Genomic DNA, 72,089 nt, shown 5'->3' on the forward strand with positions numbered 1-72,089 from the left:
TCGAATGGCGCTAGCTGCGCAGCATTTGTGCACCGCCGCCGTCAGTGTCAGCCACTTTGCCGTGGCATACGGAGCTCCATCGCAGTCTTTAACACTGGTAGCATGCCGCGACAGCGTGGACGTGAATCGTATGTGCAGTTGACGGACTTTGAGCGAGGGCGTATAGTGGGCATGCGGGAGGCCGGGTGGACGTACCGCCGAATTGCTCAACACGTGGGGCGTGAGGTCTCCACAGTACATCGATGTTGTCGCCAGTGGTCGGCGGAAGGTGCACGTGCCCGTCGACCTGGGACCGGACCGCAGCGACGCACGGATGCACGCCAAGACCGTAGGATCCTACGCAGTGCCGTAGGGGACCGCACCGCCACTTCCCAGCAAATTAGGGACACTGTTGCTCCTGGGGTATCGGCGAGGACCATTCGCAACCGTCTCCATGAAGCTGGGCTACGGTCCCGCACACCGTTAGGCCGTCTTCCGCTCACGCCCCAACATCGTGCAGCCCGCCTCCAGTGGTGTCGCGACAGGCGTGAATGGAGGGACGAATGGAGACGTGTCGTCTTCAGCGATGAGAGTCGCTTCTGCCTTGGTGCCAATGATGGTCGTATGCGTGTTTGGCGCCGTGCAGGTGAGCGCCACAATCAGGACTGCATACGACCGAGGCACACACGGCCAACACCCGGCATCATGGTGTGGGGAGCGATCTCCTACACTGGCCGTACACCACTGGTGATCGTCGAGGGGACACTGAATAGTGCACGGTACATCCAAACCGTCATCGAACCCATCGTTCTACCATTCCTAGACCGGCAAGGGAACTTGCTGTTCCAACAGGACAATGCACGTCCGCATGTATCCCGTGCCACCCAACGTGCTCTAGAAGGTGTAAGTCAACTACCCTGGCCAGCAAGATCTCCGGATCTGTCCCCCATTGAGCATGTTTGGGACTGGATGAAGCGTCGTCTCACGCGGTCTGCACGTCCAGCACGAACGCTGGTCCAACTGAGGCGCCAGGTGGAAATGGCATGGCAAGCCGTTCCACAGGACTACATCCAGCATCTCTACGATCGTCTCCATGGGAGAATAGCAGCCTGCATTGCTGCGAAAGGTGGATATACACTGTACTAGTGCCGACATTGTGCATGCTCTGTTGCCTGTGTCTATGTGCCTGTGGTTCTGTCAGTGTGATCATGTGATGTATCTGACCCCAGGAATGTGTCAATAAAGTTTCCCCTTCCTGGGACAATGAATTCACGGTGTTCTTATTTCAATTTCCAGGAGTGTATTTGTCATAGAAAGCGTATTTATATACACGAAAACAAGGGTGATACATAACTCTTAGGTTACCAGAGGTAGTTTTACGAGCAGATGATGTCACTGCCTCTCAGCTGGAAGCAGGTGTCTGTAGTCGGTGGTCAGCAGAGAGTAGCGCAGCTGGCAAACATGATGGACAGATAGGAACGCCATCCATCCCGATATATTGGGACCGTCATCGTAATGGACCTTCTTGTCCAGCCATCCCGACAAGACCCAATTTTGTAAAATACTGTTACGAGCTTGGGTCAAGTACTAAAGTAACGTCATCTGTTAGCGCAGCATTTAAATGCAGCCTCACTTAGTTTTCGTTATGCCTCACAGATGGCGTTGCTTGTTGCGTATCCTGTATCGACGACACAAGCAAGTTCGTGATCTAGCGCCATCATTTGAGAAAATATTAAGTCTTCTCCAACAATACAGCGGTGGAACTATTTAAGTACCGCCAAGCGGTAGAGTCGGGCAGTTTCCATTCGAATAGCGACCTGATAAAACGATCCTTTCTAAACGTAATGTGAACAACGATATATACGACGTGAAGTGTGTAGTGACGTGTACTTCCATAACTAAAGCTTTATTTTCGACATTTTATCGTCTAATATGCTAATCTTAGCTTACAAAAATGCCTATGGATGCAAAGAGAAAATGTCACTTTTCGGATGATAACACAAGAGAAAGATCTTTTTTCACGAAAGGACATACGGATCAGGAAGCATTGTGTGAGATTTGTATGTTTTTCATCTCAATAACTCACGGAGGTAAGGGAGATGCGAGGCATCACATTTCTACGAAGAATCACTTAAACAGATTCGCAGTAGCATCGACATCAGAGCCTATTTCTTCATTCCAGGGAATTCCTGCAGAACTAACAACGCCTTGTAAAGCTGTCAAGCTTAATCAGTCATTCAGTTCTCTTGACTGTACCGTAAAACTGAATGCCTCAATGTATCCCGATTCCAAAGTCGCCGCACAGCAGACTACATCCAGGATCAAAGAGCTACAGCAACTGTTAAAAATATTCTCACACCACACTCCGTGTCACAGTGCATAAAACAAACGCAAGAAATTTCGTTTTACGACACAGGTGCCGACGCACAGAACCACAAGGCTGAAAAATGTTTTGTTTGGTTGTTCAATACTTTACTGAAAATGACGAAATCCAGTAGAAGATGTTGAAGTTTGATTCGCTAAGTAACGGAAATTTACTTCATGTTTTCGCAGTCAAACTTGGCTCTGTTTGAAAAAATATATAGAAAGCTTGGAGAAGAACAAAGTCTGGATAACTGAAATAATAAATATATTAATCGACACTAAAATATGGCTGTATGAAAAGAAGACTGCCAGTTTTATTGGCATTCAAACCAAGATGAATTTGAACAAATTAAAGAATGAGAACACTAACCAAGAAAAAAATTAATTTGATTTCGAAATCGGGGGAAGTGACAATAGAGTTCTGTACCATAACATTTGATTACTTAGTGAAATTGGCTATTTCTTTTAATAAATAGCAAGTATTTTATTGGATGACGATATATGAAACCCAGATTCGGTGATGATTGAAGACACTGTTACATACCTCACTAAAAATGGTGTGAAGATTACAGGTGGCAATTGTTTTCAGTAATATATGCATGCATACCTGAACAGTATTTTAGAAACCAAGCGTGACTGGGAAGAATGGAAGTCTAAAAACTCGTGGAAGAAAGGTGGATTTACTTTCTTATGGAAATCGAAAATACTGAACGCAAATGCCAACTGCTAAAATGAAACGAGTATTTGTTTTCTATTCCTGCACACAATTCCACTGTGTAAAGAATATTTTCGCTGATGTCGGCCCACTGGACTGATGAAAAAAAAAGACTGCTGCCAAGGGCTGTAGAATCAATCTTACAGTGCCAGTTTAACTACAACCTGAGTTGCATGGAGTTTTATAAATACGTAGAAGGGAAAAAAAGACTAGCTGAAAAAGGTTAAATCTTCCGAAATACGTGGTGAACCAACTACTTCTGCCGCAACAAGTTCCATGTAACTGTGATCTAAATAAAAAGTAATTATGTTTAATAATTTGTTTACTTCATTTCTACACCCCCATTTCATAGTTTCCCGAAGAGTTTCCAGCTACATCTGGCAACCGTATGGATAGAGGATGATTGTTTTGAGATGATTTCTGGTGTGACTTTTCTTTTGGAATGAGATAATATGCTCAAAGGTATTTTTTTTCTTTTTTTTTTTTTTTTTTACTTCAAGCGCTAAGCGCAACACCAGCACCACCTGAGTATCAGTATTCATTCTGCAAATTATTAGAGGAGAATGTGAAAACGAAATTTGTATCTACAGTATCTGTCTGGGTATCCATTTCAAAATTATTAATGATATGTTCCGAGCTCTGATAATTATTCTTCGCTCTTCCCTTTCGGTTAAACGTATTTCAAAAGAGAAATAAAAAAAGGCGTTGTGCTCATCCACACTAAAGTTATTCTTACCGTCAAGGTGCAAATGTATATGTTACCGGCCAAACTCGATTTTAGGATAAACTTGTTTCGCCTAGGTCAAACTCGTTCATCCTGACCTAGGAAAAACTAGTTCATCCTAAAATCGAGTTTGTCCGGTAACATATACATAAGCGCCTTGACGGTAATGTTTTGTGGCTGCAGTCCTTAAAGATATTACAATATCCTGGTTAATATCTCCCACATCTAACAACTTCTGAATGCAGACGTAGAGATCAGTTCTAAAAAAAAAATGAGAAAGAAGTTAAAACAAATATTTTTTAATATTTTATTACAAAAAATTATGGAAAATTTTAATTAAATTATACCTGCAATAATGTTTTTGAAGTACGCCATGTCTGGTGCCAACTTTGTACAGGCCATCATCAGTCTTTTGAAGTATTACTCCAATTATGTTTCGAAGGTGACCTCTACTTTTCTCTACATCTGGAATAGGTGTGGTTACGTTGTCTCCAATGTCAGCTGGTGGACGGGATTTGTCTGAGGAAGCTTTCACTCTTTTGGCTTGTTTTTTTTTTATTTTATTTTAATTCTCTGTCGCAATTCCTCTAGCATTTTGAATGTCGTTTGGTCAATTTTCACGGTGTTATCATCATCACTGTCTTCGTACTGTTCAGTATTGCTGTCATCTTCGATTGTCTTCTTTAGGTCATCTTCACCCTGAATATCATTCATGATTTTCTATGTTCGATTCCGAATAATGCTTTTTAAGGTGATTGTTTTATGCCAGAGTGGTAAACTCGATTTTTCATGAATCCTTCCGACCACTTCGTCGAATTGTTGTCCTTTAACCGACAACTTATCATATTTTCAATGTCTTGGTTGGCATGTTCAACAGTACCCTGGCTTTGGCTGTGCCTTAGTTTTCCATGCACAATTTTCAGTTCTGAGTAAAGCTTTGCGAGTTCACTTATAACATTATTGACCATTATCAGATTGAAGAATGCACGGCGCCCCTACAGTTAGGAATATGTCATTCAAATGATAATCCACTACTTGAGCCCTCTTTGATGTTAACGCACGAAGGAGGACAAATTTTGTGAGATGGTCTTGGTAAACTAGAATTAATTTTAAATTTCCGAATGGAGAATTGGCTTTGAAACTAGCCCTCTTTTCTTTTTTTGTCTCCTTTTGTTACTAAACATCACACATTGATAAATAGAGACATATCATTTCCTTTGTGATATTGGTATATTTTTTTGATGTCTCAGCTAACATCCTATCGCGATCACCATGATCCACGGCTACATGAGCTGCGTCAGTCACATCATAAAGTTCATCAGATGGAACAGATTATTTTATATTCCCTACACACCGTGCAACGAGTTTTTTTACATCACCAATTTTCAAAACAGCAAATCTTTTCAGTTTTCTTTTTTGTAATGATGTTCTTTTTCCAACTTTTCCGGATCTTCTACTTGTTTAACAAAATCAGCATATTTGTCTACTGATAACACATTGTAATGAGAATTTCCTCCAGAAACTTTTCTCTCCACAGCGTTGTATTGGCTTGTCTACTACAGGAAGGCTCATACACGATGAAACGCCTCACAGTAATTATACTAGGATTGTAATAAAATCTTTTACACGCAACCAGCAACTTAACAGGAGCACTCGTCGATGCAAAGTTCCGTCCAAAACTAAAACCAGTGCGAGCGAAGAGCGGTTGAGAGGCGCGAGGGACGAGCCGGAGATGATTCGGTGATTCCCCATTCGTCCAGGCAGTGACATGCGTTCCGACTATGCCAAATTGGTTCAGACTAGGACGTACCAGTTTATCCTAAAGCATGTAAATTCTAACTGGGATAAACCGGTTCGACCTAGGCTAAACTGTTTTATCCTATCGGTAACAGGATGAACGAGTTTGACTTAGGGGAAAACTAGTTCATCCTAAAATCGGATTTGGCTGGTAACATATATATTATTTTACAGTGAACACATAGTGCGTAGTGGGGCGATCACTCTGTTGTAGAAGTAAATCCAAAGCCAAGATCGCTTAAATACTGCTTACTGGGTAAACAGTTTCAACACACTAAAGGTGCCACCATCGGATCTGAATGTAGAAATGGTTTATAAATGTTAATCTACAGTCAAATCCCATGATGACACCTTTAGTGTATTGAAACCGATTATCCAGGAAACACTATTTAAGCGATCTTGGCTTTGGAATTATTTCTGTATATATTATTGTAATATCTGTCTGTCAGATACATCCAACAGAACATTTAATATTAATTTAACTCTTTCGTAGTTGATGGTATACGTATGTCCCATTAAAATAATATGCAGTTATCAGCCTTGGGACGTCTCTATCTCATATCTGTCCTAATGCTAGCATGTAGCGAGGTGCTTTCGAAACTTGGATAAAAATACTACGGACCGCAGAATGGATATATAAAAGGCTATGAGCCATCAAGTGGGGCGGCGTGTGTGTATATGTGGCTGTGTCTGTTTCAAGAAAATCACATCAAATCATCTTCTCCGGTCGAAGAATGTCTGAAGTAATTATGATACCTTGTACATCATAAACATTGTTTTGAAACATTACTACACGACACAATAATTCTTTTGGTTGGTATATAATTTGTATGTAGAAGGACATATATGCCCCAGAAAACTTCATACAATGTAGAAAACAGGTGTGTAGTAAGTCAAAGCCATCTTCAAATGTTATGTTCCAAACGTTTGTGCGATATTTCAGGTTTTTCATTATCAGGAGAATAAATGTGTTTTGGTACAGATTTGTTTACTTTTTTCCATAGTTACCAACCTGATAAAATCACTTTAAAATTAAAAATTTAGCTCTGAAAATCCTAGGTTCTCTTGAAAACATGGATCTAGTTAAGTTCTTGTGACCCATGTGTCCCACTTAACCGATTTTCAAAATCGGTCAACTTAAATTTTTTGTAGTTAAAGTGTGTTATTTATCACAAAGGAAGACAGTTTTCGCCCTTTTGTTTTTCAAATATATGCAAAATAAATTTTCATCCTGAAAGGGTTATTTTAAATTAATTGATTAAATATTTATTTTCAGAAGTAAAACTGTGATGGTAATTCTAGGTCATGAATGTAGAACACTTCCTTTTGTATTCCAGCTACTACATAAAATTACGCCACGTAGACAGTCACACACAGTAAAGCCAACATACTAGAATACTTCCCGCAGTTTTCCGTAAACAGTGACTGCTGAGTCGGAAGGTAGTCTGTCTTCAGAGAACTGTACTCAGCCAACTGCAGGCACTGAAGTGAACTGCGTGCTGGTTCGTAACTGTCTAACGGCTGAATTGTAACTGCTTGAGTGTCCGCTGTGGGGCGCCCTTTGGTGCCTGTCAGGGAAAGAATTTGCATGTCTGCCAGTACAGGGTGGCAGCATTCCCTATTCGCTGTTGTCCACTCCATCAACCGAAATCTGTAACTCGCTGGAGGAAGGGGCATGGTGCACAACGGAACAGAAAATATCCAGAGAAAATGGATAATTGGTCTGATTGTCACAGTAACGGATACCAGCTGCAACTAAGAACTGCACAAAGCACATAGCAGTTACTCCAGCTGCATTCTGTATACAGGCGGATATTATGTATTTTGTTTCTCATACCGAAGTCGCATATCAATGTTATTTGTTTGTGAGAAAATCTCATTATTCCCCATGTTATAAGGATACGTATACCAACACGTGTCGGAATTCGACAGCAATAGTTTCGTTACCTATGAAGATAGCAATTTATCGTTCGACAGTATTGCTGCTCTTGTTTTTCAGGATCCAATGACTGTAGTTGTTGTTGTGGTCTTCAGTCCTGAAACTGGTTTGTTGCAGCTCTCCATGCTACCCTATCCTGTGCAAGCTTCTTCATCTCCCAGTACTTACTGCAACCCACATCCTTCTGAATCTGCTTAGTGTATTCATCTCTTGGTCTCCCTCTGCGATTTTTACCCTCCACGCTGCCCTCTAATGCTAAATTTGTGATCCCTTGATGCCTCAGAACATGTCCTACTAGCCGGTCCCTTCTTTTTGTCAAGTTGTGCCACATACTCCTCCCCAATTCTATTCAATACCTCCTCATTAGTTATGTGATCTACCCATCTAACCTTCAGCATTCTTCTGTAGCACCACATTTCTAAAGCTTCTATTCTCTTATTGTCCAAACTATTTACGTCCATATTTCACTTCCATACATGGCTACACTCCATACAAATACTTTCAGAAACGACTTCCTGACACTTAAATCTATATTCGATGTTAACAAATTTCTCTTCTTCAGAAACACTTTACTTGCCATTGCCAGTCTACATTTTATATCTTCTCTACTTCGACCATCATCAGTTATTTTGCTCCCCAAATAGCAAAACTTCTTTACTACTTTAAGTGTCTCATTTCCTAATCTAATTCCCTCAGCATCACCCGACTTAATTCGACTACATTCCATTATCCTCGTTTTGCTTTTGTTGATGTTCATCTTATATCCTCCTTTCAATACACTGTCCATTCCGTCCAAGTGCTCTTCCAAGTCCTTTGCTGTCTCTGACAGAATTACAATGTCATCCGCGAACCTCAAAGATTTTATTTCTTCTCCAAGGATTTTAATACCTACTCCGAATTTTTCTTTTGTTTCCTTTACTGCTTGCTCAATATACACGTTGAATAACATCGGGGAAAGGCTACAACCCTGTCTCACTCCCTTCCCAACCACTGCTTCCCTTTCATGCCCCTCGACTCTTGTAACTGCCATCTGGTTTCTGTACAAATTGTAAATAGCCTTTCGCTCCCTGTATTTTACCCCTGCCACCTTTAGAATTTGAAAGAGAGTATTCCAGTCAACTTTGTCAAAAGCTTTCTCTAAGTCTACAAATGCTAGAAACGTAGGTTCGTCTTTCCTTAACCTTTCTTCTAAGATAAGTCGTAAGGTCAGTATTGCCTCACATGATTATCATACTAATAAGCATGTTCATACTCACGGCCGCAGAGGCCCCACGCAACTAGCGCTCGATAGTTGTTTGCTCTCCCATACAGATTATAAAAGCATGTCAAGTACCTTGCTTGCATGAAGACAAGTATCCACACTCGCCGGCCGGAGTGACCATGCGGTTCTAGGCGCTACAGTCTGGAGCCGAGCGACCGCTACGGTCGCAGGTTCGAATCCTGCCTCGGGCATGGCTGTGTGTGATGTCCTTAGGTTAGTTAGGTTCAATTAGTTCTAAGTTCTAGGCGACTGATGAGCACAGAAGTTAAGTCGCATAGTGCTCAGAGCCATTTGAGCCATCCACACGGACAGTGTGACGATTCCTGAATTACCACGAGCGGCCACTACGTATACCATTGTTTCCCTTGAGACGCCAGCAGAGAGAGGAACATAGACTGTGGTGCGCCCAACAATGTGAGACAAATAATGACACCACTTCCTCTTCTCAGAAAAGTCCTTGTTCTGCATACAGCGTCACTTTGTGGATAGCCACGTGAAGAGGTGAAACTTCCCCTTTCAACAATTATTCAAGACTGTGCTTAAACTGACACACAATATTTTTTTAGCGCAACGCAATCTGACTTTCAGAAATCCCTACAAAGGAATGGCCCTAACTAACATTAACCTGTACCCCTGTACCTTTCACAAATCACTTACCTCACCAAAATCTTCATTACTCGAACTACTGCAATACAGCGAGCGCCACTACTGCCAGCTAAATAAAAGATTCAAACTACGGAAGTCACTAACTACTGATAGGGATAGTTAGCAAATGAAAGATTTTAATAGAGAACAAACACTGTATTTACCTCAATAGTCATAATATATATAGTAGTTCGTAATATCCACCATCTCTCTCCTCACATCCACCACTGCTGGCGGCTCACCTCCAACTGTACAACGCTACGGGCTGTTCACATCCAGCTGCCGTTGCCCAACACTACAATGGCAGACAACAATGCAAACTAGCTACAGACTGCACACAGCACAGCCAGTGATTTTCATACCGAGCGCTACGTAACGTTGCCGATAAGAAAACATAAACAGCCTACTTACATAGCCCCCATGCTCCCCACAAAAAATTTTACAAATTGTTTTGGGCAGTGGCCAATACAAATTTGAAAAAAAAATTTCATAATTACAATATCAAAGAAATCAAATGCACACTCTTATTTATACAATGTTGGTCAAAAGCTAAAATTTTCTCACAGTCCATAAACACAGTCCAGATTGTTCATCACAGTAAAATTTCAGTGGTTTTTTTTTCAAAGTCTGAGCAGTAAAAGACAATGCACACGGAAGTAGTGGATTACCATGCAGTCTTGAAGAAGTAGTGTTGTTCTTCCAACTGAAAGACAGTGCTGACTCTTGACATGCTGACAGGTAATGGGCCACAACAGAGCAAACCCACAGCAGAGTGATTCGACGTTTTGAAGAATATTGGTAGGTAGGTCATCACAGAGCAGACCCACTGTAGTCCTGGAAGAGAGTATGGTATTGGTGGGCCATCAAAGATGCAGACCCACTGTAGTCCATGTAGAAATAATGGTATTGGTGAGCCAGCAAAGGTGTAGACCCACTGTAGTCCTTGTAGAGATGTCCAGCAGCCATCTGTTGTGACTGTGCGGGTGCACAATCACCATTGAAGAGTCTTGCGGATAATATAGCAAGTCCATAAACCACCACTTGTACACTCACGAAGTTTTTGGAATTGTCCTTAGAACCAGCAATGCTGTTATCCAGTCCCTTGCTGAATTATTAACACACGTGCAAACACTAACAGTCCCTACTTCTCACATATTGTCCATATACTACGACCAACAGAAACGTGTGCAGTGAAATGTAACTTACAAGTTAATAATATGATGAACTGGTGTCAATTACAATTTTATAACATAAGAATACGATTACAAAGGTACAAAATACATCATTAAAGAACATAATAATACAGATAACATTTGTAGTACAGAATATAAATAGACATATACATCAGTGTTACAGGAATTATGACATAAGTAAATACATAAAAGATCAGAATAACTTTTGAAACATCAACTTTACACATGAGCATTAAAACAAAACAGAATAAATAATGTCTAAACATCTTTACAAGGTAAATAACATATTATTAATGCCAATTATATTTGAGGATAACAGTATTCCTCATCATAGTGAATATAGCTTAGTATTAGAAGAAGAAAAAATTATATGAAACTACACAGAGACAGGAAGAAAACAAATACACAAGGGTACACAAACACATAGTGGGATAACACAAAAGGAAAGGACAGGGTTCGTTTTCAGTGTAACATTTGGTATTGCAGTCCAACCCAAAACTTCATTCCATAAATCTTTTTTTTCTTATTTCAACATTGGTTTCCACCAAAAAAATCCTATCCAAGCATGCTTTCTGTGTTTTTCTCGTATAACCTCTCAGTGCATTTCTTCAAATTCATCGCAACTCATTCTCTTATATGCTACCCCCTCTTAAGCTAACTTAAATCTACTGAGCTCAGATGCTAAACTAAGGGATGAGGCAATGCAGCAGCATAAAACAATTAACACAAACATCAATGACAAAAAATTTAAATAGGCAAAGCAATTGCAGGACTACAACTAATATAAGGCACTGTGCAGCAAACAAGAAAAATAAATCAGTAGTAAAACTAGCTTAACAGAGTAATACAAAGTGAAATTTAGTAGCACTATTCCTGGCAAACAGCAGTAACTTATACCTAAACATGACATAGCTCAAGCAGAAAAAATATTACAGTAAAAACAACAATGCAGATAAGGGAAATGTATATTCACATCTTAATGTCTATGTAATTAAAGTGGTGCACCACAACTTATTCTACAAAAGAAATTACCAAGTACTTGAAAAGAAAATTCTGTATGCAATTCCTGTGATATGTTTTTGTGCTCCTTCGGTTTTTTTTTTAAGTACATGAAAGTTATTCTTTACTGGGTCTGTAGGCATAAAATATCTATATTAGTACATTCATAAAATTTTATTTTAAACAATGCTGCAGTGCAGCTAGAAACTAGATATTAAAGAAAATGAGCAAATAAATACATAAAGCAAGCCATATGGCATTTTTCTCAACTAGCAAGACAATAGCTGTGAAATGTTTCTCGTCGTTTCATTAGGCATTTTAGTAAATATCATAAATTACGAGCTCCACAGTATGCTTTCAACAAGGAAATATCAGTAGGGAGGATAATGGCCTCCCCTTTCTCTTTTTCTGCCTGTGCCTCTGAGAAGGCCCTCACTAATGGTTTTTTTTTTTCAGGCGTCTGACACAGCTGGGCGCCCACGATGCATTACGTGCAGGTGGTCACTTAACTTTCTTACGGAAATATTTACGACAGCAGTTTCCGCTACAGTGACAGTCTCATATACAAATATTTCACAGGTCAAGAATTTGCGTTAAAAATCTGTAGAAACAAAATCCTATTGATATAACAGTGTCCAAAAATTTTCGTCAGCATTGTAATACATTCACGCATTTACACACATTTCATAACTCTTAAAGTACGATTCTTGGTTTCCAACATCCTTTATCACAAGTCAGAGTCCCCAACCACTACTCATTATTCCTTACCTTATTATACATATACATATTCATCGACACTTCTTCAATATTTCATCATAAGAGATACGTAGCATAATCAAATAACTCATATAGCATCAGCCTATTAATCATAAACATACCTCAGCAGCATAATACACATCGTCGTTGTAATAATAACATCATAAGACCTCAGTCAAATCTCAAAAACGTCGTAGGTTTCTGTAATAATTTCAAAACCTAAAGAAAATTCTCTGCTCATTACAGTAGTGTCATCTACCTCGAACGTACTTTAAAAATCATGATCTCATACCAAATACATCATTCAAAGCTCTTATAGTATCACAATGGTTCTGAAAAAATATGAACAGTTCACAAAGTACAGACAAAATACCATTTCGTAAGTGTGAAGTTACCCAACTGTGTAATTGCGTAAACATGTGTCACTGATGTAGTAAAAAAAATGTTTATCTCTCAGTTAAATGATCAGATAGCTGTGTAATTTATGTGTTAGAGAAATATGGTACCGATGTGTAAAGCTGTATAAGCAAATACCATATTAGCTAGGGCTCCTTGTGCTTGCCAAACACATGGTACACAAAGTAAGCGTGTACCCCCCTGAGGATTAATGTAATTATACCCTCAGGTGTTACAGATTACAGCAATGGAATGAAATGTATGACGGAAAACTTTCTTTGTAATTCAAAAATCTTTTAAAATAAATGTTTTAAGTACAAAATTAATCACTGAAATGCGTGTCCTGTAGCGCTAAATGTGCATCTTGTTTTAAGATAATCTCTGTGGAAGTGTCGTAGTTATTTTCCTCCGAAAGCTAAGTTCTGCAGAAGCCAATGTACTTACCTCATGATAAACAAAAGTGAAATGCTGTGCGTAGAGATATCTTAGTTATTACGCTTATTGTTGTGATGAAGAAATTACTGTGCTACAACGTATTGTTGTGCTACGGAAAAGGCTGTCTCATTATAGCTATACCACAAAAGTTACTACTAAAACATGTTTTACTTTCCAGAATAATTCAGAAAAACTGTGCAGATATGAAACAGAAACACAGCAAACAGATTCTAAGTCTGACAAAGCATACTAGCAATGTAAAGTGAAAAGTTATATGGCAAAGACAAAGTTAAAAGGCAGATTATCTTTCAATAAATCGTTTAACATGTGAAATGTGGTGTAAACCTTTACTCTTCCTAGTACGCAGAGTTTCAACTTCAACGCAATTATCATGTGGTATACGTCGGATTCTGTAAGGTCTATTGTAAACTAGAAAGAATTTGTGACTCAGGGTCGCCATATGAAACTTCCCCTTTCAACAATTATTCAAGACTGTGCTTAAACTGACACACAATATTTTTTTAGCGCAACGCAATCTGACTTTCAGAAATCCCTACAAAGGAATGGCCCTAACTAACATTAACCTGCACCCATGTACCTTTCACAAATCACTTACCTCACCAAAATCTTCATTACTCGAACTACTGCAATACAGCGAGCGCCACTACTGCCAGGTAAATAAAAGATTCAAACTACGGAAGTCACTAACTACTGATAGGAATAGTTAGCAAATGAAAGATTTTAATAGAGAACAAACACTGTATTTACCTTAATAGTCATAATATATATAGTAGTTCATAATATCCACCATCTCTCTCCCCACATCCACCACTGCTGGAGGCTCACCTCCAACTGTACAACGCTACGCGCTGTTCACATCCAGCTGCCGCTGCCCAACACTACAATGGCAGACAACAATGCAAACTAGCTACAGACTGCACACAGCACAGCTAGTGATTTTCATACCGACCGCTACGTAACGTTGCCGATAAGAAAACATAAACAGCCTACTTACAGAGGCTCTAAGGAAGACGAACATTGAAGATGACATTCATTATCGTCGTACGTGCCCAGCACCAGACGTGATGATATAGAATGCCATTGGCTTCATGACACGATCACCTCAGACTCATATAGGCGGTAAGTTGGACAGGAGGTGCTACATTTGTGAAGTGTTATGGCCGATGGCTGTGCCCTCTTTCTAGCGGTCTCCATGGCTTTAGTCATTCAATGACTTTTCCCCTTGGTCAGAAAGTTCCCTTCATGTCTCACACTTTGGCCATAGGCTGCCAAGATGTATCCACTCACTAGCCACTACGACTGATGATCACTTCTATAGAATCGTAACAACATGGAATGAAGTACCTCTATCTGTCATCGAAGCTCATTTTCACTCTATGCCAAGTCAAGTTAAAGTCATTATTTCTGGCAGAGGTTGAAGCTCTGTGTACTAAATTTCCTGTATACCCTCAAACTACCTCTAAACTGAGTCGTATATTCTTCCTGCTGCGCTGCAAAAGGACACTAGGTAAAATTACGTTATTTGTTATCATTCCTGGTATTACATTTTTAATGGCTAGAATTATAGGAAACCTGTTGTACTATTGCACTTTAGATATCTCATGAGCCCTAAATTCCTCAGCATGGATTGATTTACACTCTGTTATTTATTTATTTATTTATTTATTTTTGACAGTAAATAATTACCAATCGTTATTATGTGCTCTTTATTCACATAAACTGTTGAGTGCTATTGACAAGGAATTTCAGATCGATTCCGTGTTTCTGGATTTCCAGAAGGCTTTTGACACTGTACCACACAAGTGGCTTGTAGTGAAATTGCGTGCTCAGTTATGTGACTGGATTTGTGATTTCCTGTCAGAGAGATCACAGTTCACAGCAATTGACGGAAAGTCATCGAGTAAAACAGAAGTGATTTCAGGCGTTCCCTAACGTAGTGTTATAGGCCCTTTGCTGTTCCTTATCTATATAAACGATTTAGGAGCCAATCTAAGCAGCCGTCGTCGGTTGTTTGCAGATGATGCTGTCGTTTATCGACTAATAAAGTCATCAGAAGATCGAAACAAACTGCAAAAGAGTTAGAAAAAATATCTCTATGGTGGGAAAAGTGGCAGTTGACCCTAAATAACGAAAGGTGTGAGGTCATCCACATGAGTTCGAAAAGGAATTCGTTAAACTTCGGTTACACGGAAATCAGTCTAATCTAAAAGCCGTAAATTCAGTTAAATACCTAGGTATTATAATTGCGAACCACTTAATTTGGATGGAACACATAGAAAATGTTGGGCGGAAGGCTAACCAAAGACTGCTTTTTATTGGCAGGACAATTAGAAAATGTAACAGATCTACTAAGGAGACTACCTGCACTACGCTTGTCCGTCCTCTTTTAGAATACGGCTTTTCGGTGTGGGATCCTTACTAGATAGGACTGACGGAGTACATCGAAAAAGTTCAAAGAAGGGCAGCACGTTTCGTATTATCGCGAAATATGGGATACAGTGTCACAGAAATGATACAGGATTTGGGCTGGACATCATTAAAAGAAAGGCGGTTTTCGTTGCGACGGAATCTCCTCGCGAAATTCCAATCACCAACTTTTCCGAATGCAAAAATATTTTGTTGACACCGACCTACATAGGGAGAAACGATCACCACGATAAAATAAGGGAAATCAGAGCTCGTACGGAAAGATATAGGTGGTCATTCTTTCCGCTCGCTATACGAGATTTGAATAATAGAGAGTTGTGAAGGTGGTTCGATGAACCCTCTGCCAGGCACTTAAATGTGATTGGCAGAGTATCCATGTAGATGTAGATGTAGATGATGTGATTGTCTCTAACAATTTGATGATAACAGGAAACGGAACTGTTCTCGCGGAGGAGATAGAGAAGATTCAAAGAAGAGCGGCGCGTTTCGTCACAGGGTTATTTGGTAACCGTGATAGCGTTACGGAGATGTTTAACAAACTCAAGTGGCAGACTCTGCAAGAGAGGCGCTCTGCATCGCGGAGTAGCTTGCTCGCCAGGTTTCGAGAGGGTGCGTTTCTGGATGAGGTATCGAATATATTGCTTCCCCCTACTTATACCTCCCGAGGAGATCACGAATGTAAAATTAGAGAGATTAGAGCGCGCACGGAGGCTTTCAGACAGTCGTTTTTCCCGCGAACCATACGCGACTGGAACAGGAAAGGGAAGTAATGACAGTGGCACGTAAAGTGCCCTCCGCGACACACCGTTGGGTGGCTTGCGGAGTATAAATGTAGATGTAGATGTAGGTATGGCATAGCAGTAGCAATACAGTATATGTTCCTGCCCAAAGAACTCTGATATCAGCACATTGCAATGCAAAGATAAGATAAGGACGTCTGTCGTCGGGTTACACACTTGGGCTCGTTAATTCTCCCACTCCCTCTCCTTCGGGGAACTTTCTAGAATTGACGTAGGTCGTTCAGGGGAATCACCCAGGCAATTGTGTCAAGCGAGATAAAAATGGCAGGAACCCCCTACAGACCAATGAGGATCATGCAACCCTTCACGACCTTCATCTTTTATAACTGGAACACTTGTGTCGGAGGAGTTACCCTGCAGCTGAACATCATGGGAAAGGGATGTCTACTTGTTAATAACAAATTACGTCACTCTAGGTCAATTTGTTAATACCGGTATTACGCGACACCGGCAGATACCACGTCCAGGCGTAATATGTAAGTGTGGTATTGATAGCTACGATGCCACAACGTAGGAGCGCTCTACTAGGTTGGCACTACGACACCGACACCGACGACAGCGCCCTCTAGCCGGCGCTGTGCAGCTCTACGAGCGCCGCTCCGGATTCAGCTCATTTGATGCCGAGCAGACGAACAAGCAGCCGGCCGCGGTGGTCTAGCGGTTCTGGCGCTGCAGTCCGGAACCGCGGGACTGCTACGGTCGCAGGTTCGAATCCTGCCTCGGGCATGGGTGTGTCTGATGTCCTTAGGTTAGTTAGGTTTAAGTAGTTCTAAGTTCTAGGGGACTTATGACCTAAGATGTTGAGTCCCATAGTGCTCAGGGCCACGAACAAGCAACTTGTTTCTATTTCATAATGGGTGAGCCACTACAGATTTTGCCTGTGTAAGTTCTGGGAGCTTGAGACATCCGGCTTCGCACCTACGTGCTCCTCAGTGCAAAGTTATGTATTCATATTCTTCCTATAGTGAAGGTGCTTTAAATTTACACGCACTGTCTGAGTACTTCACCTTCACCTGCTCCTCCTAGCTTCCTACATTCTGCCTACCCTTCAGTTTACAGGAGCAGACCCACACGCCGCCTTCCAGGCGGGATACAAAAGTAAGTACTCTCATTTTTACGTATTCTTTCCACAGTCTCCTCAGTTTTATATTTTTTCCACAATTTTCCTATTTTACAACTAGAGGCACTCTAGAGCATAGGGAGATGTTGTGTCTTTCTTTATAATAAAATACTTCACCTGAGAACTATTTCTTAATAACAATATTACGTGACAGCGGCAGAGACCACACCTAGGCAGATATGTAAACACTCTGAGATTTACTTATTCTCTACAGTTTTGCACATTGTACCCAAATACGCGAGTTATATGTCAACTTCGCGTTGTGTCGTGTCACGACGTCGCGTCACAGTGTCGCGTCGACGTAATGATGTTGACAGCCTTGGTCCCGATTTAAGTATCGTTTGCAGTGTGTGACATCATAGTGTTAGAAACGAACTCGTTGGTAGATATAGTGGTTTCGTAGAGAATACTATAAGCCAAAGACGCTGCATAAGAAATACCACACTACATTACTAGATTATATGATGTCACAGTAAAATTATGGCGCATCCAACCAAGACACTGTATTTGTAGCATACCTCTACAGACAGAAAATCATGTCACCTGCTGGAGGGTAGTTCACTCCCCGCAGACTCCGACGTGTGGGTGTATAGCCCGATGGCCGATGATCGCGAACACAGTGCCAGGCAATTACCGAAAAAGTTGCGGTTGGTGCCTTTCGTTGATTGACGAGAGATCTCCTGCCCATAGTAGTAACGGCAAACAGATCCCAAAACAGTTAGTAAACCTCAGGGAATTACTCTTCAAATTGTATTAAAATTGTTGATTGCACAAAAGAAGAAGCATATATTTCCTCCTAACGATTCGGAAGTATATGCTTTGATGGGAATATTAATTTTAATGGGAGTTTACCAGGACACCAATATATCATTATTTTAGTGGATGCCATAGACCAAATGTCTAGGACATGCTCTACAAAAAGGGAAACGAGAAGATGGCCACTTTTAGTGTTCTATAGCCTATTTGATGTTGTTGCAAAAACTCATACATATTGTTCAAGATGAATGTGCCTAAGTGGAATAAGGGGAAATCTGCATGAATTAGGCCATATGTAGGAGAGCGATCCATCGACTTCAAAGGACTCAGATTGCCTATCATTTACGCTATGGAAGACATCCTTGGAAAGAAATTATAGATATTCAAAATTAATACAAATGACAAACCACTTAGGAAATTAAGATGTTACATACGCTTGAAGAATGCAACTAACCAGAGAGATAACACCTCAAAAAGAAAGTTAACTTGAGGCAGAGGCGATCGCTGTCTGTGTGAGAGACATTTAGAATCAACCATTTTGTGTTCAAAGGGTAAATATCATCCATAAATGACAGTAACTTCTCCGATTGAGGAGTATTTCTTGAAAGTTTTCAGTACATCGTAACCAATATTTGGGCAACTGTTACTATTGCTGTTTTTGAAAATTTTCATAAAGGACAAAAGTGTATTAGTGAGTTATTAGATCGTAGAGTGTATAATAATTCTGGACACATTGTGTATTCAACTAAGGACTTTATGTTTCTATTTTGTACAAACTTTCATTATCCGAGTTTTGACCACTTTTTCCAGTTACATTTCATCAAAGATAAATATAAATAGTATTTGGACACTTTATTTGTTCCAAACATTGCGTTTTTAGTTATAAGGTCATTGAGCACTTTTTTACTGACCCCATATTGGAAATACAATCTCATATAATAAATTCATATTACAAGGCATATAGCCTCTCGTAACACGGGCAAATTTTGTCCTTTGTTGGTGCTCCATGGAATCTAAAATAACTCGGCAGTCCTTGGGTTAAAAGAGCAATCTGCGCATTGACGGCGGATGCTCCATTTGCGGCTTGTTGACTGCTGTCAGGGGGGAAACAGCGCCGGATCTCATTAGGCGGTGCCCACAGCGCGCACACACAGGCTGCTCTCGGAGTCACAGTGAAGGCCGGCACGGCATGTGGGCACCGGTATGTTTACGAGGCTGCCACCACACTTCTCGCCCTCACCTGCAACACAACAACACACGCAGGTTCAGTCCCACCTGCAGCTACGCTCTCGGACAGTGTCATTTTTAAGGACTGAAAAACCTTCTGCATAGGAATGAAGAAACGCTGGATATAAACGTCGTGTTATTCCAATTTGAATTCATTCTATGTTAACAGCACCGAAAAGCTGTAACATGAAGGAAGGAAAGCTTACTGGCTAAAATATTAGTGACATCCTCAAAAGAGCACACAGCTCGCTTTAGAGAATTAACAGATGGTGCATAACATGAACAAGCTGTCACGTGACTCCACCTCCCCGTACAGTACGTCGCAGTGAGACTGTGTGTGTGTGTGTGTGTGTGTGTGTGTGTGTGTGTGTGTGTGTGTTTGTGTCAGTTTGCTGTATGGAATCAGCGTAGTAATATAGGTCGACGTGGAGACATTCCACAATAGCAGAATGGAGCTAGCATGTTTGGACATATTAATGAAAGGGAATTAGTGTCCCATATAAGTCCGCGAGTATTGCAACACTGGGCTACTATAAATGATTCATTCGTTTTCAAAGCTGTGTATTTTCCAAGCGTTATATCTATATTAATAACAAATCTGTAAAACCGTCGAGACTGTTTGTCTTTGAACACGCTTATCAACTACTAGACGAATTTTTATGGTTTTTTTTTTTCAGGTAACTTGAGCATAGTTTGGGACACTGTACAGGCTTTAGTACATCAAAGTCGCAGCACGGGTAAAAAAGATATCGTGATTAAAAATTTTGCTGAAACTTCCTTTTTTTCTTGACTGAGAAAGCTAATATCCGAAACTACTAGACGGATTTTTATGGAGTTTTCACTAGTAATTTCAGCATAGATAGGGCACCGTATAGGCTACATTTCATCAAAATCGGGTCACGGAAAAAAAATATATTTATACATATTAAAAAAACGTAAGTATGTATGTATGTTCCACATCTTCTCCGAAACCACGGGACCGATTTCAACCAAACTCGGTACATATATCAGTTATTGTCTGGAAAGAGTCGCTTTGGGGATAAGGACCACCTACCTATCAGAGGGATGGGGGTAAAAAGTAAGTGTAATCCACGACGCGCAAATATCTAAATTTTATTCATTCAGTATTTGAGAACGAGAGCACTTAAGAGACTTGCAACAAATTTTATGCATAATTCCAAACCTTTACGAAAGTTTCTCGCTGACACCCCCTACGTAATAATGAAAAGAAAAAAAGTTTATCGCTTACTTCATTGTCGCAGTTCATGTAGCAAAACCGCCGTACCAGGCATGACGTCATGACGTTAACATTCATTACTTTTTCGCTACTAACCGTATTCGCGCGTAAGCAGACAGTAGTCACATATTGTGCTGAATATCGTTGTACGACACATAGTTCACGAGATATGAGGGAAGGAAGAGATGGCCAAAGAGAGGAGGAGATGGACACGGAGAGAGAGAGGAAAGAGGGGGAAATGGAAAGAAAGAGGGCCGAGGACAGAGAGGGGGGAAAGGAGGAGAGGGACTAACAGAATTCAGATACACACATACCAGGGCAAAGCCTGGAACTCAGCGGGTCGTCGTGTGATGAGGGCCTCCGTCGGGTAGACCGTTCGCCGAGTGCAAGTCTTTCGATCTGACGCCTCTTCAGCGACTTGCGCGTCGATGGGGATGAAATGATGATGATGATTATGACAACACAACACCCAGTCCCTGAGCGGAGAAAATATCCGACCCAGCCGGGAATCGAACACGGGCCCTTAGGATTGACATTCTGTCGTGCTGGCCATTTTTTTTTATCTCATTTTGTTCGTTATAGTTCGTTACAATTGTTCGTGGCGGACGTCCCATGACGCCCGACGAAGTTCGTTAGTGATTCATTCACTCAGTTTCTTTATTACAGAGGGTTGGTAAACCCTCTGACAGAACACGCTGAGCTGCCGTGCCGGCTACCATTCAGCTACCGGGGGCGAACAGTCAGCAGGGGTACAAATATGACTGATGCGTGAATAGAATCCTAAATTCACCAATATTACTTCTTGCACTCTACAAATGTTCTATGTTTGCTCCTTTGGTCACACACACACACGGCCAAGCGGGACCGAGATCTGGTTGAAACCCGAAGTAGAAAGCTCCGAGATATTGAGCGAGTAATGGAACGTACATCGGCAAGGCAGATTAGAGGCCATAGGAGGAGCAGTGTTCATTGCAGCTGACAAAATTATTGTCTCTGTTGAGGTCGAAGTTGAGTATGACCGTGAAGGCATCTGGTCTCGTATAACAGACGTACGTTGGATGATTTTACCAGCCACCCGATTCTACTGTGTCAGTTCTAGAATCATTCAAAGAATGTGTATGGTCAGTAGCGCGTAAATACTCAGATCATGCATCGCTAGTTGGAGGCGACTTTAACCTACCGATTATAGCCTGGGATGTCTACGGATTCACTGCAGGGAATACAGACAGTCATGCGAAGTACTTTTGAACACGTTTCCTGAAAACTGTTTTTAGCAGCTAGTTCGACAGCCTACACGCAGTGGAAATATCTTAGGCCTTGTAGCGAAAAGAGGTTCAAATGGCTCTGAGCACTATGGGACGTAACATCTGTGGTCATCAGTCCCCTAGAACTTAGAACTACTTAAACCTAAGTAACCTAAGGACATCACACACATCCATGCCCGAGGCAGGATTCGAACCTGCGACCGTAGCAGTCGCGCGGTTCCGGACTGCGCGCCTAGAACCGCTAGACCACCGCGGCCGGCGAAAAGAGGGCTGACCTTATCGACGACGTCAGTATAGAAACGGGGATTAGCGATCATGAAGTCATTATAGCAAGTATGGTTACGAAAGTTAACAAATCAGTGGGGCAGGACCTCACATTGGCGATGAGGATGGGGTCAATGTGGGGTCCTGCCCATTTGTTTCTTACAGACTGCCTAAAGGATGCTGGTTTGTCGGACAGCTGTACAACAATTCAGGCAAATCACATTAATCGTTTTTATTACATTAAAGTAGATTGTCAATACTTAACTTTGGTTTACAAGAACGTGTCGCAAGCGACTGGCGAAATGCAAATAATGTTCTTCGCTATACACAATGTCCATGTAAGCAACTGATACAACGCACAATTCTCACAAGGGAACCTCCCCATCGCAACCCCCTCAGATTTAGTTATAAGTTGGCACAGTGGATAGGCCTTGAAAAACTCAACACAGATCAATCGAGAAAACAGGAAGAAGTTGTGTGGAACTACGAAAAAAATAAGCAAAATATATAAACTGAGTAGTCCATGCGCATGATATGCAACATCAATGATAATCTGAGCTCTGGAGCGCCGTGGTCCCGTGGTCAGCGTGAGCACCTGCGGAAGGAGAGGTCCTTGGTTCAAGTATTCACTTGAGTGAAAATTTCACTTTCTTTATTTTCGCAAAGTTATGATGTGTCCGTTCGTTCATTGACGTCTTTGCTCACTGTAATAAGTTTAGTGTCTGTGTTTTGCGAGCGCACCGCAAAACCGTGCGATTAGTAGACGAAAGGACGTGCCAATGGGAAACGAAAACATTTGATCGCAAGGTCATCGGTCAACCGATTCCTCCAGAGGAAAACACGTCTGATATATTCTATACGACACTGGTGACGCATGTGCGTCACATGACAGATAATAATTGTCTGAAAGTAAAAAATTAATATTTTCGCTCGAGGGAAGACTTGAACCAAGGACCTCTCGTTCCGCAGCTGCTCACGCTAACCACTGAACCACGGCGCTCCTCAACCCACGTTATCCTTGACGTTGCATATCTTGCACATGGACTACTCGAAACACGAACAGCTGCTAGCATGAGTTTCTTAGAAATAGATACCTTAGGGGTTGCGAAGCAACTCAAAACGCTTGATACGGGCAGGTCTTCAGGTCCAGATTGTATACCGATTAGGTTCCTTTCAGATTACGCTGATACAATAGCTCCCTACTTAACAATCATAAACAACCGCTCGCTCACCGATAGATCTGTACCTACAGATTGGAAAATTGCGCAGGTCGCACCAGTGTTTAAGAAGGGTAGTAGGAGTAATACATCGAACTACAGACCTATATCATTGACGTCGGTCTGCAGTAGGGTTTTGGAGCATATACTGTATTCAAACATTATGCATCACCTCGAAGGGAACGATCTATTGATACGTAATCAGCATGGTTTCAGAAAACATCGTTCTTGTGCAACGCAGCTAGCTCTTTATTCGCACGAAGTAATGGCCGCTATCGACAGGGGATCTCAAGTTGATTCCGTATTTCTAGATTTCCGGAAAGCTTTTGACACCGTTCCTCACAAGCGACTTCTAATCAAGCTGCGGGCCTATGGGGTATCGTCTCAGTTGTGCGACTGGATTCGTGATTTCCTGTCAGGTAGGTCGCAGTTCGTAGTAATAGACGGCAAATCATCGAGTAAAACTGAAGTGATATCAGGTGTTCCCCAGGGAAGCGTCCTGGGACCTCTGCTGTTCCTGATCTATATAAATGACCTGGGTGACAATCTGAGCAGTTCTCTTAGGCTGATCGCAGATGATGCTGTAATTTACCGTCTAGTAAGGTCATCCGAAGACCAGTATCAGTTGCAAAGCGATTTAGAAAAGATTGCTGTATGGTGTGGCAGGTGGCAGTTGACGCTAAATAACGAAAAGTGTGAGGTGATCCACATGAGTTCCAAAAGAAATCCGTTGGAATTCGATTACTCGATAAATAGTACAATTCTCAAGGCTGTCAATTCAACTAAGTACCTGGGTGTTAAAATTACGAACAATTCACTTGGAAAGACCACATAGATAATATTGTGGGGAAGGCGAGCCAAAGGTTGCGTTTCATTGGCAGGATACTTAGAAGGTGCAACAAGTCCACTAAAGAGACAGCTTACACTACACTCGTTCGTCCTCTGTTAGAATATTGCTGCGCGGTGTGGGATCCTTACCAGGTGGGATTGACGGAGGACATCGAAAGGGTGCAAAAAAGGGCAGCTCGTTTTGTATTATCACGTAATAGGGGAGAGAGTGTGGCAGATATGATACGCGAGCTGGGATGGAAGTCATTAAAGCAAAGACGTTTTTCGTCGCGGCGAGATCTATTTACGAAGTTTCAGTCACCAACTTTCTCTTCCGAATGCGAAAATATTTTGTTGAGCCCAACCTACATAGGTAGGAATGATCATCAAAATAAAATAAGAGAAATCAGAGCTCGAAGAGAAAGGTTTAGATGTTCGTTTTTCCCGCGCGCTGTTCGGGAGTGGAATGGTAGAGAGATAGTATGGTTGTGGTTCGATGAACCCTCTGCCAAGCACTTAAATTTGAATTGCAGAGTAGACATGTACATGTAGATGTATATTTTGCTAATTTTTTTTTCATAGTTCCACACAACTTCTTCCTGTTTTCTCGATTGATCTTTGTTCAGTTTTTCAAGGCCTATCTACTGTGCCACCTTATAACTAAATCTGAGGGGGGTGCGATGGGGAGGTTCCCTTGTCAGTGTAACAGTTAGGATGACGCTCTTCTATGGCCTCGTCTAATGTCAGGTCTATTAGTGTTCGTTTTCCACTGTCCGGCCGGGGCTAGCAGGAGCGGTGCTTATATTCTCTTCGTATAGAGGCCACTACTGTCGTGGTGCGGCCCTTGTCAGCGGCCTATTGGCTGACATCGTCTCACAGCCTCCTCTGTACTGGCGTTCTTCGTCTTCGTGCCGGCGCTTATCGTTACGCTGGAACAGATACAGCAGCGGTGACGTGTTCTCTCAGCCATTCCAGTATTGTAGGCAGTGGGTCTACGTAACCGTGGTACTTAATGTACCTCTAGTAGGAAAAGTTACAAGGTGTTAGGTGAGACAGCATTGGGGAGGGAGGGGGAGGGGAGTGGGAGAGGAAGAGAAGAGAGGGAGAGCGGGGGGGGGGGGGGGGAGTGCCAGGGAACAGAGCCACATCTTCACCACAACGTCATGCTCCAATGAGGTCGTCTTGTTGGAAGACTGATGCTGGAAAGATAGCGCTCCCAGGGGTTCCAAGACTTTCCAGAACATTTTAATTTCAAGTCTGAAATGGAGCCTGACCTTACCGGATAAATGGAAGGTTGCTTTGTCGGTGAATATCAGCTTGGAGGTGAAATGTTCACTTCAAGTGCATCCTACGTTTGGATGCCAAAGTGAAGGTACCAGCTGATGTGTTGGCAGATGTGCCAACACCTTGTAGTTAGAGGAGGCCGAAATGCACGCTATAATCTAACGCTGACTGGCGTGAGGTCTGGAACAGGATACGTAAAGAATGCTATAAAGAAAAGTACGTAGCTGCTGGAATACTTAACTTTAATCCATCATTTGTATACAGCATTCTTGATGATACAAGTGAGACTCTCTCTAGAAATGGTTAATGGCGCCTTGCTAGGTCGTAGCCATGGACTTAGCTGAAGGCTATTCTAACTATCTCTCGGCTAATGAGAGAAAGGCTTCGTCAGTGTAGTCGCTAGCAAAGTCGTCGTACAACTGGGGCGAGTGCTAGTACGTCTCTCTAGATCTGCCGGGTGGTGGCGCTCGGTCTGCAATTACTGACAGTGGCGACACGCGGGTCCGACATGTACTAATGGACCGCGGCCGATTTAAAGCTACCACTTAGCAAGTGTGGTGTCTGGCGGTGACACCACACCAGCCATCTCCCCGTTTGAACTGTTGCACGACGCGCAGACGGTAAAGTCTGAAACGTGGCCGCCCCCGCAAAAATCTACCACATAGTTTGCTGCCGTATTCCAAGTTCATGAGTACATGGCTTGCCCGGAACGTTGATTTTTTTTTTTTTTTTGAGTGGGTAAAAAACGAGCTACGCTGTACTCTGCACTGCACAAAATGAGTGGAGGAGAGAAATATGAGAAGTTTCAATGAATTCGAAAGCCAAGCTTTGCTGAGCGATCTTAAGCCTAAAGGTTTTGGTCCGACGTAGGTAAACGAAAGTCGTCTGTTCTGTAAGGGATCAAACAAGCATAGATACGAAAATTACTGAGAGAAGGACTGATTACTGACCAAAGTCGTCTATTCTGTAAGCGATCAAACAAGCTCCTGTTCTAAAATGACGGAGAGAAGGCCTAAATACTGACTTCGAGAATACCTCAGAGGATAGTTACGAAAGCGTGACTTGTAATAAAGGGTGGCCAGAAGCAGCCTGAAAAACCTGTAAGGGTGTTGCAGGGTAGATTGTGCTGAGAAATAATTGTTAAGAAGAATTTCGATACGTTGCGCCATTTCCGAGTTGATTAGCACTGAATATAGGCAATCAGATCGTTGCACGAACAAATTCAAACACTTGCACGCGCTAGAATGCGGTAGACCGCAGACATCTCTGCATCCATGAGTTAGCAGTTGTTCAAAAGCTCATTAACAGTTAAACTCGGCCTTTTTCGGGCGTGATAAATTTGAACTAGTTGAGCAAAAGCTACTTTCGTTCGGTTTGAGGAACCCAAAAGAAGAACAAGTGCTGCGACAGTGTCTGTGACAGGCTGCTTGAACTCGCGCGCACGGTGATATGATTGGTCAAGTTCAGTGATAAATAACTCGGAAACGGCGCAACGTATCGCATCTTTTTCTCAACAGTTATTTCTCTTTTCATCCTCTCACGCTACTCCCTTACAAACTTTTCAGATTGTTTGTGGCCATCCTATATACAAGGTGCGTCAGGAGGAAAATACATGCGTTGAGAGGTAATAGTATTAGTGATTCTGAACGAAAAACGTGGTAAGAACATATGTCCTGTTCGTAACAATTTCCGAGGAAATTAATGAGAACAATGGGGAACAGACAAAAGCAGGTGATACTAAATGTATCATTGGGATCTCATGTTTTGTATAATTCTGTACGTTTCCTCACAAAAGATGTTCAACAATTCCACCGCCAACAGCAATGTATCTTGCAACTGTTGTAGACAGCTGCTGTGTTGCTGATCTGAGCTCATTCGTATCATCGTTTACTTGAGCACAGGCATATAAAATACGAGTGATAAATTACTCTTTTGTGTCCATTCTGCGCTTATACTGTTCGCTCTTAAGCCAATCCCACAAACAGTAATCTAATGGGGTAAGACTGAATGAGCTCGGTGGCCAAGAAATGACTCCCTAGCGACCGATCCAACGCACAGGACACTTTTCAGTGAGGTACTGTGTCACTAGCCGTACGGAAGGTGCAGGAGTTCCGTCGTGGTGAAAGTACGTACATTCAACGTTGTATTGCCAAAGGAACATCCTCCAAGTAGTCTGGCATCTCACTGGAAATAGTGCACATCACAGCAGACGTCGACTGTATGCGCTTTCTGTCTCGTTTCCATTCGCTCGCTGTTGACGACAGTAATACCCACTTACAACCCCGTCTTGAAGCTTGCATTCAGTACTGCGCAGCTCTATCCTGGATTTGTTTTTCCGGCACCGTTATTTGTACGTTAACAGTGATACACGCTTGTATGGATATGTTTACTGATGAGGCTCAAAAATGGCTCTGAGCACTATGGGACTTAACTGCTGAGGTCATCAGTCCCCTAGAACTTAGAACTACTTAAACCTAACTAACCTAAAGACATCACACACATCCATGCCCGAGGCAGGATTCGAACCTGCGACCGTAGCGGTCGCGCGGTTCCAGACTGTAGCGCCTAGAACCGCTCGGTCACCCCGGCCGGCTACTGATGAGGAATTGGTCGATATACACCTCGTGTATGGTTTCACTGAATGGAATAAAAACGAATGAAATGTGCACATGGTCAGGGCCTCCTGTAGGATAGAACGGTCGTTGGCCGGAAGTCTTTTTAGTTGACGCCACTGCGGCGATTTGTCTATCGATGAAGATGAAATTATGTTGAAGACAAAACAATATCCTGTTCCCGAGGGGAGAAAATTTCCGACGCGGCCAAGAAGCGAATGCCAGCCCCTCGCATGGTATTCACCCGGGCACTGAGTGCAATGGAAGAGCGGAACAACGCTGCTATGGTGAGCTATTGCCGAAGAGAGGGAAACCACATCACAATACAGTGTTTCACCTGCAGGTTGTTGCATGACTCAATGTTTTGTGTTGTATATTTTGGTTATTGCACGCTATAGGTTTCTTCACTGTTATGAAGGTATTTTCACAGCAACGGGGGCGATCGTGGTAACAAACGGAATAACTCATAATGACATTATTATTCTGTAACGAACCGCTGGAGACCTTGGGTTTCTTATACCAAAATAACCTGAATGTATCCCTGGACAACCTCTGAAAGTTTGGTGATGGCGTACTGGTACACCCTGTAGAAATAACGGTTTGTGCAGGTGGTACTCCAAAGCTTCTAAAGACAGGGCTATTCAGCTACCCCTGCCGATGTCGTTGCATGTGAGCCGCAGTGTTATTTTGCCCGTGAAAAACCACGCGCGAGATTTTCATACTCTCGTCCTCGCCGTGCACAAACTACACTCCTGGAAATTGAAATAAGAACACCGTGAATTCATTGTCCCAGGAAGGGGAAACTTTATTGACACATTCCTGGGGTCAGATACATCACATGATCACACTGACAGAACCACAGGCACATAGACACAGGCAACAGAGCATGCACAATGTCGGCACTAGTACAGTGTATATCCACCTTTCGCAGCAATGCAGGCTGCTATTCTCCCATGGAGACGATCGTAGAGATGCTGGATGTAGTCCTGTGGAACGGCTTGCCATGCCATTTCCACCTGGCGCCTCAGTTGGACCAGCGTTCGTGCTGGACGTGCAGACCGCGTGAGACGACGCTTCATCCAGTCCCAAACATGCTCAATGGGAGACAGATCCGGAGATCTTGCTGGCCAGGGTAGTTGACTTACACCTTCTAGAGCACGTTGGGTGGCACGGGATACATGCGGACGTGCATTGTCCTGTTGGAACAGCAAGTTCCCTTGCCGGTCTAGGAATGGTAGAACGATGGGTTCGATGACGGTTTGGATGTACCGTGCACTATTCAGTGTCCCCTCGACGATCACCAGTGGTGTACGGCCAGTGTAGGAGATCGCTCCCCACACCATGATGCCGGGTGTTGGCCCTGTGTGCCTCGGTCGTATGCAGTCCTGATTGTGGCGCTCACCTGCACGGCGCCAAACACGCATACGACCATCATTGGCACCAAGGCAGAAGCGACTCTCATCGCTGAAGACGACACGTCTACATTCGTCCCTCCATTCACGCCTGTCGCGACACCACTGGAGGCGGGCTGCACCATGTTGGCGCGTGAGCGGAAGACGGCCTAACGGTGTGCGGGACCGTAGCCCAGCTTCATGGAGACGGTTGCGAATGGTCCTCGCCGATACCCCGGGAGCAACAGTGTCCCTAATTTGCTGGGAAGTGGCGGTGCGGTCCCCTACGGCACTGCGTAGGATCCTACGGTCTTGGCGTGCATCCGTGCGTCGCTGCGGTCCGGTCCCAGGTCGACGGGCACGTGCACCTTCCGCCGACCACTGGCGACAACATCGATGTACTGTGGAGACCTCACGCCCCACGTGGTAAGCAATTCGGCGGTACGTCCACCCGGCCTCCCGCATGCCCACTATACGCCCTCGCTCAAAGTCCGTCAACTGCACATACGGTTCACGTCCACGCTGTCGCGGCATGCTACCTGTGTTAAAGACTGCGATGAAGCTCCGTATGCCACGGCAAACTGGCTGACACTGACGGCGGCGGTGCACAAATGCTGCGCAGCTAGCGCCATTCGACGGCCAACACCGCGGTTCCTGGTGTGTCCGCTGTGCCGTGCGTGTGATCATTGCTTGTACAGCCCTCTCGCAGTGTCCGGAGCAAGTATGGTGGGTCTGACACACCGGTGTCAATGTGTTCTTTTTTCCATTTCCAGGAGTGTATTAGTACTAAAGAACAAAAGAAAAGTACTTTTTGTAGGAAATTTAATGTATTTTAATTTGGTGTCGGGATACCTTTTCGCCAGAGACCACAGTTTCTCAGTTATTAAAAAAGAAAGAAACGTACAAAAGTGTCCTTCAAACGGACCCCCAGTCCACTCTCAGCCAGCATCAGTCAGGATTTTTAGTATATTGTTCGTCTGCTCTCTCCTACCTTTGCACAAAAATTTGCGACTGCATTATTTGTTTGCCACATTCGATCTTTTTTTGATTTTCATTGACTGGCCTTATTACGACATCGGCTTAGTCAAACCCCTACAAATTTTAAAATTGGCACCTGTGTAAATTTTACCTACAATTTTATGAATTTTAACAGCACAAAATAAAAAATTACATCTTTGTACTCCTCAGGCGTTCTGACTACGCAACTACTGTGCTTGTAAATGTTAAATTTAGATCTAATTTTCAAAGCAATTAGTTTTAGCGTGAAGTTTACAAATATAGTTTTTCTTTCATTACCTTACGGGCACGTTTAAATTAATAATGTTAACGAAATAGCCGGCTATGCTGATGGCGTAATAGCCCAATCAATAGACACCAAAAAAGTGGAATATTGGGAGTAGTTAATGTAGTCGGAAATTTTTGTACGGTGGTAGGAGGGAGTGCCACGAACACCATACCCGAAATCCCTACTATTGAGGGATGATTTTGGGCATGGCGGTGCCTTTGAAGTTTACTTTCATACGTTTCTCTTGAGTAACTCGAAAATCTTTGGCCTCCAGCGAATACGCATCCCAGTATATAATTTAACTACATTAAATTTCCTACAAAAAGGTTCCGTTCAATTTTCCTGTAGGACTAATTGTTGCGAGTAGCTAATGAGAGAATATGAGAATCTCGCACTTGTTTTTTGAAGGCATACATAGTGGTGGTGGTGATTAGTGTTTAACGTCCCGTCGACAACGAGGTCATTAGAGACGGAGCACAAGCTCGGGTGAGGGAAGGATGGTGAAGGAAATCGGCCGTGCCCTTTCAAAGGAACCATCCCGGCATTTGCCTGAAGCGATTTAGGGAAATCACGGAAAACCTAAATCAGGATGGCCGGAGACGGGATTGAACCGTCGTCTTCCCGAATGCGAGCCCAGTGTGCTAACCACTGCGCCACCTCGCTCGGTCAAGGCATACATAACATTGAGGGTTGCGTAAAACGATATCGACAGGTTTAGATGAATCACCCAAGACACCATGGCAACTGGGAAGCTGTAGATGACCTTACTTTATCCGACGATTGCTATCCATTAGCTGGTTAGCGTAATTCAGCCATATTGGCTATCTACGGGTCACCATAGTTAACCAGTACCAGTGAGTACATAAGTCGCTTTCCAATACGGGAATGATTCATTTATGGATTTGAGTGTTAACTTGTCTGCTGTTGTTAGCTCCTCGTAGTCTCTTAAACTGTGAGCCAAGTCAGTCGGTGAGAAATTCTGGGAATAGGTGTTATTAGCAAGACTCTTAAATAATTTTCAAAACACTACTCGTTATGTGCTAACGCGGCGATTGGAACACATAGTACTTGTGTGAATAACAATGTGGAAAACTTAGGTGCATGTCATAGCACTGACTGTTGCGTAGAATGAATGGATGGGGATGACAAAAAGGTGGTCACGTATGGTGAAGAACCTGCCCAGTGCTCTCCTCTAGCGGTTTAGGAAGACAAAGGTGAACATTAAATTCCGTAAGCAACGACAACAGAAATACTGGTTTTTATGAACTTCTTGATACACAAGCATACATTTGTGAAGAAAACCTTTACTTTAAAGTAAAATACAGTTTTCGCTGTACTGCTCAGTGGATTTTTCACCATTAAATTCAGAAAACCAAGAAAATTCCTAAATATAAATAGTCTACATAGGACTGAACCTCTTCCCCGAGAGTTGACTCAGATTAAGAAGGTAAGTGAACTTCCTGCTGCTTACAGGAATATGCAAAATAATTCAACTGCTCTTGCATACTCCAGATTTCTCCTAGATGGATCAATACTAACGCCAAAAATTAAAGAAAAAAGACCTATAGCACACGGGCCCAATATCTGTTGTAACCTGTTCACTTGAACTGGAGGACTTTGAAATTTGCAGAGTTCATATCCCAGATTGTCCATTTAAGTATATATTGAACACAGTGCAATCCCAGATCTATAATTGAAAGCAATAATATATCGCCATCGAAACCAATAATGACACTGTTCATAAGATAAAGTTTCCACATTTTGTTATCTTATTAAAGCATACACCATAATACTGAGCAACGCGCTATTTAATAGGTTGCCTTCCTGTTAGTGGCCCTGTTTTTATAATGCAGTACGAGAAAACTCCCGTAAAACGCCAGAGTGAGGTTTGCTGCACATTTCAATAAGAGAAATACGAATACAGTGACCAGAGGATTATGGAAGACAATAAGGACGACTGCTAGATTGCCAGCAAGGAAGTGGAGAAATAGCTACATGCTAAACTGAGAAAACTAAGAAGAAATACGAGTAAATGGACATTGCCGAATCACCTTCGTTTTTGCTGATGACTCTGCGCTGTTTTCCTCTAATGTAAGAGCTTAAAAGACTGTCTTTAAAAATAGACCTCAAAATTAACTAGCATAGGTCTAAAGTAATATGTAATCAAGACACCAAAGGGACAGCAATACAATTTATAAAGGGAGTAACTGAATGAGTTTACGAGTTTTCGTATTTAGTGCATTTGAAGACGTAGCGGACAGAAAAAGAAACGGCGGAAAGGCAGGAAATAAAGGAGACAGGACCTGGATAAGTTGAAGCTAAAGCTTCAGTGGAGCATTATACAGAAACTTACTAAAGTGAGCGATAGATATGCAATAGAAGATTAAGCATTCAGAGAAAAAAGTAGTAAGGACATCAGAGGAACAATTGTGTTAAAACACAGTGCTCAGTAAAAGTGCTTGGATATCAAAGGAAATATTAAATTTGACTGACGGAAGAAGAAAATATAAAATTGCACCAAATTTGAAAGGCAAAAAAGAATACAGGTGTCTAAAAATCGTAATTTACCGATAGTACAAAATGGAAAAAGCAGCAGTTGCTAAAGGAGGACTGCAGATGTGTAGAAGAATGTATGACTACGAGAAGATTAGATGCCGCTAATAGGACTAATTAAGAAACCTTTGGGGGGAATACAAGCAGCTGTATGAACATAAAAAACTCACATGGCAAGCCATTCTAAACAAAGAAAGGAAGGCTATACATATGACAGCAACTTGAAAAGAGTGTTGCGGAAATGGAAGAAAAAGTGAAAATAGTACAACCTACAAATGAAACCAACGCGACCTGATGAATTTCTGTGCTTATCATAGTTGAAGAAGACTGGAAGGACAGTAACAGATATATAAATAGAAGAGTAAAAATAGTCAGGCACGTTGTTGGTAAATATTTTTCAAAATGAAAATTCCAATATGGCTGAAACGTAAAATTTTTCGTCAGCGTATTAATAGCGTTGGCTTATACGAGGCGACGACAAGGTCAGTTAATGAGACAAATGATCAGCGAGCAGTGGAGAGATGCATATTCGGAATTTCTAGGAAAAACAAAAACACAATTCAGTAAGGAAACAGAGTGGAGTGGAAGACTGTACCTTACAGACACCATAACAAATGGAGAAGAAACAGCATTTTCGTCGACGCTAATACCTGCTCATTATGAGACGAAGGCAGAAATGGCGTCAAAATTATGCTGTGTCGTCTACTTGCCTACGTATTTGACACAGGCGTCGCAGCACCTGGTGACGCGGTCTGCCTGTATGAAGACACCACCAGCTGGGCCGCACTCTTCCTGCCTGGGGTTGGCACACCGCACCACGTCGCACTTCCCACTCTGGGCTGCTGATGGCTGAACAGCCACTGCCAGCACCGCAAACATCGCTGCTACTTTCACTGCCACCTGCAACGACAGCACATATCGGGCTCCTTAGGTAACACCCAGTAGCCAGAGGCATCAGGTACATTCCTACTAAAGATAGCGAATGGTCTGTCACCAGTCGAGAACTCAACGCCCGTCCCGTTCAATTACTGAAGAGGACGATGCATTTGAATACGTGGAAACCGAGAATGAATGCAGTGGCTACAAACAGCTATGACTATTTAATGAAAAGGCAATACAGCCGTATACTTGGAGAGAATGTAGAAAGAAGGTTCACGATTTAGATCGTTTCCCAAGTGCAAGGAATAGGCAACTGGCGCATGCGCGGTTATACTTAAGTGGAAAGCTCCGTCTCGTATGTGAAAATCCAATGCTTAAGACATTCTTCGTGTCAGAATTTAATAAACGTCCTTCTGTCTCCACCATGCAAAGAAGATTTAGGCAACTTGAAACGTCCCCTTAGAACAATTTATACACGACTGTGCTTAAACTGACACACAATATTTTTAGCGCAACGCAATCTGACTTTCAAAAATCCCTACAAAAGAATGGCCCTGACTAACATTAACCTATACCTTTCACAAATCACTTACCTCACAAAAATCTTCGTTACTGGAACTACTGCAATACAGCGAGCGCCACTACTGCCAGCTAAATAAAAGATTCAAACTACGGAAGGCACTAACTACTGATAGGGATAGTTAGCAAATGAAAGATATTAATAGAGAACAAACAATGTATTTACCTTAATAATCATAATATATATAGTAGTTCATGACAAATTACAAAACTCCGCCATCTCTCTCCCCACATCCACCACTGCTGGCGGCTCACCTCCAACTGCCTCTGCCCAACACTACAATGGCAGACAACAATGCAAACTAGCCACAGACTGCACACAGCACAGCCAGTGATTTTCATACAGAGCGCTACGTGGCATTACCAATATAAAAATCTAAACAGCCTACTTACAAACTATACAAATGAGCAGCTTTGTGGCGGCAGGAAGTGCATCCGGCCACCCCTTAACAGTGACATTGCCAAATTCGTACTTAACCACGCCGACCCTGCGCAACGGCGGGATAAAGGCGCAAGTGAACGAGAGAAAGACAAATGAGCAGATAGCATCGTTTGTTTGAAGAACTAGTATGTTATCACAAAGGAAAAAGTACCGGCGCCACGTGTGTCAGCACAAAACGTTGAAAGAACTAGTCTTTCCCCCGAAGTAGGCCGCGTGTTTTGACGTACGAAGCCAGAAAGCAACTACAGATGCGACGAATAACGGTTTGGCGCGTTATCAAAACAAGGCTGTGAATTAGATCGTACGTAATTCAGATTTGTAGGAATTGTAACTGGAAACTAAATCAAACGTATGGATTATTTACGACAATGCAGGAAGCCGTGGAGGCATGGACACACTGTCCAGTCACGTTAACGTGGCCACCACTCAAAAGCCTGAAAACTACCTTTTGCAGCCCGCATCTCGTGGTCGTGCGGTAGCGTTCTCCCTTCCCACGCCCGGGTTCCCGGGTTCGATTCCCAACGGGGTCAGGGATTTTCTCTGCCTCGTGATGGCTGGGTGTTGTGTGCTGTCCTTAGGTTAGTTAGGTTTAAGTAGTTCTAAGTTCTAGGGGACTTATGACCTAAGCAGTTGAGTCCCATAGTGCTCAGAGCCATTTGAGCCAACCTTTTGCAGTGCGGACCGCTACGTGACGTGCAGGAAGAGAGTAAATGCTTTTTTGGAAGGCACCGACTCCAGTGACATGGTCAGCTGTGCTAGGTTTGTCAGATGAAGATACATGGCGCCAACAGCCCGATCAGGTAGATCCACAGATTCTCATGTGAAGAAGGTAGACACAAAACTGAACGACACAATGCGCTGCATTACTGGTTGCATCAAATCAACCCCATGCCACTGGCTACCTGTATTGAGTCACATCCCTCCACCTCACTCGAGGCGGAAACAAGCTGTACTGAGGGAGACCAAGAAAATTTCTGCATCACTCTCTCTACCACTGCACCAGGAATTCTGTCATCCGCCACAGCAACGATTGCGATCAAGAAGACCAGCAAGTGTTACTGCAGGGCAACTCATCGCAGATGGTTTTGACCTAAATGAAAGCTGGAAACATGAATGTTCAACAAAAACATTGGGACCTTGATCCCACAAAGAATCCAAAAGGTTTTGATCTACCGAGGAGCCTCTGGTGCCGCCTCAACAGGTTAAGAACTGGACATTGTTGTTGTAGCTACTTCAGGTACAGTCGTAGACAAAACGAGCGAGACCCCTCGCCTTTTCGTTATGCTGATACGCTCAGCTTTGAAGTTTGCTGCACAGCATAACAGGCAAGGCAAGGCAAGGCGATGAAGACACACTAATCAGCATTAATATAGTCATACACATGATTGAAAACAGTCTGACAAAGTTCGGATAGTTTGTCAATTTCACGCCTGTGCGTAGTATGTTGGTAGCACTTCGTCACCTTGCCGGTTATGCTGAGTAGCAGACTTTAAAGCTGTGCGGATCAGCATAACGAAAAGGCGAGGGGTCTCGCTCGTTTTGTCCACGACTGTACAAATCGGGCTGGATCAGTTCACCAATGTGTGAATGTAATCCAGAAGAGCAGACAATTGAACGTCTAGCCCAACGCTGTCCACTTCATTCATATCCTGAAATTCCCGACGACTTGTTCAGTCTCACACCTAGCATAATTAATTGGTTGAAAAGCACGGACTTTAAGGTTTAATCTTGTCTCATATCATATGTACACTCCTGGAAATGGAAAAAAGAACACATTGACACCGGTGTGTCAGATCCACCATACTTGCTCCGGACACTGCGAGAGGGCTGTACAAGCAATGATCACACGCACGGCACAGCGGACACACCAGGAACCGCGGTGTTGGCCGTCGAATGGCGCTAGCTGCGCAACATTTGTGCACCGCCGCCGTCAGTGTCAGCCAGTTTGCCGTGGCATACGGAGCTCCATCGCAGTCTTTAACACTGGTAGCATGCCGCGACAGCGTGGACGTGAACCGTATGTGCAGTTGACGGACTTTGAGCGAGGGCGTATAGTGGGCATGCGGGAGGCCGGGTGGACGTACCGCCGAATTGCTCAACACGTGGGGCGTGAGGTCTCCACAGTACATCGATGTTGTCGCCAGTGGTCGGCGGAAGGTGCACGTGCCCGTCGACCTGGGACCGGACCGCAGCGACGCACGGATGCACGCCAAGACCGTAGGATCCTACGCAGTGCCGTAGGGGACCGCACCGCCACTTCCCAGCAAATTAGGGACACTGTTGCTCCTGGGGTATCGGCGAGGACCATTCGCAACCGTCTCCATGAAGCTGGGCTACGGTCCCGCACACCGTTAGGCCGTCTTCCGCTCACGCCCCAACATCGTGCAGCCCGCCTCCAGTGGTGTCGCGACAGGCGTGAATGGAGGGACGAATGGAGACGTGTCGTCTTCAGCGATGAGAGTCGCTTCTGCCTTGGTGCCAATGATGGTCGTATGCGTGTTTGGCGCCGTGCAGGTGAGCGCCACAATCAGGACTGCATACGACCGAGGCACACAGGGCCAACACCCGGCATCATGGTGTGGGGAGCGATCTCCTACACTGGCCGTACACCACTGGTGATCGTCGAGGGGACACTGAATAGTGCACGGTACATCCAAACCGTCATCGAACCCATCGTTCTACCATTCCTAGACCGGCAAGGGAACTTGCTGTTCCAACAGGACAATGCACGTCCGCATGTATCCCGTGCCACCCAACGTGCTCTAGAAGGTGTAAGTCAACTACCCTGGCCAGCAAGATCTCCGGAGGTGTCCCCCATTGAGCATGTTTGGGACTGGATGAAGCGTCGTCTCACGCGGTCTGCACGTCCAGCACGAACGCTGGTCCAACTGAGGCGCCAGGTGGAAATGGCATGGCAAGCCGTTCCACAGGACTACATCCAGCATCTCTACGATCGTCTCCATGGGAGAATAGCAGCCTGCATTGCTGCGAAAGGTGGATATACACTGTACTAGTGCCGACATTGTGCATGCTCTGTTGCCTGTTTCTATGTGCCTGTGGTTCTGTCAGTGTGATCATGTGATGTATCTGACCCCAGGAATGTGTCAATAAAGTTTCCCCTTCCTGGGACAATGAATTCACGGTGTTCTTATTTCAATTTCCAGGAGTGTATATTGTATAAAATCACTTGTCTTATATCAGCTGTATATTGTATAAAATCACCATACGATTAAATAAATAAATAAAAAACAGATTCTCAATTCGGTTTAAATCAGAGGACTGTGGTGGTCCGAGGACTACGGTAAACTCATCCTGGTGCTCCTTGAACAACACACGTACACGGCGAGCCCTTGTCCTGCTGGTAGACACCATCGCGCCGAGGAAAAACCAAGTGCAGCGTAGGGGTTGACATGGTCCCATAGGACAGATGGGTACTTTTGTTGATGCACTGTGCCTTCCACAATGGCGAGATCACCCAGGGAATGTCACGAAAACATTCCCCAGACTTCCTCCTCCGGCCTGGACCTTCCGACGATGTAGCACGAAACGTGATTCATCCAAAACTGTCGCCGCTCAGTCGACGTCCAGTTGCAATAATGGTGTGAAAAGTCCCGCCTTCGTCGCCGATGAACAGCAGTCAGCATGGGTGAAAGAATCAGGCGCCTGCTGCGGAGGCCCATAACGCAGCAACGTCCGCTGAATGGTCGTCAAGGAGACTGTTGTTAGCCCGTTGGTTCATCTGGGTGATCAGTCGCTCGACAGTTGTACGTGTATTCGGCCGCACGCCCGCACACATCTCCAGCCGTCGTTCGCTTCTGTCATCTATGGCCCACGGTGCTCAACAGTAGCCTCGGCGCCAGTTTTGGATAGCGCCTTTTTTCCATGCGCGGTATACTTTAATCAATGTGGCACGCGACGTTTTACAAACTTAGCCATTTCGGAAATGCTTCCATCCTTCACTCGAATGCCAATGTTCATGCACTTTTGGACGTCAGATAAATAACTCCGTTTCCGCATACCGACAACGACTGCACTATTTTCTAACATCATCGACACGATTTATATACCCTTCATTGCTAGTGCTGCCACCTGCCGCCTGCGAATGCTTATTGCAGGTTGAATTCGAACGTAGTTGGTGGTTACACTAATGAGACTAGACCATGTATGCCATGTGGGTTTCATTTTTAGCGGCGAGGCAACCTTCCACATACAAAAGTTGCCCAGAATGTAATACAACCAATTTTTCTTACCAAAATGATTATTTCTTCCACAAAATGCAAATTACACACATGAAATAATGAGGTTTTATCTACACATGGTAATTTTTCCTGTAATCTCCTTCCAGTTCTACGGCATTCCTCCAGCGCGATACGAGAGCGCATGTACCCTGAAGGAACTAGACTACGTTCAGGTCATGAAGCCATATCCTCACTGCGCGAATCACGACTTCGTCATCCTAAAAACTTGAGAGTTGGCAATACTCACTTAGGTTTTAAAGGTTGGCTACAGTGTGCATACACAAGTTCTGGAATTTAAGATATTGTTGTCGCGCTTCGCAGCGCACGCATTAATTAGTGGCAGTTTGGAAACCAGTGTAGGAGCCCGCCTGCTGTGGTGCGCACGTGTGTTGGGCGAGGGGTTGTCGCCGAGCTGCCGTACTGCCGTGTCCGCCAGCAGTGACACAGGATTTGGTATTGAGTTGATATTTTTTTATAATTTGCAGCGCGCTTATTAATTTAAAGAAAAGGGTTTGTGTATGTGCGTAGCAGTAGACGGTAATTTTGATAATGATAGGAGTTGAATTCTTAAGGAAAACCATTGTTGGGCGAATAGATTAAGTATTGATTTTTGTCATTGATTTCTTTTGTAATTGTCAGGGAATTGTTTCACTATGTATTTAATTGAGAAGTATTTCAGTCGGTCTCAAGAGTTTGATTAACTTGTAATACTGTTTTAATGCCACTGGAGGCAGATTTACATACGAAGCGATTGTTCGAAGAGCTTCGAGCGTTTTGTTAATTGAATGAGAAAGAATCGCTTTCAGAATATAGTTTTTGAAAACAGGGCTTACTTGTTTGGGTTACCATTTATCGAGTTTAGATTTGACTAAACTCTTTCTCTTGAATTATATGTAGTTGTAGTAAGCAGCAGCAGCCGCAACAACAGCAGGAGCCGCCATACAGAACATGCAATGCACTCAGCATGAATAATAGGTTTCTTATGTTTTTGTTAAATAATGGAATGCAGCAGATCAAGCAGTGGCAGCAGAAAGACCAAGTAAGTTATTTGTTGCGTACAGGACCAATTAAAAAAATAATAAAGTTTAGGCGATCTCTGTAATAATAAAGTTAACAAGAGTACAAGCACGAGATTTTCAGTAGAACACACGAGATAAGAAGATGGAGCTCGCGACATTCAAACTTATTCTACGAATGCTGTCTTTTAAAGGTTTACACAAGAGAAAGTACGGGGAGATACTTCATGGCTGTAGGGTAAGTGGGATAACACTGTCCAGACGTGTCTCTTGATGTGTTCAGAAGTTAACAAACTTGTGTGCTGAATAGGAATACCCCCCCCCCCCCCCTCCCCAGCAGTAGCGCCAAGCGACAGTAGTTCGTCGATCTTTGGGACTGAGAACATCGGTATACTGCAACATGTCTGTTGTGCTAGCTGTGAATGGATTTAACCTCGCCGGAAATCTGGGAGCTCCGTCGAAAAGCCTTGTGGTGGTCACATCCTTTCTACCCAGCGACCAGCAGTGTTAATGTCGACTGCAGTTGGTCCGCAGACTTTACACAAAGTTTTGTGAATATTTCTCTCAGGTTCCTTCTCCTTGTTCATCTTCTCCTTCCGACATTATTCTGCATCTACGTGGCGTTGGAGTGGTTAATTTCCGATATGGCATGGTTAATTTAACGAGTGGGCAGATGCCCTTCCTGTTGCCACCCGTTAGCCCCCGTGGTGGAATACGTGCACCCTGTCTGCCTGTAGTGTTATCCATGTGAAGCGTGCGAACGTGTTACTAAATATTTTTGAATCGCCTGAGGCCGGACTTGGGTATCAACTCGGTTTCACCTAGTCAGATGTGAGAAACCGCCTAAAATCCACACTCAGGCTCATCAGTACACCGGCCTTCGTCGCCGATTCCTGATCAAGTACTTGTACTGCCTAGCACAGTCCATATACTGACAGTCTAATTTATATTACGATGTTACAACAGTGACAAAGTCATGGTTTTATTACCTGCGGTCAGTGATTTCATATTCGCCTAATATGATGCTGTAAATGCTTTTAACAACCTGGATGATGGTCAGTAGAGCGAAACAAGTTGTTTAAATAAATATTTTACCAACAGCTCAAACCGATAATCATTACATTTTTCCCTCCAGTACCTGATGCTTCAACACATGTGCTATCATCCTGTCCCTTCTTTTCGTCGGTGTTTTTCATACTCTCCTTTCTTCGTCGATTCTGCGGAAAACCTATCCATTCCTTATCTTATCAGCCCAACTAATTTTCAACATTCTTCTGTAACACTACATCTCAAACGTTTCGATTCTCTTCTCTTCTGGTTTTATTACTCTCCATGATTCGCTGTCAGACAATGCTGTGCTCGAAACGCAGCACAGGAAATTTCTTCCTGAAATTAAGGCGTATTTTTTATACCAGTACACTTATCTCAGCCAGGAATGTCCTCTTTGCCTGCGCTTCTCTGCTTTTTTATGCTGTTCTTGCTTCGTGCGTCGTGAGTTACTTCTCTTCCATCATACCAGAATCCCTTAACTTCGTCTGTCTCCTGATAACCAATATTAATATGAAGTTTCTTGATATTCTAAATTCTGCTAGTTCTCATTACTGTTGTCTTTTTCCGGTTTACTCTCAATTCTGTACTCATTAGACTGTTCACTCCATTCAACAGATCCTGTAATATTTCTTGACTTTTACTGAGGATAGCAAAGTTATCAGCGAATCTTATCGTTGATATCATTTAATCGTGAATTTTAATTCCGCTCTTGAACCGAACCGTTCTTTTATTTCCGTCAGTGGTCATTGCTTTTTCTATGGATAGATGGAACCGATGACCACGCTGTTTGGTCCCCTGCCTCGATTCGACCGACCTATAGAAAGACTGATGGATAGGGCCGAAATATAGCATCCCTGGCTAACGCACTTTGAATCCGACCTTTCGTTCTTGGTCTTCCAATCTTGTTGTCCCCTCTTGCTCCTTGCACACATCGTGTATTACCTATCATTCCTATAGTTTACCCCTGTTTTTCTCCGAATTTCGAACACCTTGCACCATTTCACGTTTCGTGTTTTTTCTAGGTCGACAAATCCTATGATCGTATCTTGATTTTTCTTCATTCTTGTTTCCAAAACCAAGAGCAACGTCGTAACTGCCTTTCTGGTGCCTTTACTGTTCATAAAGCCAAAATGATCATTATGTGACAGAACTTCAATCTCCTTTCCCGTTTTTCTGTACATTATTCTTGTCAGGAACTTGGATACCTGAGCTGTTTAGCTGATAGTGCGGTAGTTCTCGCACTGATCTGCCTTAGCTATTGTTGAAATTCTGTGTATGATACATTTCCGCAACTCCGATGGTATATCACAAGTGCCGAAGATTCTACACACCAACTTGAATAGTCTTTTGGTTACCACTTCCCCTAATGATTTTAAAAATTCCAATGAGATGTTGTATATATCTTTGGTCTTCTTTTATCTAGAGTCTCCCAGCTCTTTTAAATTCTGCCATTAATACTGAACTCTAATTTTTTCATAAAGGCCTTCAATGTATTCTTTCCGCCTATCTGCTGCCTCCCCTGCGCAACAGTGGAGTTCCGATTGCACTCTTAACGTTACCATCCTTACTTTTAATTTCACTGAAGACTGTTTTGACTTTTCTGGATTGTAACCCTGTTCTCCCAACCATTATTTCTTTTTAGATTTTTCACATCTTTCCTCCAGCCATTTCGTCTTGGCTGCCCTAAACTTCCCATTTATTTCCTAGGGATTTATACTGCTGTCACAAAATTATTGGGACAGCGAAAAGCACATGTACAGATGGTGGTAGTATCGCGTACACAAAGTATAAAAGTGCGGTGCATTAGCGGAGCTGTCATTATTACTCAAGTGATTCGTGTGAAAAGGTATCCGACGTGATTATGGCCGCACGAAAGGAATGAACAGACATTGAACGCGGAATGATAGTTACACGCATGAGACATTCCATTTCGGAAATCGTTACGGAATTAAATATTCCAATATCCACAGTGTCAAGAGTGTCCCGACAATACAAAATTTCAGGCATTACCTCTCACTACAGACAACACAGTGGCCGACGGCCTTCACTTAACGACCGAGAGCAGCAGCATTTGCATACAGCTGTCAGTGCTAAGAGACAAGCAACACTACGTGAAATAAACGCAGAAATCACTGTGGAACTGTTTGGACGGTGCGGCGAAATCTGGCGTTAATGGGCTATGGCAGCAGACGACCGACGTGAGTGCCTTTGCTAAAAGCACAAACCCCTGCGACGCCATTCCTGTGCTCGTGATCGTATCAGCTGGACCGTAGACGGGTGTAGTACAGATCCTACGAAGCCATGGACCCAGGTTGTCAACAGGGCACTGTGCAAGCTGGTGGTGGCTCCATAGTGGTGTGAGCTGTGATAACGTGGAATGGACTGGATTTTCGGCTACTTGGAGACCATCTGCAGCCATTGAAGGACTTCATTTTTTCCAAACAAAGATGTTATTTTTATGGATGGCATTGAACCATGTCACCAGGCCACAATTTTTCATGATTGGTCTGAAGAACATTCGAGACAATTCGAGCGAATGATTTGACCACCCAGATCGCCCAACACAAATCCAGTCTAACGTGTCTGGGCCATAATCTAGAGCTCAGTCCGTGCACAGAATACTGCACCGGCAACAGCTTTGGGACAGTGGACGGCTATAGAGGCAGCATGGCTTAGTATTTCTGTAGGGGATTTCCAACGTCTTGTTAGTGTCCTGCCACGTCGAGTTGTTGCACTACGCAGGGCAGAAGGAGTTCTGACAAGATATTAGGGGGGTATCCCATATTCTATATTGTTGTATACCTGTCTTTTCCTGAACATTTTTGTACTTCCTTGTTTCATCGACCAGTTGAATTATTTCTTCTGTTAGCCATGATTTCTTCTCATTTGCCTTCCTATTACCTACGTCTGCGTGTCCAACACCTGCGGTAGCCCTTTTAAGAGATGTCTATTCCTCTTCAACTGAACTGCGTGCTCTGGTATTCCTTGTCACATTATCCACTTCATCAGCGAAGTTCAAGCGCGTCTGGTCATTCCTTAGTAATTCAGTATCCCATTTCCTTCCACACTGAGTCTGCCAGGCGATTCTCTTCTTCTGTCTACTCTTCATCATTACTATATTGATAGGAGTCTATATTTGCTCCTGGCTACGCCTTACAATCCATTGTCTAATTTCGGAATCTTTCCTGACCATGACGTAATCCAGCTCGAATCCCCCCGTCCTCCAGTGTGTCTTTAGGACTTTTCTTAGTATGCTTCCTCCTCTTGTGGGTCTTGAACAGCGTATTCGCTGTTACCACCTGAAACTTATTTCATAACTCAATTAGTCTCTTTCGTCGCCCATTCCTACTGTCAGTCCCATACCATCCCTTAACCCTTTCTTCTATTCCTTCCCTTACAACTGCTTTCCAGTCACCCATGATTATTAGATTTTCATCTCCCTTTGTATACTGAATTAAATTTATATACTTTATCACTTCGTCTTCTGCATGTGATGTTGAAATGTGTACCTGAAAACTATCGTTGTCGACAATGGTTTGCTACTGAAACTGATGAGAACAACTGTATTACTGATCTGTTCAAGTAGCTCACTCTCTGTCCCACTTTCCTATTCATAACAAGTAATACTCCTATCTTTCTATTTTCTGTCGCTTCAGGTATTGCGTATATTCATCTGAAAAAAATGGTTCAAATGGCTCTGAGCACTATGGGACTCAACTGCTGTGGTCATCAGTCCCCTAGAACTTAGAACTAATTAAACCTAACTAACCTAAGGACATCACACACACCCATGCCCGAGGCAGGATCCGAACCTGCGACCGTAGCAGCAGCGCGGTTCCGGACAGGAGCGCCTAGAACCATATTCATCTGACCAGAGATCCTTATCTTCTTTCCATGTAATTCTACTGACCCGCGCTATAACTAGATTGAGCCTTTGTATTTCCCTTCTCAAATTTTCTAGCTTTCCTACTACGTTCAAACTTCTCTAATGCCAAGCTCCAACTCGTAGAGTGTTATCCCGACGTAGGTTGTTCCATATCTGTCTCATGGTAAACTCCCCCTTGGCAGTCCTTTCCCGGAGATCCGAACGGGACTATACCGGAATCTTTTGGCTATGGAGAAAGCATCATGATATTTTGCAATTACAGCCCACGTGTCTTGTGCTTACACATTATGTGTTTTTAATGCAGTGGTTCATCGCCTTATTCATCCTCAGGCCATTGATATTGCCAATTCTGCGGCATTTTAGGGGTAGTTTCTATCACAGAGGGCAAGAAGGTACCTCTCATCCACCCTTCCGAAGAATGTCGTTTGCATAACGATGGTTACTATTTACAGCGGCAATCGTACGCCCCCATTAATGATGACTTTTATTCAAGATTCTAGCCATAGCTGGGTTCGAACCAGGCCCCTGGATATTTCGATTTTTAGTCAAAGACGCTACTCCTAGACCTTCTTATCATTTGAAAAGACAAACCGAGTTCTGTAATACAGAGAACCATGTAATGCCTGAAAATTGGCAAATTGAGGAAATATATCGTAAATTAATTTCAATTCTTTAGATACCCCTAAAACTCCAGTTCATTCCAATCACGATCTTCATTTAAACATAAAACATGTCCAACGTAAATTCCTAAGACAACTTATTTCTCCAATGCTTTGCTTCGTTTTTTAATTGCAAATAACTGTGAATCTGTCGAATCATAGCTTCATGTATTTCTAAATTAAGCGAATAAAATAATGTTATTTACCAGTGACACTTTTATTGTATGCAATGCACATTTTAACAATCACATCATCGTAATGTAATTCTTTTTTAATTCTTCCTCTTCATTCATATTTAAGGCAGCAACTTGGTCACTAGGTTCAAGATGTGTAAGAGAAAGAAATAAATCTCACGTTCATGATGTGGCCATTAATCCGATACGATTAAATGCTTATTAAAAAAAAATGATTTTAGTTGCTAGTTTGCTTTTTTCAGAGTCATATTTATTTTTAATAAATTTAATGTTCCATTTTCACCAGTCATTTCCTTTTTAGAAATACTGCCAAGCTGATTATTAGGTATTAAATTTTACTGCCGTCAATAGTTTAACTATTCTTGTTATCTGTGGCAGTGAGCTGAACATTTTTTCGTAAGTAGTTGATGAAATGTTTGTACTTTATTAATTTTTTGCCGCCAGATTACGTACTCGCATCTGTATGATTACCAAATACTGCCTAGTTTATAATATTCCGACTGTTTCCGCGGCTTCGTTTAAACTTGAATATTTCAACTTTCTGTCAAACTCACAGAGTAACACTGAAACATCTCTTTTCTTTAATCGATCTTTATTTTGCTCCGTATTTCACAATTATATTTTTCTTGTTGACACTCAACGTTAACACTTATTCACCCGAAGCTGCGTTTATTCAGCGGTACGAAAGAGTTAATTCTTCTCTCATCAACTTGTACTTCAGTTTCTTTGTCTTTCACCATGCCAGTACTTTTTTTCCTTCTCTGAAATCACTATTTGTTTCTGTCTTAAGCCGCTTGTAGTGCTTAGTCTTTTTACGATTTAAAAATTCTTTTGTTTCCTTCTTTCGTAGGGAATATGTAATATTTATTCTGTTGCAGATCGAACTTGTACGTTTCTCTTTTCGACCCCTTAAGGTAGGTAGGTGACTTACTCGACAGTCACAATACTCCCACATATAAACTTGTTATCTCAGAATCTACGCAGTATAACTACTCCTGGTGCTCCAAAATTGAGTGTATAGCGACACGGCGGTAACAGTAGCATCACCTTATACAGGGTGATTTTTTTCACCGTGTACAAACTCTATGGATTGATTGATGATGCGGAAGAAAAATGGTCTAATAAAGTTACATCCGGAAATGCATGGTTTCCATGCTAGAGACCATTCACTCAAACATATTTTGTTACAGAGACTGCGGTCTAATATGCTCCGTACCACGGAGGCACAGTTACAATATGTATGGTTTCCTCCTAGGGGATGATACTGTTCCTCATACGTCATGCCTCATGCTCTAGCGCCCTGCCCTGCCATAGTCATTGGTAATGTTGTGTCCGATTCACTTCTCTTGCTGACTCGCCCTGTAGTGGATGTGATACAGCGTTGTACACAATGGTTTCGTGTTCGAATTGGGAGCTTGGCGACAGGGTGTTTACATGGCGGAAGGACAGATGGCAACTGGCCGCGGGCCAGGAGACCTGTTCACCCCCCCCCCCCCCACCAACAGTCACAGCATTCAATGTTTGCAACAGTGTTTCACCGTTTATCTGAGACAGGGTCGTTTCAGGAAGCAGGGAATCATGAAGAGCCTACCCGAAATGCTCGGACACTAGACTTGGAGGAAAATGTGGAATGCGAACGCCGTGTCATTTGTGGAACATTCTCCGTGACCATTGTTACTACCCTTATCAGAGCTTATTAGCATCAGACTTTCCACATCCGGAGCAGTTTTGTCTCTGGTTTCCTTGCCAAGCAACCACGATTCAGGGATCTGTGTCATTCATTGTATTCACAGATGAGGCCACCTCTACGCCGAGTTGTAACTTGCATATCTATGGGATAATATGCAGAACCCTCATGGAATGGTGACAGCGAATCATCAGCATCGGTGCAGCCGGAATATGTGAGCCAGGATAACTGGCGACAGTATTTTGGGGCCAGTCTTCCTTCAACGTCGCCGGAACAGACCGGAACTATTGGTATTTCTCGCGGCTGATTTTGCCTGCCCTGCTGGAAGAAGTGCCATTGATGATTCCAAGGGTTAGGTGGCTTCTACATGATGGTGCTCCAGCTCACCGCGCCGTTAACGTCAGGACGCATCTCAATCGTGTCTTCTCTGGTCGATGGGTCGGACGAGGGTGTCCAGTTGCATGGCCTGCTCGTTCAGCGGATCTCAACCCGTGCGATTTCTGGTTATGGGGCCATCTGAAAAGTATGGGTGTACTTATATGTGTTCGTTTTCTTACGGGTTTTATTTTTTACGTATTTTTTTATATATCAGAGTCCATTCCAGATGTGGAAACACTGGAGCAAAGTATTCATGCTGCCTTTGACACTGTTCGGATGCAGCCTGGTCGACGTGAACGTGCGAGACAGAACATTCTACGGCGCGTACACGCAAGCGTTGCAGCACATGAAAATCATTTTCAACACATACTGTAGCTGTGGCGGCATGGTATAGCTCGTATTAGACAGCAGTCTCTGTAACAATCTATGACTGAATAAGTGGTCTCTGGCATGGAAACCATGCATTTCAGAACATAAGTTCATCAGACTGTTTTTGTTCTGTATCCTCTCATCGATAAACCCATAGAGTTTGTACACGGTAGAAAAAAAATCACCCTTTATACAGATCAACGGTAAGAAAATACAAAATTAAATCTGTTGTTACTGGTGTGGTAACAATGTCCTTTCTTTTATATACTTCGGTGTAGTATGGAATTTCCATGCTCATATTGTAGATAAAGATGAAGAAGCAAGAGTCTGTGACAACATACACGCTGCTGCTAGCAAGACGTGCCCACGCTCCATGGCCGTAAATGGTCACGTGATTTAGAATGGGTATAACGGCAGTTGAGTTCAGATTTAAGTCGGGGGTCGACCGAATGGTGAGTCGGCTTAATAAAGTCAAACAAAGTCCTATCAGAGAAGTTAGTTGTGTAACATCAATGGAATACAAAAGAATGTAACTTTAAGGCAGTTTCAAGAACAGCAATTTTCGGTCCAGTTAATAAATTTGTTGATTAAGAGATTTCGGCTATTCCTAGAATATATGGTGAAGTTACGATAAATGGAATATAGTTTGAGAAAACTGTAATAGAACATTGACCGATGAGTCAGTAGCAACACAAACTGTTTAAACAGCGATTCGTACGGTAGTTCTGCTCGGTAGAATATTTTATCTTACCATTTTGTTCATAGCTGCATTTTAACAGCTGCAGAACATTTCAATAAAAATAAAAGTCAGTCGTCAGCTGCACAGAGCAGCAGAAGACTGGTTTTGTATCTGTATTGAAATACACACGTCAAAAAAAGTTTTGCATCATCCCGGTTCCCAGAATTCCTGAAGATAGACGTTGGCTGTGGATAGTGTATCACACAGTCCCTTTTGACGGTTCAGAGATGCCACTAAACCCGCCCAAAGATATAAACAACAATGCATAAGCAGCGCCTATTAGACGGAGGGGGTCCGGCAGCCGATCAGTTCCAGTCATCCCACCAGGAAGGAGGTACACGGCTCATGTTGTCTGTAGTTCAACCATGCCTAGACGGTCAATACAGCAGTTCGATTGCGTCCGCATTGTTACTTTGTGCCAGGAACGATTCTCAGGAAGGGAAGTGTCCAGGCGTCTCGGAGTGAACCAAAGCGAAATTGTTCGGACATGGAGGAGATGCAGAGAGACAGGAACTGTCGATGAATGCTTCGCTCAGGCCGCCCAAGGGCCACTACTGCAGTGGATGACCGCTACCTACGGATTATGGCTCGCAGGAACCCTGACAGCAACGCCACCATGTTGAATAATGCTTTTCGTACAGCCACAGGACGTCGTGTTAAGACTCAGATTGTGCGCAATAGGCTGCATGATGCGCAACTTCACTCCCGACGCCATGGCGAGCATCTTTGCAACCACGACACCATGCAGCGCGGTACAGATGGGCCCAACAACTTGCCGAATGGACCGCCCAGGATTGGCATCACGTTTTCTTCACCGACGAGTGTCGCATATGCCTTCAACCAAACACTCGTCGAGCAGATGCGCAAAACTATAGACCTATATCTCTGACGTCGATCTGTTGTAGAATTTTAGAACATGTTTTTTGCTCGAGTATCATGTCGTTTTTGGAAACTCAGAATCTACTATGTAGGAATCAACATGGATTCCGGAAACAGCGATCGTGTGAGACCCAACTCGCTTTATTTGTTCATGAGACCCAGAAAATATTAGATACAGGCTCCCAGGTAGATGCTATTTTTCTTGACTTCCGGAAGGCGTTCGATACAGTTCCGCATTGTCGCCTGATAAACAAAGTAAGAGCCTACGGAATATCAGACCAGCTGTGTGGCTGGATTGAAGAGTTTTTAGCAAACAGAACACAGCATGTTGTTATCAACGGAGAGACGTCTACAAACGTTAAAGTAACCTCTGGCGTGCCACAGGGGAGTGTTATGGGACCATTGCTTTTCACAATATATATAAATGACCTAGTAGATAGTGTCGGAAGTTCCATGCGGCTTTTCGCGGATGATGCTGTAGTATACAGAGAAGTTGCAGCATTAGAAAATTGTAGCGAAATGCAGGAAGATCTGCAGCGGATAGGCACTTGGTGCAGGGAGTCGCAACTGACCGTTAACATAGCCAAATGTAATGTATTGCGAATACATAGAAAGAAGGATCCTTTATTGTATGATTATATGATAGCGGAACAAACACTGGTAGCAGTTACTTCTGTAAAATATCTGGGAGTATGCGTGCGGAACGATTTGAAGTGGAATGATCATATAAAATTAATTGTTGGTAAATCGGTTACCAGGTTGAGATTCATTGGGAGAGTCCTTAGAAGATGTAGTCCATCAACAAAGGAGGTCGCTTACAAAACACTCGTTCGACCTATACTTGAGTATTGCTCATCAGTGTGGGATCCGTACCAGATCGGGTTGACGGAGGAGATAGAGAAGATCCAAATAAGAGCGGCGCGTTTCGTCACAGGGTTATTTGGTAACCGTGATAGCGTTAGGAGATGTTTAACAAACTCAAGTGGCAGACTCTGCAAGAGAGGCGCTCTGCATCGCGGTGTAGCTTGCTCGCCAGGTTTCAAGAGGGTGCGTTTCTGGATGAGGTATCGAATATATTGCTTCCCCCTACTTATACCTCCCGAGGAGATCACGAATGTAAAATTAGAGAGATTAGAGCGCGCACAGAGGCTTTCATACAGTCGTTCTTCCCGCGAACCATACGCGACTGGAACAGGAAAGGGAGGTAATGACAGTGGCACGTAAAGTGCCCTCCGCCACACACCGTTGGGTGGCTTGCGGAGTATAAATGTAGATGTAGATGTAGACGTGTTTGGAGGCAGCTCGGTCGGTCTGAACGCCTTATGATACACTTTACAGCGAGTGCAGTAAGGTGGCGGTTCCCTGCTGTTTTGGGGTGGCACTATATGGGGCCAACGTACGCTGCTGGTGGTCATGGAAGGCGCCGTAGTGGCTGTACGAAACGCTATTGCCATCCTCTGACTGATAGCGCAACCATATCGCTAGCACATTGGCGAGGCATTCGTCTCCATGGACGACAATTCGCGCTCCGATCGTGCACATCTTGTGAATGACTTCCTACAGGATTACGACATTGTTCGACTAGGGTGGCCAGCATGTTCTCCAGACATGAACCCTATCGAACATGCCTTGGATAGATCGAAAAGGGCTGTTTATGGACAACGTGATCCACCAACGACTCTGAGGGATCCACGCCGAATCACTGTTGAGGAATGGGACAATCTGGCCCCACAATGCCTTGATTAACTTGTGGATAGTATGCCACGACAAATACAGCCATGCATCAATGCACGAGGACGTGCTGCTGGGTATTACAGGTACCGATGTGTACAGCAATATGGACCACCACCTCTGAAGGTCTCGCCGTATGGTGGTACAACAAGCAATGTGTCGTTTTCGTGAGCAATAAAAAGGGCGGAAACGATGTTTATGTTGATCTTTATTTCAATTTTCTATACAGATTCCTGAATTCTCGGAACCGAGGTGATGTAAAACTTTTTTGATTTGTGTGTGTGATTTGTTTCCGGTTGGAAGTAGCTTGGCCTGGGAAGATCCTGGTGTGCAGAGAGGGGTTTCTGCTATTTGATGTTCGAAGTGCGGAAATGTGTTTCTATTGGGTGCTTAGATAAGGCATGTGCGTGACTGATTGCAAGAAGAGCCCACTGTCGTGTTACCTGAAAGTCTGAGTTGCTTAATGACTACTTTGAACATTTAACTAAATTTTTTATAGTCGAGTTATTCATCAAACTACTAGGTCCAGTGGAACCATTAGTGTGAAAGAAACAGTGTTATTCTTCAGTTAATACATGGGCTGAATCGAGTCTACTTACTGATCTAACGTACATTCGTAACAGGTAATGTAGTGAGACGCCAACGCCTGAAGTGGTTTAGCTTCATTTGGAAATGTGTTAATTTATAGGGCAAAAGTGTCGGTGGCAAACAAATAACATTTTTATTTATTTCTTTTTTTACTTTTAGGAAAGGCGGCTGAGTTAAGTCTTCGGATTAACACTGTGTAAATCGATTGCTGGGCGTGTACTCACAGGAAGGAAAAATAAATTCTGATCTACCTTACAACATTAAAACAAGACTATGCTACTTGTATTTTGTTGTTTTCCTAAAATTCTGAAAGAATATTGTGAATAAGAAATTGAAAAAGGAATATAGCTTGTTCCTCTTTGAAATAACAGATATAAAGAATTACTTAAAAAACAGGAAAGAGTGGCTTTATATATAGAGACTGTAGTATCTACAAACGCGTATCGTAATCTGAGATTAAGAACAGATGTAACAAAAATATAACACAATCGCATTCAGATTAAGAGTATATTCAACGGAATTATTTGGAAAAAGTTAAGGGAAATAATTAGTTTTACATCCTTTAAACTGATTCAAAAGAGTCTCGTTAGCAATAGTAATCGTCAGTTGGCGGGAGTCACCTCTGCCTAGGAAAGTACGAATCGATGAGTTATTGATACGCTGAGAAACAAAGATACTTAGTACATGAAGAGCTGTTTAGCATAATAATTGTTACTAATGGACGAAAGGATCTGAGGGCTCTGATGCGGCTGTAAATAAGGCAAAGGGAATCATGTCATTTACTAAGAGACAGTTAATAAAATTTATAAGTATTTCGTATAAATTTAGCGATTTCTGCACTCAAAGATTATCATCATCTTTCATAATGGCAACATGTTGGAAGCATACAGTCTGTAGTACATCACTTCTAAATGTATAAGTATACGTTTAAAGCTTCTTTTATACATAGCAGTATAAACAAAACATTAAGGAGAATAAAAGTAAAGAAAAGTAGCGTTTACCAGAGAGGTGTGTCTGAAGTACCCTGATAGTAAAGAAATCTAAGTCTGGTTAATTTGCTTTAATGATTGCGTGCATAAACGGTCTTAAGGAGAAAGAAAAGATTATTGTGTCTTGCGTAGATACATTCACCACCGAAGGTTGACTGCAGGCGTAAGAATTTTATGTATTGTTCCCAAAGGATTGAAAGAGCCAGGGAATACTTTGGGGCATCATACAGCCCTCTTTATGTGCATATTTGTTGAAGGTTGTATTTTACAGCTGACTACAGTGTCAGCGTTTCCTCACATGTTTCACTACTTGTCGATTGCAGCGTTAACAAATTCTTTTCCTGTGTCCTTACCCTAAAAATAGGCTATACACAAGATTTTTTTGTGGAAAGCAAGTGTTTATTTTTTATCTTCCTCTCGTGCACTGTTGTAACACAATAGATAAACTTCGCTGTAATTGGAAATAAACGTATATATAACTGGAAATATACATATATATATGTGGTCACTTATTACCCCCTTGTTCTAGATAGCCATTTTTCCTAAAACTAAAGACAGACTGGAACTCAAGAAAGCACGAAGCTTTAAAGGAAACAACATACCACGGAGCGCTAGCGAAATATGGTAACACTAAATGTTCCGAGAGTTTGCAGGGACGTAGTTCGGCAGACGTTAAGAACGTTTTCTATATGCGTAGCAAGACTGATATGTCGAATCTTCCTAGTCGATGCAGTCTGATCACACTACGTTGAAACAGTGTTACGTAGCCAGAGTAGCATCCTCGGGCATGCCTTTCTCTGACTGCCAGTTATCGCTGTATGCAGGGACGTAGTTCGGCAGACGTTAAGAACGTTTTCTATATGCGTAGCAAGACTGATATGTCGAATCTTCCTAGTCGATGCAGTCTGATCACACTACGTTGAAACAGTGTTACGTAGCCAGAGTAGCATCCTCGGGCATGCCTTTCTCTGACTGCCAGTTATCGCTGTACACAGTTAAACGAAAACGGGTAATTTCTGTCGTATTTTAGCACGAAAACTGTAGCAACTATTCAGGCCGCTAATATCAACTTACCATCGTGTCGGACTGAGTATTGTGTGAGAATCAGCAAGCGACTGCCGTAGCTGAGCGAGCGGCGGCGGTGTTTTATGCGAGACGGGAGGCTGCCGCCGCGTCATACCCACAGCGGGAATTCACAGTTCCCCCACCACACGCCATTGACGAGCGCGTCATCAGCAGCGGACCGGTTACAAGGCGCCTTCGGTTTTCTCGGCTACAGGTTACACGGCATGCACACACTGGCTGTTATAGCGAGCATTTGACAAACGAAGAGGACCGCTCGTTATCTCCTTGAAGTGTAGACATTTCCACACATTTCAGTATTCATCAGTATTTTCCTAGTCACATGGCGTTAGATAGTCGTAGAATGCAGCTTGGCAGCTTGTTTGAGACAAATATGCTACGTCTTTACTTTGGGAAAGCTTCCGTTCAAATGGTTCAAATGGCTCTGAGCACTATGGGACTTAACTGCTAAGGTCATCAGTCCCCTAGAACTTAGAACTACTTAAACCTAACTAACATAAGGACATCACACACATCCATGCCCGAGGCAGGATTCGAACGTGCGACCGTAGCGGTCACGCGGTTCCAGACTGTAGCGCCTTTAACCGCTTGGCCACACCGGCCGGCAAAGCTTCCGTGCCTTATTTCTCATATATTTTATGTAAATCACGAGTAATGAGTATAGAATAGTATCCTCAGATAACATGCCTGTAAGAGAAGAAATCAAGAAAAACAGATTTAGGAGCAATATTTTAAAAGGCTCAACATTTCCTAAAGCACATGTGGACTGTGAAAGAATTTATTAGTTATGAAATGCAGACCACCTGACAAAAAAGTGAACTAAGAAGGGAAGAGGAAACGAAGGGAAGCTTCAGAGGGTTCAGTGATTACAAAGTCGTCTCAAATTTACAAAAGACTTCGGCAGTGTGAACCCTCGTATCAGCATGACGCTGCACCCCTCTGGCGTGGATGCGCGCAATGATTCGGTAGGGAAGGGCGACATAAACCGTCGTGTCCCCTCCTGGGGCAAGTCGGCCCAAAACTGTTGAAGCTTGCTCTTGGTACCTTGGGTGCTGGCACTGGGACGGAATTGACGTCCTGACGGTGCCACACACGTTCTATCGGAGACAGATATGTGGATTTTCCCGGCCATAGGAATGCCTCAACATCACACAGACAGTTCACAGACACACTTGGCACTGTGAACGAGTATTGTCCTGTTGAAAAATGGCACGACGATACAGTAGCACGGTAAGTAAGTATGAAGATACACGATATCCGTGACGTACCATTTAAGGCATTATATGTTTGTGTATGTGAATTATACCTATCAAGCACTCGAATATTTAAAACAAATCTTTGTATGTGACTATACATTTATTTCGATAGATTGTATTTTTTTCTCTTATGAAATACCCTGAATTGTCAGAGTAATAAATTTATTGTATCGTGGGCAGAAATTGTAAGTAACCAGAAAAACTTCTTGAAAAGCCCAAAAGCTGTACTATCTTCTTTTTTCTTTGACAGATGGAACTAGCTGTCTTCCTTTTCTCCTTCCGCATATTTGCGCCTTTTTATTGTCTGATGTGAAGCTGTGAACATCTAAGTCGCAATCTCTTGTTACTAGGCTGAAATAGATTATGTTCTAATCTTAACGCAGATTATACTTGTGGGGCCTTGCCCACTCGTCGCTAATAGGGCACCTAAGGGATGCAGCTTTCTCGGAATGCTATACAACAAGTCAAACAAATAACATTAGTAGGTTTATTTCTAGAGAGCAAATTGCCACTACTTAAATTTCACTATAGCAAATGTCGCTAGCGAGAGGCGACATGAAAACAGTAAAGTTCTTGCTATACACAAAGTCGTAGCAAGCACTTGATACCGATCACGACGATCTGACAGCGTAGCACTAACGTCCGTTGCAGGCTGGGCCGATCTGAGCGGCCGAGGCCAGCATGAGAGCCGCTTATATTCACCTCTACCAGGTGTCGCTCCTGGCGCCGCGCGGTCCAATTCCGCGCACCATTGGCCGACGTTCCTTCGCCACTTTCTCTCATTTTGCGTACTGCATCTTCGTTCCGACGCTTGTACTTACGCCACAACAGTACTTATTTCAAAACGCTTTAACCCTCTTAGTTTCCTGGGTAATTAATACAATTTTATATGTATTTCTCTAATTTTCATAGACTGAGGGCAGACTGCTCGCTGGTAAAGCGACCGGACACTTTACGTGTTCCTTCGTTACTTATAGCTTATTACAAAGCAGAACCACCCTGAGATTTGTATGTCGATCATTTCCTTATTCTCGAGAACATTTTCACGTAAGAATTTTGTGTAACTGATCGGTCGTCTCTCGCCGTACAATGGCGTCGTCAGTCACCTGAAAGGTCTCATGCCCACAGCCCCACAATTTAAGCTTGGTGATGATCTAATTCATAAATGCATGCTGGTTGTAGGGTACTGGGGCTCCAGGTGCAATTTTGATAGGAAACTGATGTCAAATTGATATGCAAATCAATTAAATTGATCAATTGACTACCTCCCCACACCCACCCCCATCTACTCCTCACCCACCCTCACCCCCGGATGACGTTATGTGTTTATGTGTTTTTCTCAGCCTGCACGTGGGAACCCCGCCCGCCCCAATTCCCCCCCTCCTACCGAACCTATTGGCGCGAATTCGATTTTTGGCGGGAATTTCTAATTTTGGTGGGAATGTCATTGTCAGGCAGTAGGAAGTCCGACACTATAACAGGAGGTATCCGGTGACTTTTGTCACCTCAGCGCAGATAACTACATCAACGGTGAAAAGTCTTAGGTTACTAAAGTATTGGCTGCAGGGCACAGCCAAACAGCATCAACAACAGGGGTCCCAACACACTTCGATAGGGCACACTCGAAGTTACTTCCACATCTGTTGATGACTATCCATCCAAGATAACTTGCTGCATCCTCCCTACCCAGAAATCCTCAATCCAGTCACAATTTTCGCCTGATACCTCATACGGCCGCACTTTTGATAGTAAGCATAGTCTAGCCAAAAGCTTTTCAGACATGGAGAAATAGAGCGTCCACCTGCTGCCTTGATCCATGGCTTTCAGGACGTCTGGTGAAAAAACTACGAGTTGGGTTTGACATGGTCGATATTATCGGAATCCACGCTGTCTGACTTGAAGGAGATACCTCATTACGTTTTACATCAGAATCTGTTCTAAGATACTGTAACAAATGGATCTCAAGAAGACTGGATTTTACTTCCATGGTACACTTCTGATACGCGTCTTGTGTGTGTGGGTGTGACCCGTCCTTCCAACCACTGGGCACTGTGTTTTGTTCGAGGGATCTATCACAGATTATGGTTAAAAGGGGCTAACATACGAAAATCTGGTGTAGAATCTGATAGAGATTCCATCGGGTGCTCAAGCTTTGTTAAATGTTAGAGATTTCAGTTGTGCCTCAATACTATTGACACTAATGTTTGTACCCCTCCTCTATGCTGTGGTACGAGAATTGTGTAGGAGAAATACTCCTGGATAATTGTCGTTGTTGTTAAGTGGAAGTACATTATCACTATTTAGTTCTATCTAAGTAAGTTGCACTAAAAGAACAGACTATACATCACCATTTACGTAACATCATAACTTACGTATCAAAAGAACAAACATTCTTCAATGTGACAAATTATAATGATTTTTTATATTAGGACAGACTATGCATGGTTATTTTACTGATGACAGTGCCACTAAAAGGGAGATACTGAATCTGGGTATCCGAAATTCTTTCACCAAACAAGACGAAATTTATTGTTCAGAATTCGAACCAAGAACTGCTACCAATATGACTAACTTACAATGGAACATCCCCATCGCACCCCCCTCAGATTTAGTTATAAGTTGGCACAGTGGATAGGCCTTGAAAAACTGAACACAGATCGATCGAGAAAACAGGAAGAAGTTGTGTGGAACTATGAAAAAATAAGCAAAATATACAAACTGGGTCGTCCATGGGTAAGATATGCAATATTAAGAGCACTGTAACGTGAGGAGCTCCGTGGTCCCGTGGTTAGCGTGAACAGCTGTGGAACGAGAGGTCCTTGGTTCAAATCTTCCCTTGACCGAAAATTTTAACTTCTTATTTTCAGTTCATGTGAAAAACTCTTATGTTTTCATCACTTTTTTTGGAGTGATTATTACATCCACAAGAAAACCTAAATCGGGCAAGGTAGAAGAAACTTTTCACCCATTCGCCAAGTGTACTAGTTAGGTGGGTCGACAACATATTCCTGTCATGTGACGCACATGCTGTCACCAGTGTCGTATACAAAATATCAGACGTGTTTTCCTGTGGAGGAATCGGTTGACCTATGACCTTGCGATCAAATGTTTTCGGTTCCCATTGGAGGGGCACGTCCTTTCGTCAACTAATCACACGGTTTTGCGGTGCGGTTGCAAAACACAGACACTAAACTTATTACAGTGAACAGAGACGTCAATGAACGAACGGACAGATCATAACTTTGCGAAAATAAAGAAAGCAAAATTTTCACTGGAGGGCAGATTTGAAGCAATGACCTCTCGTTCCGCAGCTGTTCACGTTAACCACAGGACCACGGCGCTCCTCGCCTCACATTGCCCTTAATATTGCCTATGTTACGCATGGACGACCCAGTGTGTATATTTTGCTTATTTTTTCATAGTTCCACACAACTTCTTCCTGTTTTCTCGATTGATCTGTGTTCAGTTCTTCAAGGCTTATCCATTGTGCCAACTTATAACTAAATCTGAGGGGGGTGCGATGGGGATGTTCCCTTGTTAGTAGATATTCTCGGTTCAGCAAAGCAACTCAAATCATTTAATAAAGGCAAGTCTTCTGGCCCAGATCGTATATTAATTTGGTTCCTTTCAGAGTAGGGATCATACATAACCACTCACTCAACAAAAAATCCGTACTAAAAAACTGAGAAGGTGTACAGTATTCAAGAACGGAAATAGGAGTAATGCGCTGAATTACAGGCCCATGTCAAGGACGTCGATTTACAGTAGAATTTTGGAACATAATTATACTGTGTTCGAAAATTATGAATTACCTCCAAGAAAACGATCGATTGACACATAGCACAGATTCAGTATAACCGATCTTGTGCAGCACAACTATCTCTTCATTCTCATAAAGTAATGGGTGCTATCGACAGAGTATCTCAAATTAATTCAATACTTCTAGATTTAAAGAGGGCCTTTGATACCGTTCTTCACAAGCAACTTCTAATGAGATTGAGGACGTATAGAGTACCGTCTCAGCTGTGCGAATGGATTCGTGAAGTCCTGTTAGAATTGTCAAATTTCATAGTAACTGACGGACTGTCATCGTTAAAAAGTGATATCTGGCGTCCCCAAGGAAGTGTTATAGGCACTCTACTGTTCCTAATTACAATAACGGTGTAGGAGACAGTCTGAATAGCTCTCTTACAGTGTTTGCAGATGGTGCTATGACCTGTCGTCTAGTAAAGTCATCAGATGCCAACGGCCTTGCCGTAGTGGCAAGACCGGTTCCCAGTCTGATCGCCGGCCGAAGTGGCCGTGCGGTTCTAGGCGCTGCAGTCTGGAACCGCGAGACCGCTACGGTCGCAGGTTCGAATCCTGCCTCGGGCATGGATGTGTGTGATGTCCTTAGGTTAGTTAGGTTTAACTAGTTCTATGCTATAGGGGACTAATGACCTCGTAAGTTGAGTCCCATAGTGCTCAGAGCCATTTGAACCAACCCAGTCAGATCACCGAAGTTAAGCGCTCTCGGCCGTGGCCAGAACGTGAATGGGTGACCGTCCGAGTCTGTTGAACGCTGTTAGCAAGCGAGGTGCACTCAGCCGTTGTGAGGCTAATTGAGGAGCTACTTGACTGAGAAGTAGCGGCTCCAACCACGAAAACTGAGAACTGCCAGGAAAGCGGTGTGCTGACCACATAACCAGCCCCTTTCTCTTACATTTACATCTACATGACTAGTCTGCAGTTCACACTTAAGTGCCTGGCAGAGGCAATAAGAAAGATTCCCAACAATTAGTAATAAAATTATATTTTCACAAGCTGCGACATTGTCGTGAATAAAACAGTGACCCATATATACAATAAGTTTCCTTTCATTTTCGTCTATGGTCACAAACTTTTTGTTAACAGATTACCGGTTTAGGTCTATAATGACCATCATCAGATCTGCTACAAAAAATGGGAAAAAACATAAATACACTCGTAGATTGTCTACAGCTTAGAAACAATAAATAGACCATAATGAAAAGTACTACTGACATATATATGCATTTGTGCGCTTTAAGTATAAAGAGGCATACCTGTTTCATAAAATCAAAGTCCTAATGTACTGCAGCCATAGTGGCATTGTCAAATGTTAAATGCAAAATCAGCACCAACATCGTCAAATATATATAAATAACATCATATGCAAGAGTCACATTGTCAGTAGCACTATTGTTTAAAACAAGCCGCCGTACAGTAACCACAAGATGATTTTGTTGTAAGTTCACCTGATGTCATTAATGTAGGCATACACTAGTTTTCAATAATTAATTGAACAGCGTAAAATAAAGAGGGGATACAATAGTTGAAGTCTGTAATGAGCTTATAACGTATAAAAGGCATTGCAGTAATAGAAAGCGGTGAAATAGAACACGAAAAAGGTTAGACTGTTAAAAAGGGGAAGAGTTAAGAGACAGTAGTTGCCATATGCTCAAGTGCCAATATTCTAAATAATGGCACAGGTAATAAACACCTTTGATAGTCCACAGAATAATATTAAAAGACCGTAAAACAAATAGCTAAAGAAGCTATTCATGTTTGTTCCCATTTTTTGCTGCAGATCTGATAATGGTCATTATAGACCGAAACCGGTAATCTGTTAAAAAAATGTTTGTGACCAAAGACATAAATTAAAGGAAACTTAAAATGATATTTATTAAATATGAAGAAATATTCAACTTAAATGATGCTGCTTTTTGTGAAATGCCCAGACGTTTGAAATTATTACAAGTACTCTGAAATATTAAAGTCCTGTCACTGCGCCTCTGAGTGATACCTACGTAGAGACCAAGGCTGTCCTACGATACGTACGGAGTCGAAGTGTCGGACACGTCGGACGAACACTGAAGCTTGTAAACTAGGCGGTAACTGGAGACTGTACATAACTCGCCGCACTGTTACAGAACTGTCCGTCGTACCTCAATGCTCTGGTATTTAACGAGGCATCGACCAATCGCTATACGCACACTAGATGCCCATGGGTTGACACTGTGTGAGGTGGCGCAGTGCTTAGCACAAATAGGTTCGCTTTCGGAAGGACGACGGTGCAAACCCACGTCCTGCCGTCCTGATTTAGATTCTCCGTGATTTCCCTAGATAGTTTCAGGCAAATGTTGGGATGGTTCCTTTGAAAGGGCTCGGTCGACTTCCTTCCCCATCCTTCCCTAATCCGATGGGACCGATGGCGTCGCTGTTCGGTCTCATCAACCAACCAACCATGTGTTGGCAGCTGCGGCCCCTGGCGGACCTCGTTATAGTTCGTACTGCCAACCCATACAGCTGCTGCGCTACGAGTGTTTCGGGTGCGGCTTATCGATTGTGCTGCGGTACACTGGAAATTTGGAAATTTGCGGTAAGGTCTTATGGGACCAAGCTTACACTTAAACTAAGTTACGCCAAGGACGACACACACAACCATGCTCGAGGGAGGACTCGAACCTACGGCGGGGAGCCGCGCGGACCGTGACAAGACGCCCAAGACCGAGCGGCTACCCGGCGCAGCTGCGGTACACCCTCGAGTCGTTAGTACCGCACCATAATATGTATCATGAAAGTAGTAAATAAACGTAAAAATAAGTTACATCAGTGCTGTATGCCTATGTAAGAGGAAATGTCGTAGAGCGCTATGTCGACGGTTTGTGGCACTCTTGCTCTTTTTCCGGCGTTAGGGTATTTTGTTAACTTTGGTCACTTGCATGGCGGCGTCGATGCAGCTCGGACAGGGGCGTGCAGCACCCCATGCGGCCGGAGGGGGGCGGGGGCGGCGTTGGTGGGCGAGCGAGGGCTCGGGTTGCAATTAGGCCGTGACGTAGTGAACAGGTAGTTTCCAGGTAAACTGGGTGCAAATTTCACAGATTTCTAGTTGGGTGCAAATTTCACTGGGTGCAATTTTCAAATATTCGCGAGAATCGCGCATTGTCATACACAGAAATGAAGTTAAGACCGAATGCACCTCTGAAAATACTACGTGGGGAAAGAGTATAGTGTCGCAATATTGTTGATGGGAGACTGTACCGCGTTCAAAGATTGGTAGGTAAGTACCCCAATGCAACATTATGCATAGCAGCTTGCCCACCGAAAGGATCATGTTCAACAATACTGGACGTGCTCCCCTCACATGCGTGAGGTGTGGACGCGTAATGCAACCAAGAATACTGCCACACGTGATCTACATCTACATGGGTACTCAGCAAGCCAAGGTATGGTGGGTGGCGGAAGATATCCTGTCGTTTCCTTTCCTGTTCCACTCGCAAATAGAGCGAGGGAAAAACGACTGTCTATGTGCTTCCGTACGAGCCTTAATTTCTCGTATCTTATATTTGTGGTCCTTACGCGCTGTATGTGTTAGCGGCGGTAGAATCGTGTGGCAGTCAGCTTCAAATGCCGGTCCTCTAAATTTTTTCAGGAGTGTTTCTCGAGAAGAACGTCGCCTTCGATTTGCATTTGAGATCCCGAAGCATTTCCGTAACACTTATCTGCTGTTCGAACCTGCCAATAACAAACCTAGCAGCCCGCCTCTGAATTGCTTCGATGGTTTCCTTGAGGCCAACCTGGTACGGATTCCAAACTCGACCAGTACTCAAGAGTAGGTCGCACCAGCGCCCTATATGCGTCTTCCTTTGCAGGTGAACCACTCTTTACTAAAATTCTCCCAATAGGCCGAAGTCGACCATCTGCCTTCCCTACTGCAGCTCTAACACGCTCGTTCCATTTCATATCGCTTTGCAACGTTACGCCCAGATATTTAAACTACTTGACTGTGTCGAGCAGGAAACTACTAATACTGTATCCAAATATTGCAGGTTTGTTTTTCCTACTCGTCCCCATTAACTTAAATTTTTCCACATTTAGAGCCATTCATCACACCAACTAGAATTTTTTTCTAAGTCGTCTTGTATCTCCCACAGTCAGCAAATAATCCCGAATTGCTGCCCACACCGTTCGCCAATTCATTTATGTATACAGAGAGCAACAGCGGTCCTATCACACTTCTCGGGGGGACTCCTGACACCCTTGTCCCTTGTGGCCGGCCGGAGTGGCCGTGCGGTTCTAGGCGCTACAGTCTGGAGCCGAGCGACCGCTACGGTCGCAGGTTCGAATCCTGTCTCGGGCATGGATGTGTGTGATGTCCTTAGGTTAGTTAGGTTTAATTAGTTCTAAGTTCTAGGCGACTGATGACCTCAGAATTTAAGTCGCATAGTGCTCAGAGCTTCGACCATAGATACTAGTAGACTGGCCTTGCTGTGCAGAAGCTATAGGGCTGGTGTGGCTCCAACATAAACCACGTGACTGTTGGCAAAACGTGGCGGGATTTCAAATGAGCGGTCTGCCATCCTGTGTTTGTATCGTATTTTACCCACATTTCTCAATTGACTGCCAAACGCTTCCAACAAAAATTACTTTTTTATTTGCGAAAAATTATGTCAGTACTACATTTGACCTGGATTTGTTCACAGTACCATTTATAAAATCTAAAAAATGTATCGAAGGCCCCTCGGGTGGGCAGCGGGACTAAATTACTATAAACTATCAGTTAAAGTAAAACGTCGTTAAAATTCTTTTAAACAATAAGAGTGGGCTCGTGTCAAAACTTTAAATATTGGATTCGCCGCGTTTTGAGCTCTAGCACTTATAAAAGAAAATGGGATATGGGAATTATGTCAACTATAGGTCCCAAAATTGTCGACTTTAGGAGCAGGTTCATTTTAGAGTATCAATTTTAGGTGCACTTCAAAGGTTCAGTTCCTACTATTTTTACAAAAGTTTAAACTATCAGTTTAAATAAATGATATTTTAAATGAAAGGTGAGACTCTGAAGTTTCAGAAAATAATTTTGGAACCTACATTTATTTAATAGTATTAGAAGGTAGAAAAAAATGCTCTTCATGTGTCGACTATAGGTGCTCTTACCTTATTATAATCTCACTTGTATATACAAAAAGGCGCCTATGTGCAGATGGCTTAAAGTTTTTCCGTTTCAGGGCCTGTATCCAAAGCTGTCTTCGGTTTTCATCCTTAGGGAACCTATGAGGAGGAACGAGAAACACTTATACTTACTTCTGTAACCGAATTATGACAGATACTTTCCAAAATGTAATATGAGTCTGACTTTACAGGCATCACTTTGAACGCTTTAATTTACGTGATACTCTATTTCAAGTGTAAAAAACATATAAAAGTCACTTCAGCAGATTTCAATAGACGCATCTGCATTATCATAGAAACACACGTGAAATGTAATGCCATTTCCCCCGACAAAACGCTGAGTACAGCCATAAGCGCAACACGAAACAACCATGTTTTGCCAACATTCACGTGACTTCAGCCCAGAGATGTTGGAGCCACGAAAATGACGTCAGGGCCAGTCTATTATATTTATGGTCGAAGGCTCAGAGCCATTTTTTTGTCCCTGGTGAATACCCGCCGTTGAGCGCAACATATTGGGTTCTATTACTTAAGAAATCTTTGACGCTTTCACATTTCTGTAAAATTATTCCTTATGCTCGTACCTTCGTCAAGAGCTTGCAGTGGGGCGAAGTGTCAAATGCTTTTTGGAAATCTAGAAATATGAACTATACCTGTTGCCCTTCCTCCATGGTTCGCAGTGTTTCATGTGAGAAAAGGACAAGCTGAACTTTGCACCAGCGATGCTTTCTTAAGCCATGCTTATTCGTAGAGATAAACTTCTCAGTCTCAACAGAGATTGATATGAACTTAGAATATATTCAAGGTACTGCAGCAAACCAAAGTGAGGGATATTGGTCTGTAATTTTGCGGGTCCTTTCTTTTCCCCTTTTTACATACTGGAGTCACGTGCGCTACTTTCCTTTCACTTTTGATCGTTTGGTGTTCTAGATGTTATGGTGTGGAGAGGCATAATGTTTCGTGGGCACACTGACGTGCAAATCTTTGAACACAGTGAACTCAACCGTTATTCTGGCGCTGCTCCGTCCCCATGTGCCTCTTTTCAGGGGTGCATTCGGGCCTGACTTCATTTTTATGGATGACTGTGCACGACCTCATCGATCAGGTGGAGGAGCTGTTGGAACGATGATGATGATGTTTGGTGTGCGGGGCGCTCAACTGCGCGATTATCAGCGCCCGTACAAAATCCCAATCTCGACACTTTCATGAATGATGATGAAATGATGAGGACAACACAAACACCCAGTCCACGGGAAGAGAAGATACCCAACCCGGGCGGGAATCGAACCCAGGAGTCCGTGAAGCAGATGCAGCAACGCTGGCCACTAGACGACGGGCAGTGGGCCTGTTGGAACAAGAGGATATCCGACTAGTGGGCTGGCCTGCTCGCTCCACCGACGTAAACCCCATCGAGCACGTGTAGCATGCGTTGGGGGGGGGGGGGGAGGGGGGGACGTATTGTAGCACGTCCACATGCACCAGCGACCATCCAGCAGTGTTCAACTGTGCTTCTTGGCAAATGGAATGCCCCACCTCAAGAACGCCTTACCGACCTTATGGGCAGTACGCGAGCACGTAGTAGGGCATACACTGACATCCGCGGTGATAACACATCGTATTAAGAACCTCGACCAGCCATTTGCAGGGTCGACTGGACCATCATGAATTGCGGTGACTCCAGTGTAATTATGTTGTCTTTTGAATAAAAGTGTCATTTATGTTTGTCCTCTTGTGTATTTCTTTCAGTTACCTTCTGTACTAGACTCTACCAGTTCTTACTGACTAAGGTCCTACTTTCATCGAGCTATTTTACTTGACAGTGATCCATCACATGATAGTTACTTTCATCCTTAAGTTGTGCAACCTGGTGTACAACTGTCTTGCTGCAGTTAGACAAATCAAAAAACAGTGTCAGTCATTTCCCACTTGCCGTCTTCTGTGACAGGCTCCTAAACATTTGTTTCAGCGCTGGTTAAAGGGTTTACATTTTCCATTATTAAGACTGTGCAACTGAAAAATATAAAACAAACCACTAGATAGTACTGCATAAACAAAAATCGATTTACTACAAATTACATGCTGCACAAGGCATATATTTCTTACGGACTATCACCGTATTACTCGCAAAACCTATTTCATTCTGCGGATATACCAGTACAATAGAAATACACGCTCGATGTTCCAACAAACTAATGATGGAGATCAACTTCATCTGACTGATAAACGGATCGTTACTCCTGGTGAGTCCGCCCCTAAGCTGAGTGGTCAGCGCGTCTGACTGACACGCGGCCGGACTGGGTTCGATTCCCGACCGGGTGGGACATTTTCTCCGCTCAGGGACTGGGTGTTGAGTGATCCTCATCATCATTTCATCATCGTCGACACGCAAGTCGCACAGTGCGGCGTCAGCTGAAAAGACTTGCAACCCGGCGGCCGAACCTCCCCAGGTGGGGACTCCATGCCAATACTATCATTTCATTTCAGGTCCACTACTGGAGAACCTCGCTCTTCGAAATTCAGTCTGCGATATGACAAATAGGCAACGCGTACAACAGCACCGTCCCTCCGTGCATTCTGTCCCGAGCTTCTCTCTGAAATAGGATCGCACGGTCGGCTGTCTGTTTATTTTTAATTCCTTGCTAATCCAAGTCGTTTATTTGCCTATCTCGTTGGTATTTCTAATTTTTACTTGCCTTAATAAACCTCCTATTCCGACCATTTTGAAACGGAAAAAATACAAATAAAAGAAAACTGCAGAATGTATTTGAGGATCGAATACAGGTTTTCTGCTCCGCACCCATATTCCTTGCTCGCTATGTCAGCAGTGCTTTCGTTGAAAAACATTTACGTTATGGATATAGTAACACACAGTCGTAAAAGTTTTTATCCTCTATTTCTATGGAAAGATGCGTTTGCGAACCCCATATGTGATTATGAGAAATGCTCAAATTCTATTATCTTTGATCACGTCAATTTTGAATGCAATCGCCAGACGTGAACTTTGGTGGTGATATTCTTAAAAACGGGGTGAGAGGTTAATGGGTGTGGGTGGGAGTACTGAACCAAAATATCTTAAAGTGTCTTTCATTTTAGTTGTACACCACGATATATATCGCAGGACGACCTCCGAGACAAATTCTGAAGTACGAGAGAGCACTTTACATCACTTTACTCGCTTCTTTCGAAGCACAGATTTATAATCGTAAACCTCCGTTTCAGATCAATCACGAAGGTTACATGTATTCAGTAACATAATTTTCTATTACTACAGTGTCGACACCGACACATACATTGAATTAATTTTCAAATTTACTATGCCGGACCAGTATGGGGCCACATTGTGCTCCACTACTGATAGCCATGTGCCACGATACGGATTAGGTATAGGAAATTTAAAAACAAGTCTCATGCTACCGATGTCGACATTGTAATCACCAAAAGTGAAATTCCTGAGTCTCATGTAACATTCAGAGCCCAGAATGTGTAAAAACTGTATATAACCTCACACTTGGTCTATATTTACGTTTATGTTTATTGAACCAAGAGAGAACGTCTGAATACCAGTTACGAGTAAAAGGTGAAACACCAATGATGTTTCACGATCAACACACTCATTTACATCAAAAGTTCAAGTTTCGTTTCTTTACGTAAAGACTGTCACGTACTCCTCCATAAAGAGGAACTGAATGCTCGGATACTCCTAGTATGAAACGTCCCCTTAGAAAACTTTATACAGGACTGTGCTTAAACTGACACAATATTTTTAGCGCAACGAAATCTGACTTTCAGAAATCCCTACAAAAGAATGGCCCTGACTAACATTAACCTATGCGTTTCACAAATCGCTTACCTCACAAAAATCTTCGTTACTCGAACAACTGCAATACAGTGAGCCTACTGTATTTACCTTAATAATGATAATATATATAGCAGTTCAATTTCAAAACTCCGCCATCTCTCTCCCCACATCCACCACTGCTGGCGGCTCACCTCCAACTGCGCAACGCTATGCGCTGTTCACATCCAGCTGCCGCTGCCCAACACTACAATGGCAGACAACAATGCAAACTAGCCACAGACTGCACACAGCACAGCCAGTGATTTTCATATAGAGCGCTACGTAACGTTGCCAATAAGAAAACATAAACAGCCTACTTACATAAAGAAAACATAAACAGCCTACTTACATAGCCCCCATGCTCCCCACAAAAAATTTTAAAAATTGTTTTGGCCAGTGGCCAATAATAATTTGATAAAATTTTTCATAATTACAATAACAAAGATATCAAATGCACACACTTATTAATACAATGGTGGTCAAAAGCTAAAATTTTCTCACAGTCCATAAAGACAGTCTTGATCATTCATCACAGTAAAACTGCCGTTTCTTTTATCAAAGTCTGAGCAGTAAAAGACAATGCACACGGAAGTAGTGGATGTCCATGCAATCTTGAAGAAGTAGTGTTGTCCTTCCAACAGAAAGACAGTGCTGACTCTTGACATGCTGACAGGTAATGGGCCACAACAGAGCAAACCCACAGCAGAGTCAGTCGAAGTTGATGAATATTGGTAGGTAGGTCATCACAGAGTAGACCCACTGTACTCCTGGTAGAGTTTGTGGTATTGGTGGGCCACCAGAGGTGCAGACCCACTGCAGTCCTTTTAGAAATAATGGTATTGGTGAGTCAGCAAAGGTGTAGACCCACTGTAGTCCTTGTAGAAATAATGGTATTGGTGAGTCATCAAAGATGCAAACCCACTGCAGTCCTTGTAGAGATGGCCAGCAGCCATCTGTTGTGACTGTGTGGGTGCACAATCACCATTGAAGAGTCTTGCAGTTAATATAGCAAGTCCATAATCACCACTTGTGCACTCACAAAGTTTTTGGAACTGTCCTTAGAACCAGCAATGCTGTTATCCAGTCCCTTGCTGAATTATTAACACACATGCAAACACAACAGTCCCAACTTCTCACATATTGTGCATTACTGTGACCAACAGAAACGTGTGCAGTGAAATGTAACTTACAAGTTACTTAAATTGATGAACTGGTGTCAATTACAATATTATAACATGAGAATACAATTACAAGGGTACAAAATACATCATTAACGAACATAACAATACAGATAATATTTGTAGTACAGGCTTTACAACAGAATAGAAATAAACATATACATCAATGTTACAGGAATTATGAGATAAGTAGATACATAAACGATCAGAATAACTTTTGAAACATCAACTTTACACATGAGCATTAAAACAAAACAGAATAAATAATGTCTAAGCATCTTTACAAGGTAAATAACATATTATTAATGCCAATTATATTTGAGGATAACAGTATTCCTCATCATAGTGAATATAGCTTAGTATTAGAAGAAGAAAAAATTCTATGAAACTACACAGAGACAGGAAGAAAACAACTACACAAAGATACACAAACACATAGTGGGATAACACAAAAGGAAAGGACAGGGTTCGTTTTCAGTGTAACATTTGGTACTGCAGTTCATCCCAAAACTTCATTCCATAGATCTTTCGTCTTATTTCAACCTTTGCTTCCACCAAAAAAATCCTATCCAAGCATGCTTTCTGTATTTATTTCACATATGTCTTACCTCATTATTTATTTACCATTAGCTTACCTCAACATTTATTTCCAAGAAAATCCTACCTAAACCTGTTGTCCCTAAACCCTACTTTTTTTGTTCATATCCTCTTTCAAAATTCTTTTTTTTTTTTTTTTTGGCCACACCATTTTCTTATAGCTTCTCCATGCATTTCTTCCAATCCATCATAGTTAGTTTCTTATATAGTCTACCCCCTCTTAAGCTAACTTAAATCTACTGAGCTCAGATGCTAAACTAAGGGACGAGGCAATGCAGCAGCATAAAACAATTAACACAAACATCAAGGAAAAAAATTTTAAATAGGCAAAGCAATTGCAGTACTACAACTAATATAAGGCACTGTGCAGCAAACAAGAAAAATAAATCAGTAGTAAAACTAGCTTAGAAGAGTAACACAATTTAAAATTCAGTAGCACTATGCCTGGCAAACAGCAGCAGCAAATATAAAAAATATAAAAAATATAAAACTTATATCTATACATGACAAAGCTCAAGCAGAAAAAATATTACAGTAAAAATGGCCATGTTTAATACCTATGTCACATCTGAACACTAGAGTGATCACGATCACGAGAACTTACACTAGCAGATAAGTTACCAAATCGTAAAGAAATTATTTATGCAATTCCTGTGAAGGGAAATGTCTATTTATGTGCCCTCGTTTTCTTGGAAGTAGATCATAAATTTCTTATTGACTGGATCTGTAGGCGTAAAATAACTGTATTAGTACATATATTAAATTTTATTTTAACCAATGCTGCAGTGCAGCTAGGAACTAGATATTAAAGAAAATGAGCAAATATGTACAAAGGACGGCATGAAACATCATTCATTAGCCATAAGGCATTTCATAACGCAGTAAAAATTCCCTCAATTCTAGAGAAAGACGCTTTCATAATCAGGTGCGCAGATGTAAGCGTGTCGTATTTGCGGTGCTTTCTACAAAGGTATGTCAAAAACGAGGATAATGGCCTCCATTTTTTTTCTTTTCTACCTGTGCCCCTGAAAGGCTTTTTTTCCGGGCGTCTGTCGCGCAGCTGGGTGCCCATGACGCATTACGTGCAGGTGGTCACTTAACTTTCTTACGGAAATATTTACGACAGCAGTTTCCGCTACAGTGACAGTCTCATATTAAAATATTTCACAGGTCAAGAATTTGCGTTACAAATCTGTAGAAACCAAATGCTATTGATATAACAGTGTCCCAAAAATTTTCGTCGGCTTTGTGATACATTCACGCATTTACATACATTTCATAACTCTTAAAGTACGTTTCTTGGTTTCCAACATCCTTTTCATAAATCAGAGTCCCTAACCACTATTCATTACTCCTTACCTTACTACACATATACATATTCGTCGACACTTT

General features: G+C 42.8%; 1 protein-coding gene across 1 annotated transcript; it reads right to left on the minus strand.

The window, feature by feature from the left end:
* Window positions 1-19,068: 19,068 nt before the first annotated feature.
* On the minus strand, window positions 19,069-54,960 carry LOC126144281 (uncharacterized). Its single transcript, XM_049915482.1, has 3 exons — window positions 54,868-54,960; window positions 34,201-34,390; window positions 19,069-19,567 (listed from the first exon to the last, which is right to left on the minus strand). Exons 1-3 carry the CDS (start codon window positions 54,868-54,870, stop codon window positions 19,452-19,454), a joined length of 309 nt encoding a protein of 102 aa, XP_049771439.1. The 5' UTR covers window positions 54,871-54,960; the 3' UTR covers window positions 19,069-19,451.
* Between the last annotated feature and the right edge of the window lie 17,129 nt (window positions 54,961-72,089).

This window comes from Schistocerca cancellata, chromosome 2 (assembly GCF_023864275.1).
Source record: "Schistocerca cancellata isolate TAMUIC-IGC-003103 chromosome 2, iqSchCanc2.1, whole genome shotgun sequence".
In the NCBI taxonomy this organism is placed as follows: Eukaryota; Metazoa; Arthropoda; class Insecta; order Orthoptera; family Acrididae; genus Schistocerca; species Schistocerca cancellata.

What these genes read in the sequence shown, in the direction of transcription:
- LOC126144281 (XM_049915482.1), bottom strand. An exon ending in CGCCTGTGTCAAATACGTAG is followed by an intron (nt 19,568 to 34,200) that starts GCAAGTAGACGA and finishes GTTGTGTTGCAG; the next exon opens with GTGAGGGCGAGAAGTGTGGT.